A 71,296-nucleotide genomic window follows, 5' to 3' on the forward strand; every position below is an offset into this window, starting at 1 on the left:
ATGTAACTCAACGATATACACAAATACCAAAAGTGATCAGAGACAACTGTAATGTTTTAGTTGTATTCAAAGGAGTTGATACACATACTCTGCGAAATATTCATCAGACTTGGTGTAGCGGAGACATGGATATAATTAAATTTAAGAACTTCTTTTCGCGAGCACAGTCAACACCACACGGATTTATAACAATACATTTACATGATCCTCGATCACGATATCGTATAGGTCTTGATAAAATCTTTGGATGAGACTGATTTGATTACAGTAGCAGAGGGGGTACGACCTCAACGAAGCGTCACGGTGGGTAAATGCGCGCGCATACTTTTAAAAAAACACTAACGATAACAATAAAGTTACGAAAAACTAACCCAATTAGAGAAACTCTCGGTTAGTTAGAGGCTTTGTTTTGGCGTTATCGACCTTATATTTTCGTTTTCGCAAGAAACCTTATTTTTCAAAAATGGACTTACCAGCATATGGTCTATAACTTATTTACATAATTACCACTCTAGATGCCAATAATGTAGATCCCAGATGGGAATATTCTGATTATATGTTCCAGCCAGTCATCGATGCTCATTGTATTTCAAACTGTCTTACACTGCCGGAAGTTAGAGTGTATTGATCTATACGAGACATAAAAAAACCGCCTTTCCAAAACGTTTCGTAATCTATTCCCAGATAGTTGGCATAAATGAAGACATTATTGACCCCCCCCCCCTTTTATACCCGTTTAGTTAAAAGTCGATGCAACTTTGACAGCTTTAAAAATGCACGAGACAGAAACCAAGAAAATCTCATTCCAAAACGCTTCGTAATCAATTCACAGCTCGCTGAGAAAACTGAAGACATTATTGATCCCCCCATTTTATACCCGTTTAGGTAAAAGACGACGCCACTTTGAAAACTTTCAAAATGATAATAAAATCATGCATGGAATCCTTCACTCCTTGATCAAAAATAAAATTGAATGGACACAACCCAGCCCACTTTAATATCCTGTGAAAATGAGGTTGACAACAAATCACTGGAAAACATAATTTCCACGTATATGTACCTATTAATGAAAAAATATGACAGTTTCTTGTACATCTTAAGTAAAGAACATTATTCAGATTGATTTTAAATTATCATTATCATATTGAGACCTCCCAGAGAAATATCAGTAGCAAGTTGGTATACGGTGTGTTTATGTTGTTTTTATGAGCAAAACGTTTCGCAGATGGATAGAAAATGCGAAAACACGTCCCGGTCTGTTGGCTTGTTCTAATACGAATGCTTGCTTTCCTGCTTAGATTGGTTACAATAAAGTGATGTTTAAGATTCTTGAAAATCTAAGAGATAGTGAAACTCGAAAATGGACAGTCGATAACCAAATTGTAATAAAACATAAGTATAGTTACAATGGCTATTTATTGAAATAGGCAGTTTAAAACCAATATCATTGCAATTCTCGTTTGCACGCTATAAATATGCATATTTGGTTCGAAATTATGACTCTTTTACTAACCTTGTACCGACTGCCCAACCAACCCAATGGTGGTTTATGTTTATCCGCTCATTAAAAAGCGACATGCTTTCTGTGGATGATTATAAAGCTAGAATTTATTCTAATACGTGTTACGGGTTCAATTAAAAACCTAGTTAAAATAATTGATCACAGCCGAATACAGATTCCATCGACCGAGATCCGGAGTAAAAGGATGCACGAATTCTATTGAATTTGGTTTTGTTTTCTAAAATAGGGTATGCGTTAACCCAGAGTGATTAGATAACCGTGAGACTGACCATAATCAGAAAAATATTCCTAAGAAATAGTGCTATGTTTGCATGCTCTGCTTGCCAGTGACTTATGTGGTGATGTTACTTATTGTAATAATGATGAAATGGTAGACCTGAAATTGTATGAAATTATGCAGAAATGCAGCATTTGTATCACGTTTAATGAAAACAGAAGGATGTACAAATCCTCTGATTTCTTGATCGTGTAGACGCTTTTGGTTACTTTCTCAATTTCAGATTGTTTACGTTAATAATACAATAAAGCCGTTCAACGTATGATGAAATCTTGGATGATTTGTTGAACTAATAAGGGTATCAAAAAGCGACAGAGCTCTATCACTTATGGTAAAGGTGGCATTTTGCAACAGGACTGTAAAGTAGAGTGGCTATGGTGTTGTAACGTGTAGGTCATCAATATCTGGCAAATGGCATACGGTAAATGCCCACAGACACAGTTCTATGTTCGTTAATGGAGATGGACAACCAGAAGTGAGTCGTCTCTGTATAACTGTGAATTTTTAAAGATCATTTGTTTGATGAGCCACATGTAGTAAACGCAGAGAGAGAATTAAATGTGTGAACAGAGGTGTTTGGGCACGGAAATATTCTGTCTACTTACATCGTATCATGAAGCAGACAAAATAGCAAAGTGTTGTATTCGATTGATTCTATTTAATAATGGTATTACATTCTAGGAAGCACTATAAAATGCATAACTATCTGAATTATCATCACAATTAAACACGCAAATTAATGAATTTTAACTTAGAAATATGTCTAGAAACATTACAAATATACATTATGAATTTTTCTTATTCAGTTAGCTGAAAATATCCATTGGTAAATGCCCCGTCCACAAAATGTCCATCCTCACATTGAAAGGTGTGATCGGAATAGTGCATTCCAGGAGAACTTGTTAAGGGTTTTGGATCCAACTGTTCACTGCTGCAATTTTATTGGCACCTTTTAACGGCTGATATTTCAATTGTTATTTCTCTGCTGCATACCTTTCGTTTTCACACTGGTCTCCTTGAGCGGTGCAGACATTCAAATCAGGAACAAATATACCATCATCATCAGCATTATTATATACAAAACAATAACAGCGATAACGACATCAATAATAATAATAATAATAATAATGACTTTAAGTATGAAGAGACGAACAATGTGCCACGCCTTTCACATGAATCACCCCACATCTAGACAATGAATCGAAATTCCAAAACAGGTTGCTAACATCGATAATAACTCACAAATTAAGATAATTCCCAATCACATCTTAAAGTCTGAGGTCTCTTTCTCAAAGAGTTGGGGGGGGGGGGAGGGGGGAGGGTCTGAGCTACATTACTGACATACGCGCTTACACATGTATGTCTGGATGGGAAGAATAATGTAATCCCTGCCATTTTTTTTATGAAAAAGAGCAATAAGTGTAATAAACACTAGATGAGCATTTAAAAAATAATCAATATATTATGTTGTATAAACTGCTGCACATATATATTCTCGATGAATGATGTACAACGGGAAGACTGATCTACTTGAAAAACAAACTCCCGAGAAAAGAATTTTCCAAACACTTTGTCGTATTGCAGGACAATACACGCGCTGAAACTACTGATGCCACAATTTATTCGTTAACAAAAAATAGTACAGTCTTTTGCTTAGTCATACCATTAATTAAATCAATCTGTCCATAGTACTTAAATACACTTCCATCTAAGTCAGATTCGTCATGTGTGAACATTAACTGTCACCAGACTGTAGCATGTTGCCAGTCCTTAGTTTGGCACGGCACAAACTTGGTAGGGATGTGGCTGGCACGTGAGACCTTTATGAAACCTTTCTACCGAAGGCGTCGGACACCCTGGTGGAATCTTGAATGTAAACCGCTGCAGCAAAGTGCCCAGGAATAAGAATAGTTCTGTCGTTGCTAGGGGTTTTCCAGGACAGGACCTAAGGCCTGAAATTGAAATCGAAGTCACACACAATGCCACTATCAGATAAACAATGCACATGTTATAGAACTCATCTAGCATACTTTAAACGAAGGGTCTCAAACTCAAAACACCCCGAGGGCTGCATGAGGTCATTGTCGATGGCCCAAGGGCTGCACCACCTTTGCTATCTCACATGACACCTTGTGATGCCAATCATTTTGCGGTCCACCGGATACGGCTTAGCGGGCCGCGAGTTTGAGACCCCTGCTTTTCCTTACAAGATTATGAGCATGGGATAACTGATTAAAAATGTAATTGTATAGTTTATCAATACTGAAGTAAGTGGAACCATAAGCACAATAGACGTGAAGGAATCGTTCACTTGGGCTGATCTACGGCACTAACAAATATACATGCCAACCATCCTGTATTTGAAATATAGGTTTAATATCCCGGAAGCCTCACTGACCGTGAAGCCTTACCAACCTTTTATATCTATGTACTGTAGTATGGATCTACATACATATCGTACAGCCTCGAGTTTCCATGCAATTTATACTATTATGTCACGTCACGTACTGTAATAGGGATATACATACATATCGCACAGCCTCGAGTTTCCATGCAATCTATACTACTATATGTCACGTCACGTACTGTAACAGGGATCTACATACATATCGTACAGCCTCGAGTTTCCATGCAATCTATACTATTATGTCACGTCACGTACTGTAACAGGGATCTACATACATATCGTACAGCCTCGAGTTTCCATGCCATCTATACTACTATGTGTCGTCAATTTGTTTTCCAACTAACACAAATAACCTATAACAATAATTTCAAAACTAAATGTTCGCGATGCAGACTGAACGTACGAATCTCTGTCATTTTATAATGTATCCCAGTGCAAGCTTCAAGACAAAGGATTCGTCAATGAAAGAGGTATAAGACATAAGATTCACGATGACGTACCGGAAAATCTAAATACCCGTTTCAAATGCCTGTCTAGGAGTCTTTGTAAAATGGTGGGGATATAACAAGTGAAATCTCCTCTGATTGTAATTTGGTGGAACCAAGGATTACGACACCGTCGTTCATTTTGCTCAAATGCCAGTCTTTCAGAACTTAGAACTTCAGGTAAAGTTATTATGAGAAACTGTATAGTTTGAGAAAAGAACAAAATCTTCTTCTTCTTCCACCATGCACCCTTTATTCAAGTATGATGGCTTGAAGCGAAAGATTACTGCAGTACTAGCTATGAAAAATTCTTACGTAATATTTAATAAATCCTGAACAATAGCATATTTGCTAACCAAGTTTCCGATAACCCCCTATCTACACCTTGGTGGATCCTAGCGACATCGATTGGATTTCATGTGTTGCCTCCCTTAGTATGCAATTCCAACTAGCTAATAGCGTGGTGCATGGTACATCGGCCGAATACGGTGCTGGCAAGTGACCGAAAATGGATACTTTGTAAGTTTAATATCGAAAGTATGACTATGTACCAGAAGGAAGCCATCACAGGTCGATTTGGGTAAAAGGTATTGGTGCAAACACGGACCGGCACTGGAAAAGTGCTTGTTTATCAGTCCATTCAAATTGTGTGCTCCCCTTTTCTCGATCACGCAGGAAGAGTGTTCAAATTTGAGCAACTTTAGTTTGATTGGATTGCTTGCTGCCGTATCCAATGAAATTCACAGACCCGAAGCACATAAACATCTACTCGATATGCCAAGGTGTAGATAGAGTTAATGGAACCTTGGCTAGCGAAGATGGAAAAATAGGTCACAACTATATATTTTTTGTCTGTGACGCAAATTCATCCAAATATATACCGTTCAAGATTTCATGAAAAGGTGTCTAAATAAGTGCATAGGCTTGATTTTAAGCGACCTTCAATAAACCTGAAAAGTTTATTATAGAGACCTCCTATTTGTGTCCGTCACGTCATTGCCCCAATATGCTTTATTAGTATAAGCATTGTGGTGTGGTAAAAACTGAAAGCGTAATTAAAGACTCACCTGTTTCTACCCTTTGAGTGAACATGGGAACAGAGATATGAATATCGCCATTATATGCCGATGTCACCAAATAAATCAGGACTTACCCCGCCACAAAACCTGCCCCAAAATTAACATCAATAATTCGAAATCTCCACTCGAAACCAAATCATCCAAAATTGCAGTGCACCAAGACACACGACACTCCAACACCCAGACATACAAAAAAAAAAAAAAAAGAAAAGTCTAACCCCCCAAAAAAACTCAAAACTAAATAAGCCAGGAAATGAAAAGCATCCCCAAAATTCAAACAGCCAGAAAAATCATCAGAATAAGAAAACACACAGTAATAAAACACCAGATTCATCGAAAGTAAAATACATAATTTCAATCATAACGATCCAAAAAAGACAGAACAACCAAAAAATCCCACTAAGCCAATCACTGGCAAGGGAAAACTACCCTTAAAAGGCCCAGCAAAACAACAACACCCCACCCCACACACAGTCCAGGCAAATGAAATCAACAAAAACAAAGAATCGCTGATTCAAAGGGAAAGAAACTATAACAACAGATCAAGAACTACACAAGGGAGCAGCCCAGTGATAAAAACAATATTAACCAAACTAGCTCTAAACCCCAACCAATCTAAACTCAGGTCTCTAAACCTAAATATAAATATCACCCCAAAGAACTAACTATTCTGATCCCTAATAAAGAAACAAACATGTGAGGGATCCGAGAAAAAATCATTTCCAATGAGCTTCTCAGAAACTACTGAGGAAACTTCAAATTAGTACACACCAAGCAAAATTACATTAAAGTGTTCTGCCTCAAAACAAGTGACCAAATATGCCGAAATCAATCCAATCGAGTCAAACAGAATTAATATCACGCGAAACAACTCTACCCGTAAATCAACGAGCTTTCAGGAAACAAACCTGCGCTAATAAAAACAAATATCGAAATAAAAATTGAGATGACACCGAAGGAGTAATTAAGGACCTGGGAAGTAAGGGGCTTTTGAAATAGAAAAAGGAAATCGGCTTGAAAACAAAAATGGGGAAAAATCAACAGCGGTATTGCTGCAGTTCCCCCGCCAACAATAGTTCAATTCTCAAACAGCGTTCGATACAAACTACATGAATAAAATAATAACGTTAGGTCATGCGAGAAATACAAACGATGGGGACATTTCTGGAACAGATGTAGATTCCAACCCAAATATGATAGATATGTGGGCTTTCATTCAGAAAAATGAAAATAGGAAGGCCAAATGCAGCGCAACACAAAGTCAAAGATCAGGAAATTAGTACCAAAATTATCCAATGTAGTCCCACCTTCCCATCTGGTCAAGACAGAGACCAACAATAAATAATACCAGAACTTAATACAAATAGGAAACCATCGGATACACTTAACTCCCTCAAATAAAACAAAGCAACATACTCCAGAAACAAATAAAGAACAAAAAGACATAAACCATAAACCAAACGATACAAAATGCACTAACAATAACAATTGCACAGAAAACACTCAGACCTCAACAATTAGCTGACCAAACCTCGAGCCGAACAAAGTAATATCAGTTATTCAACTACTCGAGTTTATCCAGGACATAATCGAGAGGGTCATTAAACACCCCGTAGACAACCAATTACCCGTCGATATCGTATACTCCCTGATATAATCTTTAGTATAAATATTGATTCGTGCCCAGGGAATCCAAACACTAAGGGATACTTCAAACAAAATTAATAATTAAACCCTAGAACCTAAAATGAAGTCCAAAAAGCATCATTCGAATTTTACATTGGAATTGCTGGGAAATATATCGAAATAGCCCTGAATTAACTCACAAAACACAGCAGAAGCAAAACAAAACCGGACATCATATGCCTCTAGGTGACGCACTTTAAAAAAAAAAAATCAGCACACATATAAAAATCCTGGCAATTCATCATGCTATTCAACGCACATACCTCAGGGGAAAAAAAGCCGGCTGGCAAATTTTATCAGCAACCACATCTTGAGTGCGTTTCTTGGGGGCGTAAGCCCCTCTAAAGACTAGGAATCAAAGAATTTCAAACAATTCAAATTAAAACGTACAATAGAGAAATAACATTAATCAATATATAAGACCCAGGCGGGGATACAATCACGCAAACCAAAAATTAAATAAATATTTGCTGATAAGTTAGGAGTAATTTAATGCATGAGGCGATTTAAATGTCCATAACGAACAATAGGGAGGGACGAACCTAGACAGGAGAGGGAGAAATGTTGAAGTGTGGGTCACTTCATCCAACATCATTGTACTATACAATGGATCATGTACCAGAATAAATCCCGAAAAGGTATAATTAACAGCAATTACGGAATGGGAAGTTGATTAAACAAATATTCAAGGAAGTGACCACTTTCCGATATTTATCAATCTACACCTGACAATAAACACAGCTAAATCATCAAACATTCCAAAGATGATGATTTGATAAGGTAGACTGGGAGATGCTTTGCTATATTTGTGATAGTTTGAATACCGATCAGCTGTACGATGACAATATAAAAGAATTCAGCCAAAACAGTTAAAGATCTGTTCTCGACAGCTGAGTGGTGCATCCTCAAAAACAGGAAGGATCAAGCGATCAGTGTATTGATGGAATAACGACTATAAACTAGCCATTAATCGGAAAATAGAGGCCTTACATAGAATTAGACACACTGAAGAATCGAGCACTTTCTTGATTATAAAGAAAAAGAAAAACTAGCAATAAAAACGTCGTTCTCATCGCTAAATCAAAATCATGGAGAATCTTCTGTTCATCATTAAACCGAAGACCAGCTCCAAACAAGAATGGACCCAATCTAAGAAAATAATGTGGAACAAAACACGTACACAAAACCAAAACTCTCCAGACTGACAACAAATAAAGAAAAAGCTGACAAAATGGCAAGTCATTATTCCAGTATGAGCAGTAACACAAACATTCCATCATATTTGAAATACACCGGGGCCGGGTGGAACCAGAATTCCCCTATGCGATCGCAGACAGGGGAACCATTCAAGATCATTAAACACAGACTTCACGATACATGAATAGACAAAGGTGCTTAGCCACAAAAAAAGATACATCCACAGGAGAAAATTCATTGGGGTATGAGATCTATGAAAACTCCCCAGGAAAATTGGAACTGGCGATTTTGAATCTGCTGAATGCGATCTGGAGTTCGGGAGAAATGCCAACAAATTGGAAACATGCAATGGTAATCACGATCAATGAAACCCGGCAATAATCCGGCAGGTACATATTCAAATAGACCCATCTCATTTACGAACAGTATATGCAAATTAATGGAAGCAATGATTAATAAATGGTCGAGACACTATCTGAAAAGCAAATAATTTACTATCCCAAAATCAAAGCGGTTTGCACAATAAAAGGTCAGCTATAGATCAACTTGTACGATTGGAGTCAAGCTTCAAATTAGCTTTCAATGGTAACAAGAAATGCTATATAAATCTAACAGCAGATTTCCTTGGTATAAAAAAGCTTATTATCTTATATGGACAAAAGGATTGATTGGAAAACTAAATACCTACAGGATAACAGATCATATTCACATTCCTGACCGGTCGGGAAATTCAAGCTAGAATAGGCGACCAACTTTCAGACGTACACGAGCTCGCAAACGAAACTCCTCAGGGCAGTGTACTTATTCCCACTCTTGTTTAATATCATAATAAATGACCTGGAACGGTCTACAGACCAATCCCTTCTGGACCTGGACGACGGTGGAATCTAGAAAGCAGGTAAACCATCCAGTGAAACTGGTGGTCGAGGTGAAGCCGGACTAAATAGGATTGGGAAATGGGTTGATGGATGGAGCTTCAGATTAGGTCCGGGATACTAACGGGGTACTTGTCACCACTAAAAGTAAAATTCGTATAAATCCTAAATTATAACTCAACAATATCTCAATTAAATTTGAAAAATAAACGCCGAATTCCTGCAGATACTATTTAATGAGCACCTTTCATGCGACAATCACATATCTTAGCTAGTGAGAAGAATCATTGTAAGGTTGAATAAACTGACCCCAAACTAGTAAAATTATAACATGGTTAAAATCCGAAGCCCAACCACACAAAGCGGTCAATATAATTCAATGAAACATAAGGCTCAGTTAAACAAGTGCACTTATATCATCTCATGACCAAAGCTTGCAAAAACAAATAGATGATATAAGGTGGTTACAAACACTAACCATAAGGCCCAGCCACACAATGTGTCAGTGATTGAACAAACTCGTAAACTAACGTAAAAGGTTACCCATCGACGAGAATTTAATTAGGACGCCGTGCGTACATGATACAATTTTACATGACCGAATGGCCGAACATGATTTCAATTTAAGATACAAAGACATATAATGCAGAGTGTATTAAACATAGATACAACGAACATGATATACCCAGAAACAACAAACATAACATCTCCTCCCAATACCTCTAAAACAGGACCCTTTCTATATCGGACAGTCAGTTCTCCATGTCAAAGAGACGATCTAGAGTCAGCGAAGTTGGATGACAATCAAACATGGACAAATCAGATACAGATAAATAAATGACACAAAACATAACCTCCCCCCAAATAAGAAATACTTTTATAAACAAGACCCCCTCCATAAAGGGCGGTCAGTTGGCTTTGTGAAAGAGGCGACAAAGAGCCAACAAACTTGACTGTCATTCAAAACCGGAAAGTAAATTTAAGGAATGGGAAATATGGGAGTGTATACACAACTTCAGGGCAGATTAGCTAAAATAAAATAAAACATTATTTCCCCAAGGCATGTATAGTACATCCAGTTTTCAATATTACCTTGCCCTTTATTCTTTTTCCTATACCTCTTCATATTAAATGTTATCCATCACTCTGTTTAATATAACTCTCTAACTCCTCATCTACATGACGCAAATAACATGAATAAGTTGACTTAAACCTCCTGCCACATAATATTCTCCAAAAGCTCTCTTTCTCTCTCAAATCGGTGATGGCGCTCGGTGAAAAGTCTAAGGAGTATTCGACAAGCTCAATCCGAGCCTAAAACTTCAACACTATAAGGTGGTCATAAGTCGAGACCATCAGGCCCTGCGCGCACAATATGGCATTGATTAGATCACTTTAAGATTATAAGGTTGTTCTAAGTCCAGACCATTAGAGCCAGACACCACAATGCATTACCTGATTTGAAATTGCCAATATCGAAATAACGGAATTTGCATAAGCACCAATGAATTGAAGAAACGCCTTCCAAACAATATTAGACAGTATAAGGTGGTTAATAAACCCAGACTATCAGGCCTAGCTGTACAAGGTGGCAATGGCAAGATTCAACTGAAGAAAAAAAAACAAGAATAAAATAAAGGTGCATATGCTTGCAAAATCAGGATACCCTAATAGGTATTTTGGACTGAACCAAATCTATTAAATCCTTCTATACTTCCTAACCTTGATTAATCATTACCAGCCATAAGAAGAGTTTCTTTTTATATTCAACATTGCTGAAACTATTAGATAAGGAAGAAGACAACATTTAACTTTGGCAACTCAAAGCGAAATTTCAACCCTGGACCACTTGAAGCCCTCGAGCGGTGATGTCGAAGCGCACATCTCATGCCTCCCCGGCTTCGCCTTGAGTCTTTCGAACATGAGTTATTAAGAAGTGTGCCGTACACAAACAAAAGCCTCAAACGGGTACATGCACCCATTTGACTGGTAACTGACCCGACGTACATGGCCGAATGGCCACTCACGCTGTAAATTTAAGATCTGTCGAAGAGTGCAGGGAGTAAGTCAGTCGGTTGGCAAGTAGAACTAGAAGGCTTCATATGGAATTATATGTGTAAAAGAACAACCCTCTCGTTTGTCTAATTTCACAAGCGGAGCTCAGTTACATCAAAATAGGCGCTATGGGTCTCAGTCCAAACAATGTGAATGCGTAATACCCGCACTTCAAGAGCACATATATTAAAAAAAAAACGGTTTGAAGATTAAAAGTAAATTTCTTGATAATAAATATATGTCACCAAGACAAGTAATGTTTGTCCCCTTAGTTAAGCCCCTTGTCGATAGGCTAGTCCTTCAGCAATCAAGATAGAGTTAAGAAGACTAGTTTACCTAATGAGAATGGAACAAAAAATTCTTTTTTCTTCTTGCCCTCCTCCTTTAGGAATCTCTCGGGGTAGAATTCGTCTGGCTTTTTCCAAATGTTAGGATCACTAAGGACTGAGTTGACGTGGAAAATAACGGTGGAATCCTTGGGAATAGTATACCCTTCAAACTGTGTATCCTTTAGTACTGTATGTGGGACACCAAGAGGGACTGCAATGAACAAAAAAAAATTTGCTTTAAAGATGCGTTTGCCATCAGGTGCAGTATAGAACTGCTAGGAAATTCACATTGAATAGACAAGGGATGTTGGAAATATCTATCGGATAGGTTAAAAAGACTGGTCCCTAGTCCTTTCGGCTTCTAAGCTGTCTTAACTGTTTCGGTCAGGTAAATTATAAGTAGCTAAGAAAAGGCAGATGGAGGATTAGAAAAAAATGGGTGCTTGAGAAAACTAAGTCTATTAGAAACTATTTGGAAATAAATATTGATGTAAGAACGACAGTATGGCTGTTTATATTAATGTCCGGTGAATAACTTGTCCATATCGCGGGTGCGTACGTTCCGTCTTTATCGTAATCTTATGTAAATAAATTGATTCAAACATTATCGACGTACGAATGCATGGACATTGCACTGTTATATGTTTTGTCGTCTGCTTTCAGATGTGGCACGTACTATATGTGCACCGTCATTTTTTTCCCACGGATGCAATATATATACTTTGAATCGTGTCATCATATTCAATACTGGAACTTCCACCTTTTTTAAATCAAAGTTTGCCTCTGTTTTGACGTCACTCGTGCGGTTTTTAACTCTTTCATTCTTGTGATTCAAGAATCTTTTTCACTGGGAGAATATCAAAGACATCAAGATATTTTGATTTGGCTTGTGCGTTTTTTTTAAAAAATCCTATCACACTCCATTTTCTGTATAATCGATTGTATTTCTTCGTTTTTATTAATATTTTTCTTACCTCTTGTGCGCACGTTTTTCATTGCTGTACTCAGACCATTTTGTTGACAAGGTAAGCTTATTGTTAGAACATCAATATCGGCCATACAGGAAACAGTAGGACTATTCACTTCAACCTTCTTGTCATAATCTAAGGCTGATCTGGTCCGTATTGTTTAACTTTTCTGAGTTGTACAAATATTTATTTTATATCTAACTGATTCTTGTTGAGAAACATGGAACAGAGCATAACGGAACTGAACTGTACCCCTTGGACGTTGTTTGTTTTGTTCATGAGTAATCTGCTCGGATAAGATGAAAGATTTTTGACCATGTTAGCAAGTACCAGTTGTGTCCTCCTTTCCATCGGTTTGCGCCAAGAGCTTGATGGGAAGACATTTAGCTTTTATCGATTCCGACGTTTATGTCAGAATGCAGGGCATCTTACATAACGTATTCGCTTTTTCAAAGTTAACTGATTTAACCAGTGAGACGTGAAGGGGGATGTCAAAGTGATGTAATCACCCTGATTTTGACAATACGATTGACTTGTAAGATAACTGTAGTTCTAGCCATATGGGATTAGCATTGGAGTTAGGATAGCAAGTGTGGCTATCCTGAGCAGATGTAATTTCTTATTTTCCTGATGAACATTGAACATGTACTAATACTAAGAATTGTTTTCTTCTTCTTCAGTTTCTTAGAATGACTGGTATTATATCCATGTTTTGAAATTATAGCTGAATTAGTTTATAAGTTCTTAATGCAACAAACTATTAAAATATTTGATTAGCAAAATAATGAGTTGATATCAATGTTGAAAATCAGTCGAAACATTTTCGTAACAAATGGAAAGATCTTCAATTCTTGTGATGACCCTATTATGTAAAGATGCAAAAAAATAAGTATATGTATTATGTGATTCCCATTCAAAAATACACGTATACATTCAAGCTGTAGATAAGTGACTCGCGGCCGTGCCTAATGGACCGGTGAAGTTTGCAGCTTTCCCGTTTACCAAATCAGTTTAAAACCCAAATGTGCCTCAAGATTTAATAGCTCTGTCCGCGAGACCAACAATAGTCTTGCTCGAAAGGGTAAGCATTATTAATAAGCCATTTACAAAACGCACAACGATGACATTAGGAAGAAATATACAGTTTGATTCAGTATAAAACAAATAATTATGTGATATTCTCTAGGTCGTTAGTTCTTAAGTTTCTTAAAAAAAGTTCCATGATTGGCTAAGTAACAGCAGTTACCACAGAGTTTGTGCATTCATAAATACGGGTTTGTATTTCTGAATTGAATTAAATTTCAGATCATAGCTCAGAAAAATCTAACCTTGGAGTCACTTTTGCTTTAGACCGAAAGCAATTTGAAAAAAAACTTCATTTATTTATTTATTTTTATTTGTATTTTAATTATATCTACTTTTGTTTTCAGATATTGTTTCCTGCATTTCACAAACCAAACCTCATCAATTTTATATAGTGCGTTTGATCTATTGTCTGTTTTGATTGAAAGTCATATCATTTTGTCAAACGTCCTCTGCCACTGCAAAAGTACTCACAACCTAATCATTAGCAGATAACATCTTATAGTCAAAATATTTTGTTTCTAAGCTCATCTGTTATGAATTATTATTAATTGTTCATTCATTTTTCAATTATTTTCTATTAAGTTTTTAATTTAATAGCAAATAACTGAAACATGTTTAAATAATGACGATTTTAATTAGTACATGATTTATGGTGGCATAATAATAGTCGCCATTAGGCCTGAATCACCGACAAGCCACCAGTGCACCTGTGAGGAAATATAGTCAGAATTATTTCATCTTTGCTTTTAATTTTCTTGCTGGCTATGGGTTATGTAAGGTTTGTGACCAACAACTGATGGCCGGTTAGGTGTTTATTCAGAAATTAGACGGTTGAGTCGGCTAGTCGCTTCAAAAGAAATTAGGCTCGTTGTATCGCTAATAAGGCCAGATTTAGGTGCTCACAGTTACGTGTGAACAGTTTTGTGTCAAGCGTGCTGACCATTAAATAAGGAGTAACAGCCAAACGGAATTAGAGGAGTTTAAAAGTCTACCAGTGGTAGAATTAAATATCTCAGACAGACAAGGGGACAATTAAATATCTAGCCCTACCTGTGTAATATTAACCAGTGGTTTCCTGACGCTGAAAGGAGCAGAGGATACAAGAAAGTATCAAAAGGTATTCTGGGGCTAAAAGACCAATCCGAGCGAGATACTCGTAAAAAGATGAAGAGGAACTGAAATGGGAATAAATAGAAAGCTTTCACAGGTAGGAAATATATCAGCCGAATATTTGTGTTGATTTGTTTAGATAGGAATTTGATTGATTGTGTATTATAACGTATATCTATTTTAGTAGTACATGGAACATAACATATCATATAATCATTAGAGAATATTACATCATAGTGTATTTTTTAATCTATTAGAAAATTGAAATGGGATGTGTATTTGCATTTATCAGTATGTAGATTAAGAATTATGTGAAGTAGACAAAGTCGATTTGTATGCATATGTATGGACGCATTTCTGTGTACATTCTATTATTCGTAGGACACAGACAATGTGAACGATTACCGTAACAACAGTAGACTGCTATGTCAGAATATGACATTTAGACGGTGCGTGTGTTACGCAGCTTTGCAAGTAATATTATCTGCATGTAGAACAAGGCGTGTACAGAATGCGAGACGTCAGTGTGTGAGAAGGGCCTGATAAAGTGTTCGCCATTTGTCTGATGAGAAGTCCATGAGAGAGTGGTAGATTACGAGATGAGTATAGGAAGAACCGGACATACGCTCCCAGGGTACACGTAAGAGACGACACTAAACTCTCAAGAGAGGGAAGGAGGAAGTAAGAGAATTAGTACAGAAGAGTGGAGTACAAAGTGTAGCACAGGAAGGGTGCAGGAGAAATAGAAATAGTACAAGGAATAACACCGGAAGGGTGCAGGAGAAAAAGAAATAGTACAAACAATAGCACTGGAAGGGTGCAGGAGAAAAAGAAATAGGACAAGGAATAGCACAGGAAGGGTGCAGGAGAAAAAAAATAGTATATAAAAATTAAAACCATACACCTGTGGCAAACGGTAATACCGACAATGTTACGAAAGCGTGCCTCAAACGACAATGGATGGATGGATGATCGATATATCAATAATGGAAGATTGTGCAAATTAATCATCTTGAGTCCCTTGAAGTGGTGCAGTGTTCTCAAGTCCATACGATATGTAGGACTTTTGCGTTACATGTTTTAGGGAGTGTCTGCTAAGTAAAAACATAATATATTAATCAAAAAAATATTTGGAAGTACGGACAGTAGTTGAGTTGCATTCAGGCTGCATTTGTATTATCTCGGATTTCTTTTTGTTTAACACATAAAAGCCTGAGGTGGATTTTGGCCTCTGCAAAAAATTACAAAGCATTCCGAATGTTCCATGCTGTGCTGCTCTCTGTGTGTTTACCTATAGAGGCAAGACGTAGAGTTTCTTTTATGGTGGCATCCAAATACTGAAGTTGCTCTTTGTCACTCAGGCTCACTGTTCGCCCAGAACCAATTTTCTGAAAGGTAAAGAGAAGCTGGTAGATTCTGAAATATTTGATGCTGATTTTAAGTTTTTAAACATCAGGTCAGGTTATGAAAAAAATGTGATAGAAGTAGTGTGCTTTGTTAATTTAAGAGCCAACACAAAATACGAAAGAAAACAAACTTGCTGCATCTGTTACGGAAATGTCAACCAATGCAAGTATTTCTACAGTACTTCATGTGGTCTCCTTTCGCTTTTAAATAGCATAACAGTTTTTAGAAATGCGATCTAGCTTTTAATGTTTTCTTTATTAGTATTAATGTTCTTGATTAGTTGATAAATATTTTGCTTGGAATTCCTCCCTTGTAGTTGACCACCGGTAGTTCTTTCCGGGACCTTCCATAACTTGTAATCCTATGTACAAGAGGCATTTAAAACGTTCTGATTATTAGTGCGCTGTACAAAAAAATGAGATATTAGTGAACAGTACGTCAGTGTACCCTCTCAAAACACTCACCAAGCACCTTAACACACTTTCCCAGACTGATTATCTAATTATCAAATGCCATTTTGTATTTATTTTGGTATGTTAATTCTACACTGGAAAACTGTACTTCCAACGGCAAGGTGACATTCAAATCGTTTGCCCCTCAGCAAGTTCGTAGATAACGGGATCCCGTGAAAATTCTAGTGAATATAACCCAAGACTGTATGAAGGATGTTGCCAAGTTTGAATTGTGCTCCTTCTTGAGGTCTGTCATGACGGTGGATTTTATGCGCCGGTACGTTGTCATTGAATAGATTGATACTATGTATGCCGGTGTGTGGAAGGGTGGTTTGGTAGAGTTCCAAAGCATTTTAGCGACACTTTGGAGGCATAAAAATGTATTGTGACTATAGCAGAGGCAGTCACGGATACCTCGGCTAATGGTTGTTGTACAGAATAATGATGAATATAAACCTATGCTGACAGTCCGAACTCACCGTTCAATGCGTGGTCTTCGCTCATTTCCTCCTAACTAAACTTCATTATCTTCTCTTGAGTCGGGTTCAAAATGTAAATCGATGTTTAATCACATATGACAGTCTCCTTTAAAACGTTAATGGTAGCTCTTTCCATATTGAGCGAAGAGCTGTTGAGCTCATATTAACCGTCAATAAATGCGGAAGCCATCTAGAACAAATCCTTGTGATCTTCAAAGAATACTCCAATATATTAAAAACAAAGATGACGAAATAATGCCAATGATAGAAACTTCTTCCACTGTGTATCAAGCATCTTATCAATTGCCTTCTTCACAGTAGCCACTTCCCGATCACCAATTGCAGAAAATTATCTTTCATGGATTGGTGACCATTTTTAACAGGATGAAACTACCTCAGAATTGTAGAATATGACAGAAAGTAATATCGGCACACTTTATCTAAGTCGACCTTGAAAACTGTTGAAGAGTACTCTAAGAGCACTGGTATTTTACAGTATGCTTTTTTCATAGTAACATACTAGTTATCCGTCCCCGACATGTTTACGTCACTGTCATTTACCTATGCTACGTCACATGCATTGATCTGTACGTGTCCGGTGCATTGTACGTGAAGTTACAGATCATTTTTATAGACTGCTATTTTGTCAATCAATCGGCATTAAATTTAATGACATGTTCACAAAAACAAAAAAGTTATATCTTTTGAATACCCCACATACAGCTGACTCAATTAAAACCCAATACTGCTTTAAAAAAAACCCATTGAAAATGAGGCTGTTCCTTTAAATATTCAGATTTTTAAAAGTAACTTTCTGTATACCATTGCAAACAGTATCGTATCCATCTCCACTGAAAAATTCGTGACATCTGAGTCCATATGATTACAGTGCTGCCCTCACGCCCTTCTGTTTTGGGGCGAATTAATCAGTTTGTACTTGAAACAGTATCATGTTTCATACTCTTGGGCTAGGTTTGAATACATCCCTAAGCGACAGTTAACAAAATTGTCTTGTTTCTATCGTGTTCAATCCTTCACAGAAAGAGACTCATGCAGCATTCCTGCATATTTTAGTGAAGTTAGTCACGATCACCGAGATGCATTTTGGGGTATTAATTCATGGAGTGGGAATTAACACAAGCTAAGCCGTTCATTTGTAATCTGAACGGTACAATTATGTTTGCAATGAGGATTGGAAGGTTGGTTTAAACTTAAGAATTTTTTAAAGAATTTAATCATGTTCATGCACATGTTATCCTTATTATCCTTGTATTTAGTCTGATAAGATAGGGGTATACATCAACGAGTCCAATAGAGCTTGGTATATAAATTTAAGAACGTGTACTTTGTTCTTATATATGACTATAATACCGGATACAATTACTTATATTAATAGATTTTCTTACTTACCTCTATTATTTCTTTCTTGCATTTGTCCTGAACATCGGGGTTATTCACTAAATACAAAATGGTCCAGGCTAATGCGGTAGCTGTGGATTCAGTTCCGGCTATAGACAGGTCGATAATATCACGGAACATGTTCTCCTCTAAAGAATAGAGTTGGAATGAAATCATGACATTGGACATATTATTTCCATACGACATAAGGTGCTCATGATATTGTGAATAATTTATTTCTTAAAAATAGAAGTTTGATTTATCTCCCATGAAATAAGAGTAAGTAAAATCAATCAGTTGGTAGTGCCGACATCTGCTCTGTAAAAGTACCGTCACAAAGCAAAGCCAATCTTTAGGGTTGAACCAGGTACTAACACTTCACGGGAAGACACATATAATACGATACTAAAGAACCATGATCATAGTTAATAAGTGACAACATTTACCCAGATCGCTACAGCTCTAAGACCAGTACGAACATTTGCAAAAGAAAACCTATTAGAATGTATCGACATAATGAAGCTTGTCTTACCTATTGGTTTAATTGAGTGAATCATAACTCCATGGCTGACCAAAAATAAAAACAATAGTTTCTGAATTACTTTAGCTTAAAATTAGTAGTTACTTCGGTTTAATCCATATTGTGGGAGTTCGTCTTAGTCAAACTGCATTACGTAATGTTATGTAATCACTGCCATTTAGTCTGAGCTGATGGACTCGGGTCACAATTAGTACTTCCGGCTCAGTACAGTGCACAGTGATAATGAGAAATTAATATTGATCCGGAAATGAAATATGTGACTCACTGCACGGTGCTTTGTTTACAGTCCAGCCTCTCAAAAAAGTACCGGTTAATCTATGACAAGAACTTCACCGTGAAGTTATCGTTGAAAGTATTGTATAACAAGATATGATTTATTATGATTTGGACACCATAGAAAATTCAGGACTGAAAAACAATTTTAGAGAATATATAGGAAAAAATAACTGTGAGCCGAATCCTTATAGCTCGCCTAATGGCCATAGTTTGTGGAACACGGAAATGGTGACTGCTATGTTGAAACTATTGATTAAATATAAGAAAATTTCGTTTTGAGTAGTATTTCCATTAATTACACATACGGTGCTTGTACATATATGTTCCTGCATTGGATGTTGCTGTTGTTTTGGGTTTAACGCCATTTTCTGCACATGATAGGCTATACATGACAGACAGTACAAATGGTGGAGCAGGAACCCGGAAAATCCCGGTAAGAACCCCACCACGGACCCACGGGAACCTGCTGGACAGCTTACTCATATACATTTTCCAAGCCCGATCTTCGAACCCACGCGGACATACGTGATGTTCCTGCATTGAAATAATATGTCTGACTTTGCCATTTAAGGATAGATTATCCATTGGAATTTTAATGGCAGTCATCGCATTTCGCTGTGATATAATTAACATATCGCCAGATAATAGTGAATTAACACAAACCGACATATATGGCTGCCAACTCTTAAAGATGTGAGGCATCTACGTAAAATCGTTACACCGCTTGTAATGATCCAAACTCCAACATTTGTAACAATGTTTCGTAAAAAAAAATGTAAGCTTAAATAAATATTAATGTATATTTGGGTAATTGTCAAAACAAAATATCTAAATTTATATCAAGTGAATTCGTATAATAAGGCACAGTTATCTCCCCATGAGCGATACGTTAAGTACAGACGATCCATATACAGTTGTACATTTAGAAGAAACTTGTTATGTTTTTTTTTTACTTGATCAAAAGTATTTTCGTTTAAAAAAATAAACAAAACTGATTCGTTGTATGACTGACATACCCCCCGCACAATAACACATTACCAGTAACAACTTCTTCATCCCCGTGCTGTTCTGCTTTCAAATAAAGGTCAACAAAATCCCGGATATTGTTGGGGTCGAATGTTTCTCTGTGCTCCTTTATTCGTCTTCTTGCATACATTGACATTTCGCCAGCAGCGTTAAGTACCTGTCTAGTCTAAAACATAGCAATGATAGTATGATGTGAGAAACTGATGACATGTACTAGAAGCATTTGAAATGAAAACAGAAAACTGGAAAACGTTGATAGCGAAATAACACTCAATCTAATTAAAACTGAGATCTACTTATATTAAGATTAATATTGGTACTTTAGAAAATAATAAAGAAAGGACGCAAGAGTAACGGCAGGCATGTAATAAAACTGTAACTGAGGTTGATATGCACGAAATACGTGGAAAGGACGGAATGCGGTTTGTTTGTTACACAAAATTGCATGCTAGATCTTTTAAGGTTATTTTTTAACACGTTATTTCGTAGACTGTTACAATCCTATAGTCGTAAACTAAGTACAAATATGAGAGCAATAAAACAGCAAGTTTTGTCAAATTCAAAATATAATTTATTTTCATAAATTTCAAAGTGAAGAATTGAAAATAACTTATATGGTGAATGAAATCCTGAAAAGTGGTATATGTTCTGTCAAGTCCAAATGTAACGAGTAATCCAAATAAATTCCAGTGGTATTCCTAATGAAGTTCACTACTGTAGTGATGTACCAACAGTACTGATGAATCACAAAGATATAATCTCAAAATCTTTTTAAATGAATCCACAGTACCTCAGCTATTAAATCCGAAAAGTCTAAGCACTTTATAATTCCATTGAATGATTGAATTAAATAAATAAAGTCTATCAATTAAGCACGACAAAAGGTCTTCCAAAACTGGTGGTATTAACAGGAATACTTAATTTTCCGTAATTCATCTCTTAAATTTATCTCTAAAACGTAATATACAAACAAAACTAGACGCATATTCATTCTAGAATAATCCCAACTCGTAAACACGATTATAAACTTTAACAGTAACCAGTCTGGAAGTAGGTCATACTGACCATTCAAGAACTTATGTTCTTAAGTCAAATCATATGTGCATAAGAGACAACTCAGCCTAGAAACTATGAATGAATTTACACACTGTCTACAAGAAATACCTCACTTTTAAAGCGTAAAACTACGATCATAAAGAAAATTAGTATTTACAATGTTATTAACTAAATGACCCTTGGAAACTATAATCATGAAAATAATAGACATAATAAAGATGTACACAGCAATGTAAGTGATGGCGCTGTTTGGTAACGGTTTATATTCGGTAGCTCTTTCGAAAACGTTTTATCATGGCATAATGAAGAGAAGGATAAAGGCAGAAGTAAAACGAAAAATGTATGTACAGAATGGTTAGTAACTAGTACTTAATTGCTTTGTAAGTGTATACATATTCGATAAGGAACACAGTGATGACACAAGAGCTGAATGGAAGACCTTTACATATGCACATAGGCATAAATAATAATAACATCACGCGAAGATGAAATATTGGTATGCTTATAAAGAATGAGGAATAGAAGTGGCGAATTGGCTCTTACATAACATTTAAATGTTTTTATCATTATTCAATACTAAATGAGTTAGGTCTTTAAATGTTTCAAAGTCATGGTTCATCAATTAAAAATAATTCTCACTGTTCTTTCACTAATGAAATGTTTATTTTAGAAGTAGCAATATCAGAGAAATTTTTGAGATTGGTTGATGCCAACTGCGCAACATCTACTGTTTTTATCTGAATGCTTGTAAAAAGATATATACTGGGCAAACCCGGGAGTCGCTATCTAAAAACATGAACTAACATATATTTGATATAAATAACGTTATGAATCTAGCTTTTTAATCTCGACGACTTCCATAAAATTTTATAACATTTTTCATTTAGCGCAATTGCAATTGTTAATTCGGAAATGGAACGTCTGTTAGAAGCGGATTATTAGATTCACCGTCTGGATATTATCTATCCAATAGGTTTAAACTGTGAGATTATATTTGAACTTGATTGATAATTTTATTGCATTTGGTCAGGATTGATAATATTATTGCATTTGGTCAGTTTAAGTGTTATTGGTGTAGGTCAGAAACATTGATTTGGATGGGCTGAACATGCTTTAATTTTTTTGTCAAGGTTGTTTTGGAACATTGTTACTTCTCAATGATCTGTTTCCTTTTTTCTTAAAACTGAGTTGTAATACTTACATAAGCAAAGATAAAAAGTGCATCCAGTGTAACCTATGATTAAATTAAAAAACAACCTCATTCCCTAGTGCTCTCTCTCTCTCTCTCTCTCTCTCTCTCTCTCTCTCTCTCTCTCTCTATATATATATATATATATATATATATATATATATATATATATATATATATATATATATATAATTTTAGTAATGCGTGTCATGTTTTAGAATTTGACAGAACCACCATCAATGGCAATAATTCACTTTATTTGGATCCTCATAGATCCATGTTCTTTTGGACCGTCATTATTTCCACGCTCACTGAAAAACGGCAAATATATGTTAAACTACACGGGCATATTTGGACGAGATCAATGGAAAGGTGTGAACTAGTGCAAACCGGATTGAATGTTGTGCGCTGTGATGTCGCAATGAAAGCAGCGCGTGTTGAAAACAAATTCGTACTACCCTGTTATATGTTATGATAGACCCGACGTCCTCTTTACTTGACCCAGTTTAGTACCTGGCTAACATTGTAAAAGTCCACAGCAATCAATAATTTTAGTCTGAAAGATTTCGGTTGACAGTTAAACAACTTTAGTATTAATGTTAACAGTTAAAATTAAATTCAATGTGAATAAAAACTGATACATGACCACATTGACATACACTTTAATTCATAAGGAGGGAACATAAATTTTATAATTTTATATCTTGATTGCAGAAAACTGACACTAATATCAGACCAGAAATACTGCACAATTTAAATGGTACAATTCTCTCTATAAGGCTTTTTCAACTATTTATCTATGAAAATACTAAAACATACATTGATTGTTCCTAATTTTAAAATCTGATATAACATTTTACAATCTTAAAAAGTTTGTATAGTAATTGTACAAAGGGGCATAAATCAACATTAAGAAATGAAATGTCAATTAAAGAAAAAAATCTGAATAGTTCTAATTATAAGATGATTTATAATTTTCATTGACAAATTCATAATACTTAATAAATTATGCATACTTCAAGGGAAATAACTCTGTATTTCGTTAAGTAGACTCTAACAATAAATAAGAAGAGATTGTATCTACCCTAACAACTTCCATTGGCTGGTATGATTTTATTTTACTTTCAAATTAAATAAAGCTTCAGATCACTAGATACGAACTGTGTATGCTCAGCAGGTCGCATTCAGCGATAACAGCTGAATGGAATCCGGTTCTTTTACATCCTGGGAGATGAATTTTTTTGAAATATATGTAAACTAATCTATTGAATTTAGGGAGTATCTGCCAGCTACAACATTTACTTATTGCAGTACATATTCAGTGAACGTATAAGAAAAACAGTCCAACAAAGGAAGTGCTCTTCAATTTGAAGAAAAAAAAACAGCAACAAAACACCCATATGTAAAAAAAACATCTACCGACGAGGACGCTCTAGCGTCCTCTAATAAAAGGTAACGGTTAAAAACTATAGTTTCCGAAGAAAAAAAATCTATTTTCATAATGTGAATGATGTAATTTGATTGGTGAATCGAAAAGATAGATAAACAGGACTTTATATCGGTGTGTGCCACATTACGTTGCAGATACCGAGTTTTATCAAACTGGGTAATGCTCAACCGGAATTCAATGCTAGAAGTTAGTACAATTTTTAATGGCCAATGCATGCTGCACCAGTATAACTCGATACATTGGATAAACATATATGTTCCAATGCAAAAAAGAAATAGGGTCATCGGATTGCAATCTATAAGAATCTGCCGTTTTCTCATGCATATAAGTAGGTTGTGTACAAGGAACGTTAATTTTTATACAACGTTTCCTATGTTGGATTCAAAAATAGCGTGCTGTACTTCCATTTCTCGTTAACTTTCACAAATTAAAGGGCAGATTTCTTCAAAATTTATATTTCATTATTGTTTACAATAAAATCCATGGGCGAAATCAGAAATAGCAATTATGTTTATCCAAGAAAACTTACTCGATCACATTAACGTTACGAAGCTCCGCATCCTCTCGAATTCAGCAAATTTTGAAAGACGATTTTTTTTTTGTCTGCCCCATATATATTCCTTGGAGACGAGAGACAAAATCTTCCATGCTCTTCCCTTTACCTCCCTTCACCACCGCTGTTTACCGACTTTAGCTTAAGAGATACCTGTTGGAGAATGCTTACTTTTCCGGGGAGATGTGGGAAGGTGTAATAGTAATGTGAACGGTGAAATATTCTCGGAAAAACACAATTAACTAAAAACAATATTTCCTTCTTCTTTGAATACATTCCCCGATCGCATTAATGTTAGGAGAATAAGTAATAAAAGGAGACAATGATGAGCACCCTACCCCTAGCATGAACACCCAAGAGGAAATAAGGATTTTCTTCCCCGTAAAGGGTAAACTTCACATAACCGTGACGACAATACCCGGGACAGAGAAAATGAATCTAAATGATGCTTTTCTTATTGAGTAAAATCACCAGAAGAATACAGCAAAAGATCTCTTCAGTTCATTTAGTAAGGTCAAAGGTCAAATCCGTCATTCGACCACCTGACTTACCAGATTCAGTTCACGCAGAGAGAAGTTTGAGAACTCTCAAGGTTTACTGTGTGGCAACCAAATTTGTATGTTGGGTCTCGGATTGCCATGTTCCATTAGAACACAAGGCTTGCATAAATAGCTCTGATTTTTATCATCGGCGTTGACTCTTGAGATCTCAGAATACACCAGTGTATTACCCACTTGAGCCATGTTACCAGGACTTGGGTGGTTATATCTTGTTTCCTGGGATTTAACAGAAAAAAGAGACGTTGCCGGATCCCCCGGCACTTTTCCGTGCACTTTAGGTAGTATTTAAGCGCATAAACCAGGTCTTACATCACTTCCTTCCTATATTCACCAATGGAGGAGACGGTACGGATGACCACTCTTCGACTGCCTATTGACGGCAGCTGCATCGTCAGTAGCACAAAGCCAGCTTATCTGAACTGAAAATAGTTGGGTCAACAGGAAGGGCCCGCAACTCGCAGAACCTGCATACTGAAGATAGATTTATCAAGAAATGTGTTCTTACATGATAGCAACTTCAATGATGGGAAGATTAAGGGCTCAAGCTAGCTTGAAATGAGCCATGCCAGCAACAACGACAAATTCCACTTGGTAAACAGGATGAGCGATTTGGGGGTATTAAATACAAAATTGTTTAATATGTCTGACAAATCCTAACCGTGACCTATGTTAATTTTACCGCTTTGCTTGAATTTGTGCAGCAATTACCATTGATCGTAATGGTGGCAAACCTATTCTCCTCAATGACACAGAGAAATAAGTTAGAAAATTGTGAAATTATGGTACTCGTGGGGAAGACGCTGTTGCTGTCGAGCCTATCCTTTCAGAGTGGGGTAGCGTATCACTCGGTTAGCACACTGGCCTCTAGTGCCAAGGCTCCTGGGTGCTATTCCTAGTTGCAGCATAATTTGTCGTACTACACTTATAAAAAGCAACACCAGAAAGGGCATATGAAGTATTCGAGCAAATATTTCTGTGGAATGAGAACCTAATGATGCTCATGAACTTCCATTTTACTATAACTAAGTTAAGTAAGTTCGACAAATATTAGTCAGCTCCAAAAAGTTTTAGTAGGTTATGTTGTGTTGGTCCTTATAATTAGAGTCCATCTGGGGCAATCGACATTCAAAGTCAATTATAGGCTTGATTTTCAAAGCGACTGACTTTCTGGGATCAGTCGATAACTTTGATGATGAGGTGTTAGAAAATATTGGATTGGCTCCCATAATGCCCACTGTAGCTCAGCTGGTAGAGCGATACACTAGTAATCCAGTTGTTCAATATCCGCCAATGCGCGGCTGGGGCGGCCACCTTACCCTGTGTTTTCTTGATAAGGACATTTAGTTCAGATTTCTTCAGCATGATATAACCAATAAAGTGATAAAGGTGCATATACAACCAACCATACAAATAAAAACCCCATCGAGGACATGTACACTATATTATAAGGGGGGGGGGCAACTCGTACAAGTGCACTCCTGTCTCCAAGCGTATGTGAATCAAATAGATGACGCCTTCAGACAAATGACCCCATGATATTATAGTAGATTTGCCTCTTTCCCATGTATACTAACTATACTTTTTAAAAAATGTCTAATCGCCCTCCATCCCCACCCACACTTCAAGTTGGTGCACGGATATATTTACAAAAAACTATTAGATCAACCGTACGGTATTGTAAAAGTTAACGCACTACAAGTAAAAGCAGAGTTAAATACCTTGGAGTTTGGTAGGTAAGCCAGAAAAGGCAAGAAGTTTTCTGGAAGGTGTCCAGCTATGGTGGTGAATATTGCTTCTATGTTCTTTATCAGCAGGAGAAAATCTGGATCACCATAGTCAAGCCTGGAAAACAAAAATATGCTTTAATTGAGTGACTATCATACATAAAATGTAGTGTTGTGATGTTCAATTATGTACTTTTTACTTAACTAATTCATCATTGCATAAGTCTCTGTTTACAGGGTGTGTTAAGCTGATTCGTATTAAATGATTTGTCTAAAACTACAAGGACTCAAAATGCGACACAAGAAATTAAAAAATGTGCACATAACTATTAACTACATGCTATAATCCTTTTTCTACTAATTTAATTCAACATAAGTCAGGTACGGTTATTTACCGCATTGTTATAAAAAATGGAAACTTGTTAATAATCAACATGGTATGAAAGTTACCCTATGTACTCACGTATAAGTCGAATCCAGCTCCAAACCGCAGAGACCCAGATCTGCCGTCGTATAATGCCGTTGGCAGATCTGAGTCTCTGTAGTTTGATAAGAGTGACAAGAATAACAAAATAATAATAGAGCCTGATCTGTCAATGTATGTGGTAATGGCAGAATAGGGTCTAAAATGAATGCAGTAGAACTAGACAAATAATAGAATATATATGGTACTTAGAAAAGCAATCTGTATCTAGCATTCATTGAACACACACACACACACACACACACTTTGGTCCAATATTAGGCGGGAAAGGTGTTTTGGGTTTGATTAATATGTATGCATCTAGTTTTGACTGGAAATTAAAATCTTAAGTTCAAATAAAATTAGATGGAAATAAAGTTAAGAAATCGTCAGCTTCAGAAAAAAAATGGAAATACAGAATCATAACGAGAGAGAAGAGAGAAATACAAAAGCTGCGAGAGAGAGAGAGAGAGAGAGAGAGAGAGAGAGAGAGAGAGAGAGAGAGAGAGAGAGAGAAATTTCAGAGAGAGAGAGAAAGTGGGAGGGAAAGGCATGTACAGAGAGAGAAGAGAGGTAGATGCAGAGAGAGAGAGAGAGAGAGAGAGAGAGAGAGAGAGAGAGAGAGAGAGAGAAGAGAGAGAGAAGAAAGAGACATGCAAATGCTGAGAGAAATAAGGGAAATGCAACTAAAATTAAAAGAATTAGAACTGGCAGGTGGAACACACTTTTTCCCCCTATTTTACACACAAGTTCAGATCTGGTGTTAGCAGAAATATTAGGTTTGTAATACATTTTCACGGTAAAAGGTAGATAAATATTTTTATTCATTTTCAGATAATTGCTTAAAATTTTAAATGACTCAGAGAGTATTGGCCTTTATTATTGCAAGACTGCTTATAGGCAACGCTCGTGAAGTCCGCACTTCACTGTCGATACAAAAAAGTGTTAGTTGTGAATTGTTGAGGAATGGATTTGAAGAATTACAAGCTGTTACCTGATGCATATCGACAAAGGTTTAGAAAATTTAGAGAAGAAACTAAAGAAACCTACTTCAATCTTGCAAAGGAAAAAGTACGACTATTTGAGAGGTGGTGATCAGGCAAGAAGTTTGATCACAAATTTGATAATCTCAGACAATTCATTATTTGAACTGTGCAAGAATAGCTTAAATAGTTATGTCCAGACCGATCTTTATGAGGAAAAGGTGGAAACATTGGAAGATGTCGCTTATACAGCTGATGATTATTCTTTGACTCACAAATAGTTTGTTTGTCCATAAGTCTTCATCTTAGCAGTATTTTGTTATAAAATCGTCTCAGTCCCGTACGAGTACTTCCAAATCTCAAAATGGTACAATGTCAGAAATGAAACTTCTGATAAGACTGATCAGAAATCCTTATCCCATCCTACGTACACGTATTGTAAGGAGAAAGGGCATGCTATTTCTGATCACTACAGGTGAAAAAACTAAAAAGCAAAATAACGACATAGCTATTATAAATGCTCATTTTCTAATAGAGAGGTCAAGGTTACAGTCATGTATTGGAAGCAATACATCTGTTGGGTCAAACAAACCCCAGTCTGATTTTTTATTGGAGAATTATGAGCTTGGCATGTCGAAGGTTCTATATCACTAATTGTTGATTCTGCCAAGGCTATCCATTTTAATATATTAACGGACGCAGACGCATCTCAAAGTCTTTAATTATCAGGTAATTTGTCTTTATCTGAGAAATCCTCTTCTATTGAAAGTGTTCTTATTCAGGGAGTATAGAGTGGCTTTGTTAATATTACTCTCCAATGTTTATATTTGGCATCAGACGTAGGATTAGGACCCATTACTGTCGAAGCAGTGATTCTTTACCCATCGAGGGTATTGATTTATTACTAGGCAATGACCTAGCGTGAGATAATGTTGTTGCTATTCCACTTGTAACTGACAAGCCTTGTTGGCATCAGAAAGTTGATCCTATTGAGATCGAAACCCCTTATTTATACCCTGTTTTTACAGCTAATAGAACTATGGCAACACAATCTCTTGAGAATGATAATGATCACGAATGTATTCCTTTAGCTGACACGTGTATTGGCCAGTCTTTAGATGGAGCCACATTTGCTCCTAGTATTGATGAATCAAAAAGTATTGATCATAGTTTTACTACCCATTCTTGCTATTCTAATCATAGTGATAAAGACAATCACTTATTGTCGAACAGGAACAAGATCCTGAGATCTTCTGCTTGTTTTAGAGGGTAGTTAGCGAAACTGAAGCCACACATTTACAAGTTTATTATTTTGTAAAAATGAGGTCCTTATGAGACACCGAGGTACCCGCTGGTGACGAGTGGTGAGCGAACTAACAAATTGTTGATCCTAAGTCATATCGACATGAATTCTGAGTCTAGACCATGGAACTCCCTTTTAGCTGGTCCTTTAAGAATCAGACAGAATTATCACAAGATCTTTAATCATTTTTATTTGCCGAAAATCAAAAGCGATCTTTCTGAGTACTGTAAATCTCGTTACACTTTTCAACTGGTAGGAAAACCCAATCATAAGACACCTAATGCTCATCTGAAACTTATTCCTGCATTTTTAGGAAGCAATAAGCAGAATAACGGCAGAGTGTGTCGGTCTCTTATCTAAGACAAAGTCAGACACCAGATGCTTATTGACCAAGATTTCCAGAGGCGAATCCTTTGAGGAATATTAAAACTAAAACCATAGTAAAAGCTTTGATAAATGTTTTACACGTTTTGGCCTTCCCAAATTTGGCCAATAGGACCAAGCTCAAATTTTATGTTCGGAATTTTCCAACAAGTCTTTACCAATTGGATATTCAACAGTTTGACTCTCCTGCCTATCACTTTGAAAGTCAAGGGGACTTAGAAAGATTTCACGAAGCTTTGATGATTTTGTCATATTGCTTTGATACTGGAAAAGATTGGGTTTAAAAAGCAAGATATGAGTTTGAAGGACTCCCACGTGCACTGGCCTAGGAAGAATTATTCCCGCTCTATATTTTGTTTCTAATTAAAATATCGCTCAAGTGCTTATTTTTGCGATATTTCATTACCAGTTTGTGCCTAATAATGTTTGAACATCCGTTTTGGATTTGTGTGTATCCGTCTCTTATTAATTTGGCTGTATTCGTTGCCTGTCAGTTTTAGGTGATAACAAATTGTAAAATATCTTCCCTTTTGTCATGTAGATTGATTCTAAAGGGACTCATCGTTTTAGTTTTCTAATCCAGTAGGCCTCCCTTTTCCTGAGATTTTCTTTATTTGCAACAGCTTCAATCGCGAAAATAGAGCAATCGTTCATTGAATGACCAACTCTGTTAAAATGGTTCGGTACTGCTTTATTTTCCTTGTGGTTGATATCAAATATGTGTCTAGTGAAGCTATCTTGTATGTTAAACTCGTCTTTCAGACAGACTGTTTACCGCACTTTTTGCATCCAGTTAGGTAAATGATGTTTTGTGAATCGCAAATCAGGTTTTGTTTGATATGGAACGTTTGGTTCTTGGTGTTGCTTGAAAATGTTTATGCAGTTGTAAAAACGGGCATGTGTTGCAGCACCTTCCCTGACTTGATGTTGCGACTCCCAGAGTATGGTTGTCGGTTCCTAAATTTTGCACTGTTGCGTTTTTAACCAGTTTAAGAAATCGTTTGGAGTATGCCCGTGCCCGTAGAGATCAGAACAGTGTATGTGTTGCTTTTTTAAAATCTTCCCGTTTTGAATACAGTCTATGGAACTAAATAATTTGAGATTTCAGAATGCCGCTAAAAGTGTGTTTAGGAAGGAAGGAACATTTATGTAAGAGTTCTTGAGTATCGGATGGCTTGATATAAAACTTTTGTATCCAAAATATCCGTTACTTCGAAATCATGACTCTCAAAGGCCGTGGTATCTAAGAAGTCAGTGGAACTCTCCTTAATTGTCGCCTTCAGTTTTATTGACGGAAGGAAATATTCAAGATTTCAAAAAGTCCTGAAACTGATTTAGTGAGTAGGTCAAAATTAAAAATATATCATCCAAAAATCGAAAATATACCAATGGAAGTTATTGACACTTCTTAAAAACTTCTCTATCCTATTCAGCCATAAAACTGTCTGCATATCTAGTCGCAAACGTCATGCCGATCGTCGTACCTGATATTTGTAGGTACCAATTCCCGTTAAATTCAAAGTCATTTTTTTCCAAACCAAGTTATAAGAATTCTAAAGCTTCTAGATCGGGTCTTTTCGGGTCGGGGTTATTCATGGAACAGTTCCATATATCCTTCAACCCGTCTTTATTATCAACATTTGTGTACATACTGTCCACGCAAGAGTGACTAGAAAGGTAGTTTTCGGAATTTTGGCATCTAAAACAAGTCGGTCTTATCTTTTAGATACGACAAATACGTAGTCTCCAATTGTGCCAAAAGGGAGTCCATGTACTCCGCAATGTTATACTATTCGCTCCCTACATCCGAAACGATGGGTCTCCACTGTGGGAATTTTATAAAAGACTTACCAAGATTTAGGGTGTTCGTGAATTTTTGGGCAAGGTGTAAATATGTCTAGCAGTTTAAATCTTCTGCCCATGACTCTGAAAGTAAAGGGGCTTTAGCAAGATTCCATCCAGCTTGGACGATTCGGTCATATTGCTTTGATACCTGAAAAGATTGGGATGAGGGTGTATATTTACTTTTGTTTGCTGTTAGGGAATCAGTTCAACGATCATTAGATTCTAGTCCTTTTGAACCAATGTTTAGACATGCTGTCATTGGACCATTGGAGTTATTAAAAGAGAAACTTCTTTCAACTGAAGATTCCAAGATTAATCTTATTGACTATCTCGACTGATTTCAAATATAAGTTATCAAAGGCTTGAGAAGTAGCAAGAAATAATATTCACTCTACCCAGTCCAAAATGAAATTAAGGTATGAAAGAAAGACAAAGGAAAGAAGTTTTCATTCTGGTGATGGAGTTCTGGCTCTCTTGCCCGTATCTTAAAATCCTCTTCTGGCAAAGTATTATGGTCCTTATCCAATTGAAAAGAAGGTGACTTCAATTATATTATTAACACTCCTGACAGGAGGAACAAAAACAACTTTGTCATAGAATTATGTGAAAAGAGTTCATTGATAGAGATATTCCTGTTAATCATTCAGTCAATGTAGTTGTATTTGTACAAAAAAGTGTGGATTTAAAAGAAGGAATGCAATTGGACTGTAGTGGTGTTCGTTTAACCAACCTTCATAATTCAGAAATATTAAAGAAACTGGACTAGCAACATTCACCTCTTCAGCCACAAAAAAGAGTTATTATCTGAATATGAGCACTTATTTCCTGATGCTTCTACACGCACAAATATAATCTACCATGATGCTGAAATGGTAGATTCTACACCCGTGAAACAGCATCTTTGCAAGATGAATCATAGCAAGTAGGAATGTTTGAGAAATGAAATTCACTACTTGCTGGAGAATGATTTTCTTGAACCTCGTAAAAGCAATTATATTTCCAGATGTTACTTTCCGTATGTGTACTGACTACAGAAAAGTGAACAGTGCCTCCAAAACATATTCATATTTAACGCCAAGAATCGATGACTTCATTGATAAAATTGGAAACGCAAAATATATCACAAAGTTTGACCTTTGAAGGGATTGTGGCATATTCCACTCGCAAAAAGAGCATACGAAATTTCGGCATTTGCAACTCTTGATGAAATTGATCCAAATGAAGTGATGCCGTTTGGTATTTCAGTGTTTACTGCGAATGATAACACCTGGTCTAGTTAACTGTGACATATACATCGATGTCGTCATCATCTAAAACGATACCTGGAAAGATCACTTGGAAACCATTCGGAAATTTGTTTATGAACTCAGTGATGTAAATTTTACAATTAACTGAAGTAAAAGAGAGTTTTCTGTGCTTGTTACTTTTTTTAGGACATCCTAAGGGAGATTGTTAAGTTAAACGTTATCTCTTAAAAGAAACAAATAATATTTTTTGGGTATGGTTGGATATTATCAGAAATTTTGCTTAAAGTTTTCTACAATTGCTGAAATCATGACAAATTTGTTGAATAAAAAATCCAGGTTTCATTGTTCTGACAAATGACAGTAGGCTTTGTTAAATTAGAGGCAATACTTAAAGCTGCACCAGTTTTTCCGTTCCAGATTTCAGTAAATCATTTAAATGCATGTTGATGAAAGTGATGTAGGGTTTGATGTGGTATTGATTCAAGACAAACAATGGTGTAGATTACCCAGTGTGCTAATTATTTAAAATTCTAAACAAGCACCAGATAACTTTTTTCAACAGTCGAGAAGAAATGTTTGGCTTTGACATTTTCTTGCAAGACTATGAAGTGTATATAATAGTCCAGCTCCTTCACCGGTTATAGTATTCGGTGATCACAGCCTCCTAACATTCATTATCAAAAATAAAAGCAAAATATCGGGGATTGCTGAGGTGTAGTTTGATGTTTTAGGAATGTAATACTGATATTAGGCACATCAAGGGAAATGAATATGATTTCACATACACTTTCATGTGTATAGAAGTGCCTTATTGCTTGATGTATACTCTGTGACATTCATAAGAAATCTTCCTATGTAATTTTAATTTTTTATGGGATCAGATATATCTTGAACTAATTTGCAAAAACGCTTTATTATACAAACCTCTTATTCTTTATGAGGGGAGGTGTTATGTATATCTGTATTGTATGTTAAAATTTTATCCACGATTCTAAAATGTAAGGATCATTTGTAAGCAACATCTTTACTTGAATTTAAGTTCAAGACATCTTTTTTTTCCTTTGCATAAAACCATGGTTTACCAGATGTTCTTCGGTTATTTGCTAAATTTTACACAAAAGGACCTGACTTGATTACGAATTTGATCGTCATTACCATTAGAAATGACCTGAGTACGGGGCATTTTGTTGTGTCATAAGTCACGCGAGAGTTTTTAAAGAGGGAAGAAGTGAACAATTATTCAGCTCTATCTCAAAATGAGCATTTTGTTGTGCTCAGTTATACATTGATCGGGAATCATTTATTTAAATTATTCATTGGAATTACAAAGTACTCATTGACTGTTTGGACTAAATCACTATTCTGAGATTACTGTGAATTCATTGAGAAACATTCTGGATTATGTCATTCATGGTTACTAGAACATAAGAACATTCAAGACCTGGAGTTCATTTGGAACCCTAAATACTTTTTGGACTTGTGAAAGAACTTTTAGGATTATTTGGGATTTAATTCACAAAACTGTATGCCCCTTTTAAATTTTTACTTTGTATTCTAGGGAAATAATTTAGTTTCGATATATTATTAAACTTGTTGGCTTTATTTTTTCCGTTAGTCAATTAAGACCATAGAGTCGTAATAACACACACACACACACACACACACACACACACACACACACACATATATATATATATATATATATATATATATATATATATATATATATATATATATATATATATATATATATATATATATATATATATATATATATATATATATATATATGCTGGCAGTGAACAGCGTGTGGAAGAATGGTTTGTTGTAATGCTCAAATTGCCGAAAAGCCAAATATTGTAGACTTAAAATAGTTTATAGATCCATTACCTTGATCCATAAACGATCCCAACAATTATATTTGCCACCGCTCTCTTCAGCGTTTTGCGGATATCTCTCGGCTGACCACCAAAAGACTCAAGTTCGTCTGCTAGGATGCGTGCCTCGTCTTGGATACGCTCTTCAAGATTCTTCTTCCCTAATCCGAAGGCCTTTAGAGTATCCAAAGTAAACTTCCGCAATTTCTGATGGATTTCCCCATTTCCAAACAATACACCTAAATGAAACCAAAAAAAAAAAAATGCTTAGTTTGACCAAAGTTCCAATGTTTTAACGTAATACTATTACATTGGTTGTATTGATATCCACGACTTATAACTGAGCAAATTTCTAACCTGCCAAACAACAATAGATATCAACTATTTCCGATTTTTGTCTTAAAGTTTGATGCAATATCATATTCTTTTTCATACATCTCCAAAAAACTGGTTCTAAAACGTCTTCCTTGCTTGTACGAAGAACATGGGAAAGTATATCAGTACAATATGCACGATACATAGATCTACCCAATGAGCAGAAAAATAATAAATTCAGCTATACGGGATATTCGTAAAAGTGGAAAATTAGAAAAGCTATTGCTTGTCATATTACACCATGTTCCAAAAGCCAATGAGATCTCGTCCATGTCAGACGAGTTGATATGTAAGTAGGTTTGCGGTTCCGAAACGCGTGTTATGATGTGTGTTTCATCTTGAAATCTACCAATAAAAACCACCGTGGCTGGTCATGCTGCCACTTTTCTGTGCAAATATTCTTGATAAATGGGCCGTCGTAAGGGTCGGGCGATTCAGGCGACCGCCCTGGGCGGAGTTTGTAGATTTTTTCAGGGCGAAAGCCAAGGTGACGCTTCCCCTGGGCGCCGTTTCGTCCAGCGCAACCTTGCGACGGCCCTACATGGTAGAATCTTCGTACCACTTCAAGCATTTTCTCTATACATTTATTTTAATTACAGATGCGATCTCTAGTACTGACGGTTATACTGTAGAATACGTATATTAAGGGTTTGTAGATTTCTTTTGTTAACTTGTATTGTACTTTTCGAAAAAAAAAGGAACAGACTCAGGTGTTAAGTTCATATTCAGCGTGCCGAAGTAGCAAAACTGCTTAACCAACTAGCGCATCAAATGAGAGCGAAGGATCTAGACGGTGATTCAGTTAAAGTATTGACTAGTCTTCGTTTTCTCCGTGGAAACACACAAGTTCTTGGAGACTGGCTGCTCTAATGTGCTCGCCTTTACATATCACCGACAGCTCACCTCTGTGTGCGTGTGTTCAAGTCTCCGGCTGCGTCAGCATGTGTAGGTGATTAGGCTTGACTGTAGCTTTCCGTGGCTCAGTGGTTTTTCCTACATCGAATATTTTGGCCGCCAAGTATATCCTATCATGTGTTGAAAAATGGCGCAACTCATAACACCACCATCACCAACAAGTTATGTCTCTTTGTGGTAGGTCAGAGGTCATTCGGGGTAAAAACAGTTATTTAAATGCATAAGGACAGAAATAATCTATTTAAGCGTATACATGCCGAAATCATTTTCTAAACGTAGACAGTTTTACTATGATGAATGATCCCTGTCATATGCTGGCGTTTAAACAAACAGCTTGATTGATAACGGCTGAAAGAACTGAGCATACATGTTTACTTTCTTCCTTATGTCCATATTGCAGCAAATCTTCTAAGGATTTCGAATTGCAGAAAAAAGTCTACTTTCTTTCAAGCTGGGAGATTTGCCTTTTCTTTCACCTCGAGATAAAAATTTGATTTTAACTAATCTGATGGATACAGTAGTTTCATTTGTTCTCTATCAATCTGAGATTTCTTTCTTTAAATTGCCACCCCCACCCCCCACCCCACCCGTATAAAATGGCTGGTCCCTTAACAACTACCACACAATTTCAGGTGTAGAGTAATGTTAACAAGTTATCTGAGTACCATCCCAAACAATCAATAATAAGATAAAATCTAGTTTGAAGTCGTTAATGCTTTTGTGTTGAAAAGCATTTAGTCTGGCAATATTTTCGTATTTTGTTAAAGATTTTATTGCACTAATTAAAGGAATGCAGACTATTTCTGTCTCTATGTCTCAGTCTATCTGCCTACTGGCAATACCGGTACATTGATTGGGAATGAGTGTAGTCTAAGAGATCATTTATAGCCGTATATAACAGCACTCTTCTACCTTAAATCTACGCTTATTATATTCGCGGTCGGATGTTTCTTACCTTTGCCATGAAAAAGCTGGTTGATCAAATACAGATTAGTTGGTCTGAATTTGAAATCGTTTCCTTGCTCAATCAGCCCTTTGTGTATTGCATTGTGACCGAACACTAAAATGAAATCCCGTGAAGGTCCAAAAGATAGGCGAACAACATCCCCGTACTTCTCCCTGTACTTGAGAAAATCCTTGTACACTTGATTGCTACCAAGAAAATCGAAAAGATTTCCAACGACCGGAAGAGACTTGGGTCCCGGAGGAAGATTTTTAGGTGATCTGCGCAGAACTAACGTGTATACGATGATGAGGAACACCAGGACAATTAGTAACACTTCTAAAGTTGACATTCTTCAAAGCTCGTGCGCTAAACGTAGATTAGAAGCTGATTTTACAGCACGGCGTGTTTTATACATTCTGCTACGTTCTACTTTATGACCCCGGTGTGGTTTCAAGCCAGATTTCGTCACTCGCTTTTGTCCATTCTTCTTTGTAGTACTTTATAATCATATTCTGGCTTCAAGCCCGTTTCATCAGACATGTTTGATTTTGAACCATATTTCATCAGTCATGTCTGGTTTTGAACCAGATTTCATCAGATATGTCTAGCTTCAAGCCAGATTTCATCAGATACGTCGTGTTAATACGTACATTCTTCTGAGTGCCACTTTATAGCATTATTCTGGCTTCAAATCCACTTTCACCGTGCAGGCTTTTTAAACATACGAGAGAGAGAGAGAGAGAGAGAGAGAGAGAGAGTTAACGTATGCAATGAAAATCTCGAACATGTAACTTTTCCCATATAATGTTATTAATAAGGTCAATGTATGTTCTTTAAAGGGACAATGGAACAAGTACAAAGGGATAAGGGAAAAGTATGTTTCTTTATTTCTTATTCGTCCACTTATCTTCTAATCGGCACAGAACATCCACATAAAAATCGTTGTCACGTTTGACTGCTAAATACCCCTCAATTAAAAAAATCAAGTCTGTTTTCTTAGGTCACTTCTGTTTTAAGTTTTCTTTTGTTGGTTTTAATGCCAGTTGCGAAACATTGTTAGCTGTATCATGCAGGGCAGGAGGGGGTGGGTGGGTAAAAAAGTACACACAAACGTACATTCACTTGTCACTTGTAACTTGACCGTCGTTTTCTTCTGGTGTACGTTTATTGGGTAGTATGCCCACTTTGAGTAAATGGACACATACTTTTGCTTTGGTGCCCTTTTGAAAACCACCCCTTCTCCCACTTGACCGGATCCGACCCTGTCATGTCCAGGAAACGGGAGCTAGGTGCCTTTACCATAGAGACGCCTGGGCAGTCGAATTATGGTTAGGAAGGATCTAACGCTAATACGAGGGAAGGTCGCTTACCTATTACTTTGATAAGGAAGGTCATAGCCATCATATTGTATATACTACATACTGAAGTAACAGCTGAGCCACCTTTCCTCCTAAAGCCTTAGGGCCACCTTAACCTCAATCCAGCCCCGCTAGCAACACGTGAAGGTCTCACTGGATAGTTTCGTATTTTGACACCTTTGACACCTTCCTAATTCTTAAGGCAGAAGGCATGAACCTAATTATCACAAGCATAGCATTTATAAATTCACACAGAAGCTAAATCTGTAATGTGGTTGAGATTTACTTTGAGTTAGGCTTGGAAATGGGTTGGCATGTTGGTGACTGCCTGTCACAGTTAAACGAGCATTGGAGATCTAATACGTAACTTGGGCTGCAAATGAGCAGCCGACTTGGCTTACGTATTTGCATGTGTCTGCTACTGAGGTAAATATCTAAAACTCTAGATGGTTGAGGGTGATAAAAAGTATGCTAATTTGTTATAGTACTAGTGAACTTGATTCATGCATAAAACACATACTGATTTTTTTAGCTGCCTTGTCACAGGAAAATATTCAAAATAGCTCTTTCCTGTCAAAAATGAATGTAAAAATGAGGGGTTGGTGGCAGTGTTGGTTCAGTATAAAAGCCACTAGTTGCATTAGGGATTAACCTGATTGCCGCAGTCAAAATCTCACATGTATGCTTTCTACAAAAATCATTACTTTGTTTTTATTTGTTTCTTCAGTGTAAAATTATTCTCATTTTTCTGTAATAGGTAATTGTCGGTTGAAAATTCAACAGATAAACTGTCCAGTGAGACCGAATTTTGAGTTTTGAGTGACGCTTTGCCGAAGGACCCTTTCCACAATATCATTTCGGACGAGTTGCCGTTCCTGATATCGATCGCTAAAAATCAAAACGAGGCTATCACTCCTGTATCTTCTTTATATTGATTTTGAAGTGGAGATCGGCATGGGAATAACTGAATAATAATCATGACATCATGTACATGTACTGAGAGTGTTGATAAACAAATATGAGCATTCAGAATAATAATAATAATAATAATAATAATAATAATAATAATATTCCACAACATTTTTTTTTATTAACACACATTCAAACAAATGAAAAAACATCTCTTAGAAATAGGTTTTATACCAAAATTTTGTTATAGAATTATTTTATCTTCTTTTACACTAAACCGATTTAAGCAAATTTGTTTTCAAAAAAGTTTTATTTTTGTTTGTCAAATCATGTCAAATAAACTCTTAACTACAATCAGTGGAAAAATCAACCACTATCCTTGCATATTCAGAAAGCAGCAACTATAACAGTATTCTATAGTTTCCTAATTTATTTTAAACAACATTATTCTTTAGTTTTGGTATTTTAATTAAAATAACATTTCTCTTTAGTTTTCTTTTTTTAATTCAAAATAACATTATTTTATTAAATTTGGTATTTTAATTAAAATATTGTTATTCTCTAGTTCTGGTATTTTAATTTCAATAACATTATTCTTTAGTTTTGGTACGTTATTTTTCATAGGTGCAATCGATTTTACATAAAGAAATGAGGTATCTGTCCCTAGAAACGTTAATCGGAATGACATGTCTTTCAGCGAAATATGCAAATGAAATTATTTTTCAAAATTGGTTTTCTTTCGTACATCTGATGTAAATTAATTTCTGATATTTGTTTTTTTTAAAAAAGTCATAACAGATTATGCAATGTTGGATGTCAGCATCACACTGATACTTACTTTTTAATTGCGAAGCGTACTTTTATGGCTAGGTACACGACACTAGCACGCCACTTTGTCCGCTAACACTATAATTTTTTTTTCAGATTTAAGATTTATTTTAATTATCCTTTTGACGGTTAAACACTCTAAAAATTCTCGGCTATAATCGATATCCTTTTCACGTACTTACACCGCTCCGGTGGCCTAGTGGTTAGACCGTCCGCCTCGGAAGCGGGAGGTCGTGGGTTCGATCCCCTGCCGAGTCATACCAAAGACTTACAAAAATGGTGCTAACAGCTACCTCGCTTGGCGCTCAGCATTAAGAGGTTAGTGTTAGGACTGGTTGACCCGGTGTCAGGATAATGTGACTGGGTGGGACATCATGCTACATGTCTATGGCATGATGCCCCAGTGCTAGACATCACTATAAACTGCCACATTGGAGACATCGTAGCGATATGACTGAAAAATTGTTAAAGCTACGTTAAAAATCCAAATCACAACAACAACTCACGTTCTTACATTTTGATGGTTTGTAATTCTTACAGCAGTGAGCGCCTCGTTTTGGAATTTCGATATTTAGCGAGATAACTCGATAGTGTTATTTTCAGGAATTGTGAAACTGGGATGAGCTACCGATACTCCCCAGTCTTCTGTTTGAAGGAAAAACAAGTATAACAGTCATTTCCAGATTTGCCAAAAACATTTTGGATGCTCTTTATATACATTTCAGTACAGTACAATGCCGCCAAAGCAAGCCAATGTCAGTACAAGGGACAAGACGGTCATCACAAAGTCTACACTTCCACGATCTGGACTGGCGACTAAGTGCTAAACCATAATGCCATATCTTAGAATGTATCAGATATAGTAAATACAAATAACTGAACAAGAATATTCGTATTGAAGACACTTACATTTACGGAACACTGAGCGTTGCTCACAATACCTGCGCATAGTGCAGCGCGAGATCCTGGATTTTGACTAAATGGACATCCATTAGAGCAACAATCATGCCGGTATTGGTAAAAAAAAATATTTATATACAAGGATCGGTCAGACAAATGAAGGACCTTACATAGAATGTAGGTATCTTTAAGAGACACAAGAACTAGACACTTCAGATATACCGCCAGAACGAAGACCGCAAATTGCTCAAATTCTGACAGACCTGTTCGTTAGGCACAAAATAGATGAGATCGAGGCGTTGCACATGAAGGGGAAAAATGGAATTTATATATTACGATCTAGAAGAAGCAATCCAATCTTGAAAAGTGAAAAATGCAAGTACTGGCAGTAAACGTCATAGCGAGAGAATCAGCACCTATTATTAAACAAATAAAGAAGAAAAAATAAGTGGTACACTTAATGAAAATACCATATGAAATACCAATAGAGGCAACAGTCAAAAGGTTTGAAGAGGAACTAAAAATTAAAACCCAGAGTTCCAGATGGGTTTTGCATCCCGGCTACTCGGTTAGGAATGTCAGTGCAGATGGAAGAAAGCAATAAACAAAGAAGAAAGGAGATAACTGGCTTTGTCAGACGGTAATGCATATTGTACGTTTCACTATTCCATAGTACACGAATCAATTCACATACATGCATATATACAATCACAGAAATGACAGAAGGTACAGATGCCCACGGAAAGATATATCGATAGTAAGAAGAAGAAGAATACATATTGTATATAGTTGTCGGTTGTACTTGAAGACTCTATTTGTAAACATGTTCACATGGCTTTTGACCTTTGAAAGTTTTGGAAGAGAACATATCACCTACATCCTGGTCATCTTATTGTGCCTTAGATATTTATGTAAAGTTCTGATAAACAAAATTATTAATTCCTATCTTTATATCAATCTAGCTGAATTACATTTAGTTGTGTTCAGTTATATGAGTGGAATCATGTATTTAAATTGTTCACTGCAATTACAAAGTGCTCATTGAATATATGGACAAAAACTCTATTTTGGTATTTTGCGAATACGTCTAAAGACATTCTGGATACTATCATTGTCATACAACAAGACTGTTATCACATCAAATTATTCAATATTATTGATACATCAGAAAGTTTAGTGTCGAACTTCATTTGGAACACTCTATACTTTTGCACTTTTGATAGAACGTTTATGATTAATTGGGATTTAATTCACAATACTGTAAGTTTCTATGGAAATGTATTGTTTGTTGAATTAAACAAAAGTTGTTGGTTTGACTTTCTTTCTGCTGACTTAATTTAAGACCATAGGATCGTAGCGGAATTCGAGGACTCGACTGGATCTAAATTTTTAAATTTACTATGTTTTGGAATTTCCGTTGTCCCTGGTAAAGATTTTAAATTCAAGTGATTCAGAAGTCTTTTGTGAAACCGACAAGCATTCATAATGTCATCTATGGTAGTGAACTTTGTTTCATATCCTACTAAGGAAGGTTTACAGTCTTTGAAAAAGTAAGAGATTGCTTGAGCTTGCCAGACATTATGACATTTCGGAAATAAAAGCGTCTTCAAGAAATATTCTGGTTCAATATTTGGTGGAAAAGAATATTTTTAAGCGTTCTTTGAGTTTGATTAGTAAGTCAGTCTCTGGTTTTGAATGGAAATAAAAGGAATTACAATTTAAAAAACGTCAGATGGAATTGAAATTGAAATTATCAAATTTTAAGCTTTAGAAAGAAATGATGGAAATGCAAATGCAGAAGGAGGGAAAGGAGAGGCACATGTAACTGGAGAGAGAGAGAGAGAGAGAGAGAGAGAGAGAGAGAGAACGGAGAGGCAGAGAGAAAGAAACAAGAGTAGCAACTACAAATTTAGTGAGAGAAGATAAACAAAAATATGCAGGATGAAAAAGAGAAGAAAATACAATTTCACAGAGAGAGAGAGAGAGAGAGAGAGAGAGAGAGAGAGAGAGAGAGATACAAAGAGAAATAAGAAAACAAAGAAATACAAATTCGGAGAGAGGATAGAAAGGCAAATACTGAAAGGCTGAGTACACACTCCCCTTTTACAAAAAAAAAGGTAAGGTTTTGATGTGACTAGAAATATTAGGTAAGTACCCCCTTTTAAAACAAAAGAAATAGATAAATAATTTTCTTACTTTGCGAAAATTACTTTAAGCTTGAATTTTCCAAGACAAGATCAGACATTTTTATTGCAAAGTATACTTAGTGGTACACTCGTGAAGTCCACATTTCACTCTCATCGAAACGAAATGCTAATTATCACGTGGTTGAGGAAAGTATCTTAAAGGGTGATGAGTTGGTAAATGAGGCATATCGACAAACGTTGATATATTGGAGCAAATAAAACCTGATTATCAGGAACGTTCAATTAGGATGAGTTCATCTACGTATGCTATGCATATCAAATTTGTATTTGTTAGTATTTTCTCCATGATTATATGTTATGTACAAGTGATTTTTGGACTTGACCTTTGTAAAAAAAAATCAAGTTTCATTGTGTACCTGACTAGTAACTTTTATTCTGTAAACAAATAATACATAGTTAATATTTCTCTATATGTGGGGGTTAACCATTACGATCATTATCAATGGAAATAAACATGTTTATCTTAATTTGAGTCTGAGATATTGACATTCCTCCATGAAAAATCTAGTCTAACTGGTGTTTCCAATGTTCTTTATTATAAGTTTAGTAATTACCTTATCTTGTTTATAATTTAGAACGTTCCAGATTTAAAAATTCCATTACGTGGCATAGTATTTCCAGAAAATGGTAATTGCGACCTAGGTCATGAGGAAGGGTTTATTAGCTTGTTTACTTGAGAAATTGTTCATTGTTGCATTTAGCATCTGAGGCAGAATCAGTCTTATTGTTGTGTTCACTATTTCATTTGGGTGACATTATTTATTCAGTTATTATTCACTTGAAGTACCAAGTGCTCATCTGTAATATTCTTGGGCCAGAATATTAATTTGGAATGTAGTAATTTCATGCAAGAACATGTTTGAATTATATTATTACGATTCGTCAAATGACTCTTAGTACATCACCACAATACAGGCTATTGGTACATTACCACAATCATGACTACATTTACATCAACACATCCAATACTGAAACTTATTTTGAATACCACTGGAATTCGGTAGGAACTTTATTCATTTGGACTTGTGACGGAACTGTTAGGACTATTTGCGATTTAATTCGCATTGCTGTAAGTTCTTTTTAAATTTTTACTTTTCCAGTCTAGGCAAAATAAATTATTAGTTTAATTTGACATAAAAGTATTGGCTTTCGCTCTTTCTTTTACTTGGTTTAAGACCATAAAGTTGTAACACGAATAATGTCTTAATTTGCTTTTTGAGCGAATTCTCGAGTTTCTTGCTTAACAAGTTAGGAAAAGAGGGGACCAGACTTCTTTGCTTCGATGTAGTCTATATCTTATCAGAAAAAAAACCCCATTTGAATAAGGTTCAATGTGGAACATTACAAAGACTCTTAGTCTGATCGATAAAATAAAACGAACAAGTACTAGCATTCTAATACATGTAGTTTTATCAAGCCCAGGTTGACATAGTTGCCATGTAACAAAGTAATGCGACGGTTAAAAAATCAATAAATTTTTTCTTCAGAACCGCAATACCTAACATGTATTACTTGAAAGATAAATACCTTACCTTTAGTATCCACTTAGAATCTTTCACGTACGAGTAGCGTTGGTTGCGAATAGAAGAAGCATTTCAGGTCTAATCATAAATTAACATGCCTTCACCTCCACTGTAATGTGAAGAATGTATGATATTACCGCCGTTAAAACATTCTAAATTGTTGACGAAACTTTAGAAATACTCAAGAAAAAATCGTAGTCTTCATTTTCTACAGCATCGTTCCACCATAGAACTTAAAACCCTTGCAAAATGAGGTGTTAGTTCATATCACCTCTGCTTTATTACTACTTAGGGAATGAAATACAGAGACATGGAGTCATTCAGTGCACATACAAACACAGATTTCTGTGATTAAATGGGCAAGAAATTCACGTATTATAATTTATTGTATGTTCATTTTTTTCTCCGTTAACTTTACATTGTCAGAATTGTGCAACATTTGACGATATTTAACTCACGTGCAATTTCATATTGAACTCGCGTGTGCCCAATAGTGTATTAGGAATTACTTTGTAAACAAATCATGTATTCTCACGTAGTAGATCCTTTACGTTTTGGTTTATTAAATTTGTTTCTGAATGAACTAAAGCATCTGATTGGCTGATACAATTAGCGATTACGGTACAGTAATAGCACGGATAACCAGAACATGACACATAAGCGGTCGCTGTCAGTTCTTCACATAGGGCAGTGGATATATGATTTTAATCAGATAGGTACTATAACAAGTATCGTATTGTTTCCATAATTGTTGGAAAGATGAAATGCCGATATTTATTTAAAGATACATATTTTATCCATATAAAGTTACGTGTATTTTGTTCATGCACCTGCACTTAAAAATGATGACTGATATTGCTCTTTCAAATTTTTATACCATTTTTGAAGATATACCAGGTAAAGGATTTGCGTTGTAATAACTACGGTTTTGTTTTGCGGTTGTTGCTTTGAATGGTACCTTTAACACATTATTGGCTATATCATGACTGGAAAATGGGAGCTACATGTCCTTCCCAAGGACACACAGAGGCTGGTTTTGGCGGGTATCGCGGGTTCGATATAGCAATAATATGCTCTAAACGTGCATTTGACCCCCCCCCCCATATTTATTACCATTATCTATTATTTGTCACATTCAAAAGGTCAGCACAATAAACAAATAAAACTGCCCTTCTGAAATTCGAACCTACTTCTACCAGGTGTCTGTCAGACGCTTTATCAAAGTTTTGGTTCAAGGATATACTGGCATACATTGTCTAGATTGAAGCTGACATGTAGTCTGTTCAAATTTTGTTTTCATAGTTTTGGAGAAAATTAAGGAGAGTATTCACATTTTATATGAGGCAAACACATTGTTTACTTTATAGTACATTGGAAAACAATCGTTTTACTCCACGAATGCACCGTCCAATGCAGGTCTATTTTTGTAAAATTAATATTGTTTAAACTTGAAGAAAGATCGACTAAATTAAATGTTCTTAAATGCAATCTGACTTTCAACTTACTGTATGGAGAACAGCAAACTGTATTTTCGGATGTGTGTGTATGCGTTTGAATAAATGCATTGCAACAGAGTCAAACATATGTCGTTTAATTTCCAGCATGATGGGTTGTCTTATAAAGTAACTGAATAGAAAACCTTACATCCTTTTGTTACACTTTATTTGTTAGCAGCAATAATTTATTTATCTTCCTGTTAGTTATTGCATCCCATTATGCTACAAACTGGCAATGCTCAGTTAAGCATACGAATTATGGCGGAACGGTACCTTATTAGCTGGGGGCTGCCCAGCTTGAGGCGGGCGGGAGCTGTCCCAAGAGACCTGTTGGTCACTCCCACAGTCGGAAGCAACCCAATCGAGCGGTGACATAACCGGTAAATTGCTGCTTCCCGTGTTGTGTTGACGCTGTGAAGTGAGGGTGGAGTGTCGTCTCCAGGGCGCAATACTGGGCAGGTTGATATGGATAATCAGCTGTTGCCCATGCAGCTCATTCCCCCTCTCCACGCAGCTGATAGATCCAAGGGAAAGGAAAAGCCGATACGTCATGGCACCAGCGAAATTGCAGGAGTTGCCGATATGACAATGAAAGCAATGCCAAGTCTCATTAAGGACTCCGTCTCCGAATATTTTGTTAGGTTATACTCCCTTAGCCTTTCCCATGAGAGGGTACAGTTGCAAGGCAGCAAAGGTTTGAAGTCGGAATTTACCGTCTCCTAGATGGGCGACCACCCAAAGTTAACGAGCCCATCTGCCCGATGCATCTGGTTTTGAGGCGCCAGAAACTCGCTTTTCATCCCTTCTCCAGTCAGTTTAAACATGTTCCGCCGGGCTTATTTAAGCCACTCGTGAAGGCCTGGAGCTGGATTTGGTCGTCAGAGGCTCTGTCATACGCAAGCCATTGGGGGATTTCCAAGGGGAGTGGGTGCGTATCTCCCACATCCGCTCCCGGCGATAACAACCCTTGGAACCCATTCTTAAAAGTATGTGTATATATTTCATTTTTCTCCTTGTCAAACATGAATGTGGCCGTACTTCCCTAGATATATCTGCCATATGTTTCAATTGAGAGTACAAAGTTCTCACGCCTAACAAATACTATCAGCTTTTTGCCGTGACTAAAAATACGGGTTTATGTTTCACATCCCCTCAGCAATGGGCCAGGACAAGTACGCCTACTGCCACTGAAGAACCTAAATGTTCATTTATTCAGCCTCCAGGTAGTAAGCTCTCGTCTTCCGAAATAAACTTTGCTTCACCCGGGACCAAAAGAAATAGTTAACTTTCAGCAATGCACACCGCTACAAATACTTCACAAATCAAATACGACTGGTCATTTATCCCCTTAAAACTGTCTTCTTTTGCAGGAGTTGACCCTCCCTCAAAATAAGATATGACAAATAATGTATGGAAATTTGATTGCATGCAGAAAAGGTTTTCCAGAACATATTATTTTCAAGGAATAAAACCCATTAATGGGTTCTGCTGCAAATGTTTTAGCACCGTTAACTGAGCGAGCTTCGAGTTAAGATATCCTGGCGATTTTTGGAGTGAGTAACTGATGTAGTTATTTAACACTACAACAGATGGAAGTTGAGACTCTTGTTGCCTGAGGCTTCAGGCGAAATGGTATATTGCAAAAGGCATTTGATAGGTGTCATATTGCCTGAGGCTTCAGGCGAAATTGTATATTGCAAAAGGCATTTGATAGGTGTCATATTGCCTGAGGCTTCAGGCGAAACGGTATATTGCAAAAGGCATTTGATAGGTGTCATATTCAGCTCTCAACTAAAATGAAAAGCTAAGAAGTAAATTTTGGACTGGTTGGGGAAGTGAAAGATTGAAAAATGCCTCTCGTCACAAATATGATCCAATTTTTTTTGTTTTGATGCACTGTTGAGGAAACAGCTCAGTTCAGCAAAAGCTGAATAACTCAGACCACGTAGACAAAATGTCATCTTGCAAGGTTGTTTAGCAACAACCAGTTCATGTTACAGATAAGTTCTGAATTTTATATATAAAAACAAATAAATACATTATTTGATAGAATGAAATCCTTTGAGGAAATAGTAGATAAACTTTTGTTACAACATCCGATAAATACCACATGCATGGAGTGTGGCTTTTGATGGTTTGACAGATGACTCCTTACCTCCTTATCTGTACAGTCTGCAAACAAAGTTGCAAACCTACTAGGTTCAGGTGAGTCTACAATTATTCACGGTATTGTAAGAAACGTACAAGACATTGAGTCTGCAGTGACAGAATGTTCCGATGCTACGCTATGTAGTAGTCTCAGAATCTGCTCTCTAGCTCTAGTGGTATCTCTTTTAAATCAACGAGTAATGCAGTCAGGGTTCTAGTTCGCATTTGTATTTTATTGACTTGTGTTGTCACGATCAGTCATATGTTTATTAACTGTACTGTTGTTAAAGTCCTGGAATCCTAGGAACCTGATGTATCTTCTGGCACTTCTGAATCCCACCGAAAAATCGGAATATGCTTGTGAAGTGTTAGGATCTAAGATAAATACAGAAACGTTGACTTCAGGGCAGCTCATGGGGTTCATCAATAATTTGGTGATGCGTCACACATGTTCTCTCCAAATATCCGTGTGACATGGGCCATACCTGTTCTGTTAAACGCAATATTATCTTGACTGATAAAACTCCTGTCATAAAGCCCAACCGATGTACACCTCCTGGCATGATTGAATAAGTTCGTCAACATCTCAAAGAGATGCTAGACGAAGAAGCACTATGCGAGTCATAGAGCCCTTATTCATCGAATGTCGTTTTGGTTCTTAAGAAAGATGACAGTTTACGCTTTTGCACTGCTTTCACGGACCTTAACTCCAAAAGAATGCAAGACGCGTACATGTTACCCAGGTTCGATGATAGCGTTAACTGCTTGTTAGGTGTGAAGTAATTCTTCAAGTTGGCTCTATGTTTCAGCGATTGGCAAGAAGAGACAGCAGAAGAGAAGAAGTATAAGACTGCATTCTCGGTAGGTAACGTAGACGTTTATGAATACAATCGTTTGGGACTTGGATTCATGAATGGCCCAGCAACATTTCAACGTTTTATGGAGAGGTGTATGTTTGAGCTAAATTTAAAAGACTGTCTAATTAATGATAGACAATATTGTTATCTTTTTAGTACTCTTGAAGAACATTAATCCAAACTGGAAGGTGTTTTTCATCGCTTGGAGCATTATGACTAAAAACTGAAACCGTTTAAATGTCAATTAATTTATGATGCAGGTTTCATATTTAGGTCACGTTGTCTCGTTGGAAGGCATTCAGACCTGAAAAATCGAAGCTTTGACTAATTAGCATGTTCTCATGAACATCAAAGACTACGATGCTTCCCAGGATTCACGGGTTATTAAAACGATTATTAGAAGCTTGTAAAACCCCTTGATGATCTTTTGATGGGATATTCCATAAATAAGATGCAGAATCGTCAAAGAAGCCAAAAGCGAACTGGACCTGAGATGATGCACAACAAAGAGCGTTTGAAAGTAACATACAAAAACTGTGTGATCCTCCTGTGCAAGCATATGCATTCTTCATAGCATATTGTCAAATGATGGATTAGGTACCAGTCTTTATCAGGAACAAGAGGGAAAAAACCGGTAATCGGTTATATAAGTAGGTGTTTTGAGTGCCAGTGAACGAAACTACCCAGCTCATAAACTTGACATTTTTCAGTTAAGTGGACCATTTCAGGCAAATTTCATGATTATCTTTACGGCAATACATTTGAAGGGTCGTACTGATAACAACCAATTGATGTATGTTTTGTCATCTCCAAGGGTAGATGCAACTATCCATCGTTGGCTGGCATCTTTAACTAATTACAATATATACCGCAGGGGTAAAACCAACAAATATGCAGATGGTCTTTCCCGTTGTAAACACGAAACTGGGCACATATTTCAACAGCTAGTTAGAGCTATTTGTCAAGGCAGTGTAAGACTTGAAAATGTACCCATCACTGAAAGTTTGGTTCTTTCAAGCACCATCCATGTAGCTACTGAGTAGCAGACGTTTGGATCCCAGGACCTCAACCGTGTAAACTTGAAGGGAGAACTGGCGACAGACAAGCCTCTAAGAAGAATTCTTTATCTTATGACTCAAAATGCTCTACCAAGAGGTAACAAGTTAAAGATGGAAACTCTGAAGGTAAAAACGCTATTTCCGAAAATGGAAAAAAAATTGGGTTGGTTATTGTAGTTATTTATCGAACTTCCAATATCTAAGAAGAAACCACCCGTCAAGTCGTTTTGCAACTTGCTGCATACCGTGACCTTTCTTCAAAGGACTACATGATGATGTTAGTCACCACTGTCGCGACAGAACATTGTTTCTGGTTTTATCTAGATTATAATGACCTTGACTTGAGGCAGACGTAGAGCACAAGGTTAAAACCTGTCCTTGTTGCGTACGAAGAAAATCACCAATTCCGACTGCTGCGTAAGTCAAAATACATACCAATAGATCGAAGAATTGGTCTGTCATGATTTCGTTTTACTTTAGATGTCTAAGGGTGGCTATACAAATATCCTTGTGATGACAGACCAATTCACAAGATACGCCCATACAGTATCAAGAATCTGCATGTAAAAAACAGGTGGCCTTCTTGAGACTTATCTTCTCTTACACATTATAATGGCTTGTACTGTTCCAATGATATCAGTAGCTCTGAGTTTTCTTTGGGCGCGATAGTTTCCGCTGGTGTAAACATCACATCTAGCTATGTCTCTCAGTTTGATGGTAGGCTTGATGGCTTTCTCCAAGTAGGTCAGGTCGTTAACAGATGCTTCTGTTTTTGTGCACCCGCCTTGTCTTCCCTATGAGCTTCCAGTTGTAATCCTCTGTCAGGCATTGTCCCCTGGTGGCATCCAAAAATACTCCAGTACTAGACGGGCAAAAAAGTTGAGATCTTAATCCCTGAGGGGGACGAGGCACGTCGATAGTGTCGGGTTAGTGCGTTTCGTAGAGGCCGTGTATCACTGCTGCTACTGTAGCATGACCTGGTGAAATGTCCTGACCGTGTTACCGAAAATTTCTCCCGAACAGGATCGAATGTGTCCGTTACTTCCCACTCATCCACGTCCATACGTTGTGACATGAACTTAACGCAAATAAAGTATCCTTTATCCGCCATGATTGCGACTGTGTGCGCGTCGCTCATGTAGCTGCCTTGAATCTCACACGCAGCCCGCACAATGTTGCCTTCTGGGAGGATAGTATCGCTAAGCACCAATGGATCGTCATTTTTGAAGTGAAACGTACTGTATACCAGCACTGCCTCGTCGACCTATGAATCGTCTTTAGCCTTGCGAAGCTACGGTATCCATTTCCTTTGCTTCACGTTCATCCGCAACGATTGCTTTTAGAATGTTAAGCCTGTCCTGAATCATCTTAAATGCTAAGCTGCTCCATTGGTAAGCGGATGGGTCCCCAATTATATTTTCATATTAGTTACATGTTATGGGCGCATTCTGCATCAGACATATTTCTTTCAAAGCTCCATACAAATCCCATTTAATAGAATAGCATATATACCCATAGGGAAGTCGGAATGCAAAATTTTACTTTTTGTCACTCCTAACATGTACATACTTTGACGAGGAGACCGGCCCTTACCAGCTTAATTCTCATCCCTGGTGGGAAACAATTGCATGAATATACAGCGCATTAATGCAACATTGAAATACGTTTATTAAAAATGACTACCTACCTACCCCCCCCCCCCACACACGCGCGCGCGCACTCATACATAGGAAAGGAAATCATTATAAGTAGGTATAATGCTTTATTTAAGTTCGGTTTTAAAGCTGAATACCAATGACCCCCATACTACGTAACAGAAACACATAATGAGAGAGAGAGAGAGAGAGAGAGAGAGAGAGAGAGAGAGAGTCGATTTAAATATTCCCTGTAAATAAAATATTTCAAGACCGTGATAATATTAACATCATCATACACATGGAATAACTAATGACCTTCCACAGTTCACACGTCTAACATGTAACATAAACACTTGAAATGGATTCTCAGATAACAGTCTGTGTTTATCTACTTTGTAGCTGTAATTATCTTATGCAATATTTATGCATGACTTCTTGACTAGGAGCTCAGTCATTAAAAAAAATGGCATTATCAGTGCATTGCTCCCACGCCATCCTCTCACTCCCACTCCAAACCACTACAACACCACGGTGTAAAAAGCAGGATATCGATTTAAGCAAGAAAGATTACATGACACAATATAGTTGTTTAATACCATGAGAATACAAATGTTTCAGAGGTACCTTAACACCTGCTTTTGGAAACATATCTTTGTAACTATCTAAAGAGATGGAATAATAAAGTGATAACAATGGTTGCCAGATTAGGTTGAGTCTACAGTAAAAGTGGATAAAAGCATTAAAAAAAATATGGTTGTTCGAAGCTTCCTTAATCTGATCTTATACAAGACACAAATCTCACAATTAACATTAACTAGTAGCTTTGTGTGACATCTTGAATAAAAAAAGTGAAAAATATGACAGCCAAAGCCACACGGTAGCAAAGGATTTCAGCTCTGAATCTTTATTATGAACGTCTTTGGGTGCTGTTTGCACAGGAGCAGTTACGTTGTCCAAACATTTGAAATACTTCGGCCCCTTCACTGAATTCTACTATGACATTAAACGCCCATCGTATGCCATAAAAAGGAAAGAGCTTGACCTAGTTACATCGGTGAAATCCATGGTTGCTCAGAACTTGAATAAAAATCAATTATCACTATGGGGAAAGTCATGCTTACCGCAGTATTTCTGTCTGATCGAGACAAATTGGTACAGTCTCTGCAAGTAGGTTAAGGCAATGACTCTATTACATCCTGACAATGACTTTCATAATTTCAGACTCACGTATATATTGTATCTACATTCATTAAATGCGCACTCAGACGCACTTCTTGCATTTTTTTTTCTTTTTTTTTTTCACAGCAATTTAATATAAGTTATTGTGCTGATCGATGTTCTAAATGGATTTGTATATTGGGTCAGAAATAATCTGATATTTTTACGCTCAGATAGGTTAGGCGAATCCCTGCTTCTATATACAAGTTGTAAGATTGATACGGCGCTCAAATGCAATAAGGAATGCAACGCCCTGAAAGTTACTGCAGACGACATATTAAATAAGGTGAGGTACAGTCCAAATAAATGGTACTATTTCCTGAGCAGGTACCGAAAATAACTCACCCCAATGGATGTGTCTGGACCACATCTATTTATGTAGCTAATTAGGCCGGGACTTAATTATATACCAAAATGACACCCGAACCTTTTACTGACACGTCAACGGGGCTGTTAAGTATGGGATTGTTTTACTTCTTGCTTCTTAGTACGTAATTTTCTCAAGCATATTTCATATATGAAATCAATATCATGCCTGTTGAAATTTTTTAAAACTATCTTCTTAGATCTTTAAATCCAACATGTTTTTGTTACTTCCTTCTCGTCATCACCATCTTCATTATCGTCATCGTCATTATTGCAGATTTCGTGATATAATGAGAAGATCAGAGGATAGCCATAATTCATTATCATCTAAGAACACTTTATAGTTTCTATAGCAGATGTGGTCGGAATTAGAATAGAAAAAATCGCATGACGATAATAGAGAGGTTTATTTGGTTTAGTAATTGACATGACTTCTTGGTGTAACATTAGTATTTTTATCAAGATATTTTGCATTTGGTGTTGTTTAATCGTTTGAAAAATTAAAGGAAATACCCCAACTGTATCACCATGTTAGATGAACAAACGAAATAGAAAATAATGAAGAATATGAGAAACAGTTCCAGTTCTTATTCTCACTGAAGCTAGACGTAAAAATGAGTTTGATTAGTGGGTGGGTAGCTACGCTAAATTTGATGATGATGATTACTGTCACTTTTAAAATGATATAAATTCCATTTTCGAATAATGCTATCCCTCTCATTTGTCTATAATTTTTGTTTCAAAGAATTCAAGACGCTCCATATTGATAATCACATAATATGGCGCACAAATGTTTGTATGCATTGAATTCTTTTCTTATATATTAAATAAGGTCACGATTATAACCACTAATATATTAAATCAGGTCGTGGTATAACCTTTTAGCAGCTGAGTGTCAACTTACGTTTAATAAGTTTGTCATAATATGAATATTTCAAGCTTTTGTTCATACAATGAAGCCTGCATATAACGGACAGCTTCGGCAGAACATCACCTGTCCATTCTATACAGATGACCGCTGGTTTAAGACACGTCCTACTGTATTTTGACTTAATATTAGAGTAATAAGAGGTAGCTATGTGTTTTTTTATGATATTGAGACACATCTGTCTATATTATATTTAAGATATAATTATACTCCATAATTGATATAGTCAAATTAAAATGAAAAATATATAAACCTGCCCATGAAATAATAATCAAATTATCCGTAAAGTGAAATTATTCAGATAAATGTATATGATGCCCACTATTTTAGATATTAACAAAAAAGACCCCAAACAACTTTTAATGGTGACATTTTACTCTGTATGCCAGTCCCAAGTAATTACACTTTCTTTGCAAGTGACTTGAATCACCTTTTATGTAGGTTGTCAGTGTAAGACAATGTTCCCTCATCCTTATACAAATGGGGATAAAACATGAGTATATGGGCAATATAATGTTTGTGTGAAACTATGCTCGTTCCGAGCGGTGTCCACCGAAATATGGTGCTTTGCCTGATGCATTGTATCCTCTCCAGTTCGTTGATCATTATTGAACTTCAAAGGAATACCCCTAGGTTAGATGGTTTATCGAATTTCCAAGAATCTGTTGCTTGCCCATTCATTTAATGAAAGCAAAATAACGATCCTTGCAGTAAAACAGAACGGATACATTGATTATGTCTGTTTCGTTTTTTTTTTTCTAACAAGAAGTACGGAGAAACTGAGATACAAGAAGACAGACAGGTTACAATAAGATGGAACTGGCCATGTCTGTCTTCAATTTCATCCAGAGGAAAGGTAGGGAAAGAAAGTATTTGAATGAGAAGGCAATATGGCAATATGACGCATGTTAAAATTTTGCTGTTAAATATTCTTCATCTTATAATATACCTTCTAAACAATAGTCATGCCCCAATAGGACTTCTAAAGGCTACAGTCATACTACTATAGATTATTATTAACCCTTAACTATTACGTGTTCATGGAACGTGAAAAGTCATATCACAACACTCGAGATACTACCCTACAAGCACAACTTAACCGGACCTAGGGACAGACGGAAAGGCAAGGGAAACATAAGATGAAGTTAACACCATAATGTTTAGTAACAGCACACTAATAGTTCCGTTTTCGAGCTACTTTGTTCGTGTGGGGGAAAATAAATATCTCTTGCGGAAAATAGGATTGATATCATTCCTAAATCATTAAAGCGAAGAGATAAATAATAAAATTCTCCACTGAAAACTCGCAACAAAATTTTAAAGAGAACCATTTTAGCAGACCTATTTGGAGAAGGATTATATTCCTACAATTTTATGTCGAAGTCCTGAACGAATACTGTAAATCTTATAATATCAGAAGAATGAAATTAATAAAATAAAAGAATGCTGGGGTTAGACGACGAAAGCCCTGTACCTTATTTACATAATTACCACTTTAGATGCCACATAAATGTGGATCAGAATGGGAATATCTTGATTATCTTTTCCAACAAGAGGCACAAGTGAATTTCCAGACTTTCTGACATTGCTGGAAATGAAAATATATTAATCCGCACGGGACAGAAACAAAGAAACTGCCTTTCCAAAACGCTTCCTAGTCAATTCTGAGATCGTTAGCAGAATTTACGTTATTTGTGGTCCTCACACCCCATTTTTACTAGTTTGGTTAAGAGCCAATAACACTAGCAAAGCGTTTAAAATTATAATCACGAATTAATCCTGCACACCCTGGATAGAAATAAATCAAGTTGAATAGACAAAAACCACTTTAATATACAGTGAAAATTAGGGCGACGATAAAATCACTGGAGAACATAACATCCACTAACATGTATCTTTTAATCAAATTTATGAAAACTTCTTGTACATCGTGAAAAACAATTAGTCAGTTTGACATTCGCTTTAATTGCACCTTCTTTAACAATTAAATGAAGAGAAAAAAATGAGAATTTGTTATATTGTTACAGTACCCGACAAGATACGCTAGAACGAGCAATATTTGATGCTATATCCTATGTACGAGACAGCGGTAAAACTTGCTCACGTGTTTAGTTTTACAGATGATGAGGTGGTGATCAATCATGGCACATGTACGTTTGCGTGCTTTTTATTTTGTTTCAACATAAGACCAGTAAAAAAGTTTAATATTTACAGTTAAACTGTACATGCGAAGGTTAATTTCTTCAATAATTACTTTAATACATATGCCTAAAATAGGGAATAGTAACTTAAAAGGTAAAGGAGAGAGAGAGAGAGAGAGAGAGATTTACTTGTTGCCATAGGTTTCATCCCCTTACCTCGAATATGAATGGGATAAATAAGGCAAATCAATCATGTTGCGGTTAGGCCCATTTTTTTCTTTTACTTCTATATCCTGGCTTTAGTTATAGTTACTAAGTAATAGCACAATATGCCTCTGTTTAAAAAAATAATTAGTTTGAGTGAGATTTGTGGAAAAACGTGTACACTCACAGGCCTCAATTATCCGCCACAATGAAGTTGACCAAATCACGAAGACATGTCGAAGAAATAGAAACTTGTTTGCATGATCTCCCTGCTAGTGACTTAGTACTAAAAATATATATTTAAAATATATCAACGTTTAGAGCTACAAACGTTATGAAATAGTATAGAAAGTTACATTTGTTGAGGTAAAATGAAAACGGCAGGGTGTAAAATGTCCCTGGTTTCTGTGTCTTGCAGTTGTTTTGGTTACTTCCTCTACCCAGTATATTTAAATTAGCAATGCGCAAAAAAGGAGACAGGATTTCTTGAACTAAGATGGGTTAATGTGTAACAAAAAACGATAGAGGTCTATCAGTTTTGGCAAAAGTGGCATAGTGTTGAATACCTGTGAATGAAATGGAAGAAAAATAAGTGTGGTCTAAGGCCAAAAATAATGAATTACATATAAACTTGTCTGGAATCTTCGTTTCAACACGGATTTCTATAGTTTATGGGCGTTTCGTTGTCTTTCTGTTTTACCTTTGAACTTTCTAAATATTTCTGAAGCGTTTGTTTGCAATAGTCTTTTAGAAACAAAACATTATGACTGGTACTTTGTATACAAGTTTACTGAAATAATATTTAATGGACTAGCGCATACTTTCAAGTTTGCCAAATATTAAAAGAATCGGAATTGAAGAAAACCTTTGCAACGCTCTCTACACAATTTCTGATATTCCAGTTGGTGTCATAGATTTCAAAAGAGTTCTTAGAGATATGTTGTTCACCTCCATTCGTTTGAACCAATAAAACCACGTTTAAACATGTTGACGGTGAAGTTCTTATCATTAAGTATGTTAAATGGCTGAAACTTTGAATCGGATAACATCTTGGCATTTAGTGCTTCTCACATTAGTGACGATGGATTGAATCTTGCACTGCAGAAAAGTCTCGAATTGATCACCGTACAATTTTATTAAACATTTCATCAGTCTTTCAAGAACATTTTCCACTGGTTTAATGAAATACAACTCTTCATGGTATTCAGCAATAGAATAATGGCATCTGTTACTTGCATAATGTATGCTTCGATTTGAAGAACGAGACATACCCTGTATTTAAAGCTTTGCTGACTTGTGTTGTAAATGCGGTAGTATTAACTGATTAGTGTGTTCTGTTCTGTAACAAATGAGCTTTGACAAAGCTGGTGCACATTCCATTTTCACTTTTCTGTGAAAATTGAAAGATTGTGTCTTATGGGTAAGTGATTGTTGCCTCTAACACTTATTTCTTATCTTGAAAGTCAATTTAAAAACTAACAGATTGAATCTTTATATTAAATTTGTTCTCTTAAACGCCCCTGCAGAGCCCTTCGAGCATGTTACTCCACAAATGACAAGCACAAATAAACCGGTAATGTTGTCGTCAATTGGCTCGTATAGCTAATACCATTCTCAGTATTTACTATGCCAGATCAGTAATTAGGCAATGGTGTTGTAGCCATCCAGTGGGAAATTGTTCCTATACGGCATATGCTTTGATGCCTTGGTCAATAATGTCTCAGCACCCAAGAAAACATACCTCCGGCTAGTACTTTTGTGTAGCATGTTGGCTGGGAAATAAAGAGTATCTGAAGCTAAAAAACGAATTTATATAAGCAATGTCAAAATAGTAATAATAGGGAAAACTATCAGATACATTCAGATACATTCAGAAATGTGCGGTCAGAATATACTTGAGTATTTACTTGCTTGCCCACTCTACCTAATCCATGAATTACTAAGATACATCAAACGTCTTGGGGTTGCTGGAATTGACAGTCAAGGTCTTATACTTATAGAACAGGGTCTCAAACCTCAACCCCACGCATGAGGACATTTTTGATGGCCCAAGGGCTTCACCACCTTGTTATCTCTCATGACACAAATCATTTTGCGGGCCACATGATACGTCTTGGAGGGCCGCATGCGGCCCCCGGGTCGCGTGTACGAGACCACTGCTATAGAATGAGCAATTTCATTACAATTTCTCCATTTATTGGACAAATAGCGACTATGAATTGTAGGTGCTTTACATGTTTGGGACCAAGAAGTAACCTTCTTTTTTCAGCAGGTAGCAACACATGAAGTCACAACAAAAGCTACATTTTCAGTTCAAGAGGGCTTTTTGTGGCAACAGTTGCACCTATTTTCATTGGTATATAAACTGTGAATCAATTCTGTTTAAAATCCATTGTACAAAGGCACGTTGCCCTTTTAGGGCTTCATTAAGGCCCCCTGTCTTTTGATCATCAAACCAAAATACACCTCTCTCACTCCCTTCCAATCAGTTCTCAGTTATTCTCATTGCAGCAGCAAATTTGAAACTCCATGATAGGAAATTCTAAACAACATAAAATTTGTTATTACTTAATTTAAAATTTGTATTGGTTTTATATAGGTGGCACTTACAGGTTTCTTTTAAACAACAATCTTGTCTCTGCACACCAACAGCAAAATGAGCTCAATTTTTTTAAAAACTGAAGTTAAATTAGGTAGAATAATTGGTTCCTTTGCAAAGATTTCTATTTCAAACCTGAGTATTTTGGTTCCAGTTTGATACTTGACATTTATTCATTATACCCACATTTAAACAGTGTGACATTACATGGTCTATAGACAAAGGTACGTGTTCAGTACTAAGTACTTATTTTGACAAAGTTGTGAAAAGATCTGTATAAAAATGCCCGTCCGGTTAAGTTTGGATATTACATTGGTCTTTTATCTTTTTAACAGTTTTCCTGGAGACCGATTTTTTTGCGATTCGTTTTTAATAGACACAATTACGTAAACATTTGACTGCCTATGATATATTGGTTCACTTCTAGTATTTGTTTTGAAAAAAAATGTTTGCTACATTCCAGTATTTTATGTTTTAGTTTCGATCTGGGTTGAAAAAATTGGATCATTGCTAGAATCATTTCACTTTGGCAGTAATCATTGATCATTGTAAGTAGCTTATGCCCTATTGTTCACAAGCTTGTTTAGTTCAGGGTAAGTCAGTAAGTTCATTTACAGTATTAACCTTTTTAGGTCTGAATGCTGCCTTTAACTAACTACAATTATTGATTAGGTTTGTAATTTTATCTTTTCTCTCAACACACAAGAAGTTAACTGGGAACGAAATCCAATCCAAATTTTGTAATTTAATGTTTGCTTCTTATTTTGTAACATCATTAGACCGGGAAGTGCTTTTTATTCGGCGTCATTATGCATTGTTAGGCATCGATCGACCTCGCAATAGTCTTAGGGTAAATATGTTTTTTGTAGCAGACATGAATTTTTTGTTTTGATTTTGATAGACTTCAAGGGCATTTCTTATTTTCTGGTGAGTGATTGAACAAGTTGTGATGATGTTAAATTTTACAAAAAGTTTTTTTTTTTCCTTTGAGGTAGGTGTGTGGGGCATATCCTGTTTGCAAATGAATGAAATTGTTATGATGTAGTCGGCGGGAGAATACAGATATAATGAAAATATAGCACATTCTTACAGAACATCTGCATTGTTATTTCCATCAGAATCTGTGGAAGCTGCAATTTTAAACAGGCAATAGTCCCAAGTCGAAATGAGCCATTATCCTTATGCTTGACTTGCAGCAGATTGTTCAATATGTTGGATATGTTTAGGTCAATGGTTTGGTCTTCATTACATTTGGTGTATATCTGTCTCCAGAGGTTTTACATGGGTTAAAAGGACATGTCTCAAAATCTTATTTTTACAAGTACTGTTTGAAAACATGATACGTTTCAATCACAGGTCCGATACTCGGTTGCACGTTGTTCTTTATTTCTAGATAGTTGGGGAATAGCTATTTCACTTATATGTTAAACTAACTAAGAAGGCAGTTCATCTGCAGCTGCACGCGCCTAAGCTTTTAGAGTTGGAGAATTCATAGTGTCTAGGAAACAATTACAAAATTACATTTATACTTAGGAGGACCCAAAAGGAGATGCGGTTGATGGTTTTGATAATAGGAAACTCAATAACCGATCTAATTGTCTGGGTTTTTAAAGTATTTATCCCTCGGGTTCGAAATTTAGGAACCTTCTTAGCAGAGAGGTTGGCTATCCAGATTCTTTGTTCTGATAAAATATGGTAACACTATAGTACATAACAGTCTAGTTATCTTGAGATTGAATGACACATGATCTGAACAGGGGCAGCTTCTCACTCAGTTCTGAGAGCTGGACGTTGGTTGCATACAAAACCATTCATTCTCATGAATGTCTGTGGCATAATTTTAAAGCATTTTGATCCAAAACTGACATGACAACTTGATGTTTCAGATAATGTTTCCGTTTTGCGCATGGGCTCAGAAATTATAAAAACAGTCTTTAAATGAAGCCGGAAACCGGCCCGGTGGACTACATTTCACGCTAACACCATTTTGTTCCATATGGTGACAACGTTACAGAAGCTTAAAGCTGAGTGAAATAAAGAGGAGAATAATCGACATTTTCCAATTGATAAAGCTTATACTGCTACTTGTTCAATGTATGTATTTGTTGTGGGCGAGGGTGGGGTGGTGGTGGACCGAGATTGTTGATTTAAGTCTCATTTCATTAGGTAAATTGAGACAAGTAGCAAGAATACATTAGTCCCAAATTCTCAGCCACCAACCAATGGCATCATTGAAATAATATTAAAGATATGAAAAGAGCTATAGTTCTATGAAATAACTTTGCAGCCAAAGAATTAATCAATGTTGGCTGGGATGGTTAGGAGTGTGTACTGCGCGACACATAGTAATATATGGAATTAGAGTTCTATTAATATCCAAATAAATAATTGGACAAAAATGCTTTCGGAAACTAAACTTTTTCAAATACATGTAAACACGAAGTACTACAAAATGAAAGATAAATATGTTGAAAATTGTGTAAAATGTTTTTAAAAAGATAAAGTTCAGTTATAAAACCCCTCAAATATAGGTTCGACATATTTTATATAAACTGCATACCTCAAAACCACGCAAATTTTCTCAAATGGTACAATCAATTTTGTTCCCTTTAACTGAGTTCACATAACATAAATCATGTATCACATTGTGGAAATTGATACAGTCGACAAGACTGTTCCACTTTATTTACTTATTACTACGTTTATTTACTACAGGCAGAGTTACCCTCTAGTCAATGTTCTCTATTCAGTACGCAAGCATAAGAATTTTAACCACCTTCCATGAGGTATGTAACATACGGAAGGAAAATTATTGTATGGTCTAAATCAGGCATTGAAAGCATGGTCTCCTTCACAACAGGAATATGACAGCTGCAAAGATAGCGATTTGGGTCAGCAGATCAAAAGGTAGTCGAGATACATGAGCAGCAAGTTGCTGGATTAAGACATTTCATTATGCTGTTATTTTTCTAATATCTTGAATAGGGTGACTGACAATATATCGCCCTGAGGTACCCCGAAGATAGCTTATTAGGTCAGATAGACTGATTAGAGTTCCTAGACGAAAATATATTGAGCAATATGTCGGGTTTAGTGCACGAATAGTTATATTCTCTTATGCAGTGTTGATATCAATTTGGCTTTGAGGGGTTTTATTACTTATGATGATGGGCACTCCTACAGTTGTCAAATCAGCAATTCTTGAAACGATGTTTTAGGTTATAAAATTTCTTACATTCAATCACTAGCCTTCTTTTAAAACGGTTTATGAAGTCATATATATTGCGTAATGTTATGTAAGTAAAAGTATTGTTTAGTTAATATTTGCCTCTAACAACGGTAATTACTTTGTAATATGGTGCTAGATGTTTATGGAATTATGTTATCTGAAAGTGTAAGTTATAATATATCGTTTATTTACTACAGGATAACAATACGCGACATTTTAAGTCTCACCGAACTAGAACTCTCGCGTGGTTTGAGGCGCATGATAGTCTATTTAAACAAAGTAGTAACTTTTGATATTGTTGACAAGGACTAGTACTTATGCTTTATTTAAAAAGCTTGCATATAAAGTTGTAAAACTTTTCGAATAAGTAATCATAGGTTCTTTGTAGAAAAGGGACGTTGTGAAGGAAAACTTGGAAAAGACAAGAAATGTATACTATATAGTGATATCGAAAAATAGTAATAGCTTTCATTATTTGTAATGTTCTTGATCAACAACGCTAGCTTCACTTGAAAAAAGAAATACTGCTGTACTAGACTAAACATAATAAAATTTATAACACTCATAAGTGTGAAATATATTATTCAACGGAAAATAGTATGCAGCTTGTGAATATCTACTACATGCGTTTTAATCAACGTTAGATCCCTTATGTTTATCCTTTAACATATTATAACCACATATGTTTGACGTAAACATATCTTATTTTCGTCATATGTCACTGGAAAGAGAAATGCGACCAAACAAATCGTGTTATTCCCGTTACATTCCGTTGAGAAGCGAACATATGCAAGTCAGATATCAACGACAGTAAAAAGTTTACATGTCTAAATGATGATGACATTTCCGTGCTTATATGGTAATGCCATTTCCATGCATAAGTGACAATGCCATTTCCATACATAAGTAATAATACCATATCTATACGTAAGTGATATTGCCATCTCCATGCATAAGTGATAATGCCATTTCCATACATAACTGATAATGCCATTTCTGTCAACTAAAATCCAGCTCCTGGCCTTCGCGAGTGGCTTGGATTTGAAGTCCGGCAGACCACATTTTCCACTAACAGGAGAAGAGGTGAAGGCGGGCCACTGGCGCCTTAAAATCAGTTGCTTCGGGTAGAGGGGACTCGTAAACCATGGATGGTAGCTCATCTAGGAGAAGGAAAATTCCGATTCCAAACCTCTGCTGCCTTGTGGCTATAGCCACTCATGGGAAAGGCTAAGGAAGGAAACCCAGACAGAAAATCCGGAGACGGAGTCCCTAAGGCGGTCTGACATTGACTTCAACGTCATTCCGGCAATTCCTGCGACGCCGTTGGTGCCAAGCTGTATCGGCATTCGTCGTTCCCTTGGGCCCACCAGCTGCGTGGAGAGGGGGAATCTGCTGCATGGACAACAGCTGATTCTCCATACCACCCTGTCCAGGCTTCATAGCTCCAGTGGAGACGACACTCCAGCGTTGTCGTTCGACGTCGGCACAACACGAGAAGTAGCAGTTTACCGGTTCTAAGTCGAAGCTCGATTGGTGTATAGCTTGGCGCCTAGGGTTACTTCTGACGGTGGGAGAGATCACCAGGTCTCACTAGACAGCTACCGCCCGCCTCAAGCTGGGCAGCCCCCAGTCAGTAAGGTGCTGCCCGCCATGGCCTTCACTGGGTACGTGGAGCTTAGAGAACCATCTTGACAAGTGGGCCACAAAACTCCGCACCAGGAAAGACTAAAAGAAGAAATAAAAAGACTCCAACTCTTCGTACTGCAACCTGGAACATCAGGACCATGTGTCCTGGACTGACCGCTGACCTACAGCAGATCGACGATGCACGGAAGACTGTCGTCATTGACAGAGAACTCTCCCGACTGAACATCGACATTGCCTGCCTCCAGGAGACCCGACTGGCTGACAGCGGCACCATCAGGGAAGACAAGTACACGTTTTTTTTTTGGCAGGGGAAGCCCTCGGATGAACCTAGGCAGCATGGTGTAGGCTTTGCCGTAAAGAACACGCTAATCGCCTTCATTGAATCTTCGTCATCAGGTACTGAGAGAATCCTTGCCCTCCGGTTGTCAACATCCTTAGGCCCGGTCAACATCTTCAGCGTGTACGCCCCAACCCTCTGCTCCACCCACGAGGAGAAAGACAAGTTTTATGAGGCTCTGGATCAGGCAGTATCCAGTATCCTCAACAATGAAGGCCTTTACTTACTAGGAGACTTCAGTGCTAGAGTGGGAGCTGACCATGAGGCCTGGTCCACCTGTTTCTGCTTTTACGGAAGGGGCAAGATCAACGAGAATGGTCAGCGACTGCTGGAGATGTGCTGCTCCCACAGCCTATGTGTGACCAACACTTTCTTCAAATGCAAGGAGATTCACCAGGTGTCATGGAGACACCCACGTTCACGCCACTGGCACCAGCTAGACCTCGTCATCGCCAGGCGTGCAGAACTGGCCAGTGTCCTCCTCACCCGCAGCTACCACAGTGCCGACTGCGACACAGACCATTCCCTCGCGGCCAGCAAGGTGCGAATATTACCCAAGAAGCTGAATAACGCCAAGAAGAAGGGTCACCCACGCATCAGCACCTGCAATGCAAGCAACCCAGAGAAAACACAGCAGTTCATCAGCTAACTGAAGGAAGCCCTCATCAAAGTGACACCTGATGACACCATTGACTCCAAGTGGTCCCATATCCGTGACTCTGTGTACAATTCAGCCATCACAGCTTACGGGAAGAGGGAGCGAAAGAATGTCGACTGGTATGAGGCAAAGTGGGAGGAGATGGAGCCCGTGACTGAGGAAAAGAGGAAAGCCATCCTGGCATACAAGGCTGCACCTAGCCCCAGAACACTACAAGCCCTCAGGATTGCAAGGAACAACGCCCAGAAGACTGCCCGCCCTGTGGCAACACCTACTGGCTGAACCTTTGCAACAGTATACAGACAGCTGCTAACACCGGGGATGCAAAAGGAATGTACGAGAGTATCAAGAAAGCGTCAGGCCCCCCCCCCCCCCCAGCTACAAGACAGCCCACCTCAAGTCCAAGACGGGTGAAGTCATCACAGATCAGAGGAACAACTGCAGCGATGGGTTGAGCACTATCTCGAGCTATATGCAACCCAAAACAATGTCGCTGACACTGCCTTGGATGCCATTCCAGACCTGCCTGTCATGGAGGATCTAGACATACAGCCCACCCTGGAAGAGCTCGGAAAAGCCATCGATTGCCTTGTCTGTGGGAAGGCTCCTGGAAGCGACGGCATTCCCCCTGAAGTCCTCAAGAGCGGAAAACCAGCACTGATCCAGCCCCTACACATACTCCTCTGTCTCTGCTGGGAACAGGGATACATCCCACAGGACATGCGTGACGCCAACATCGTCATTTTGTACAAAAACAAAGGAGACCGTAGCGACTGCAACAACTATCGGGGCATCTCCCTTCTCAGCATCGTCGGAAAGGCTTTCGCCCGTGTTGCCTTGGCGCGCTTGCAGATCCTAGCCTCCCACGTCTATCCAGAGTCCCAGTGTGGATTTCGAGCCGGCAGGTCAACTATAGACATGATCTTCTCACTCCGTCAGCTGCAGGAGAAGTGTCCCGAGCAGCAGATGCCCCTCTACATTGCCTTCATAGACCTGACGAAGGCGTTTGACCTGGTTAGTCGGAGTGGACTCTTCAGACTCCTGCAGAAGATCGGCTGCCCCCCACGTCTGCTTGCTGTCCTCATGTCGTTCCACGAGAACATGCACAGCACAGTGTGCTTCAATGGCGCAACATCGGAAACCTTCCCAGTCATCAGCGGAGTCAAACAAGAATGTGTCCTTGCGCCGACGCTCTTTGCCATCTTCTTCTCCATGCTTCTCCAGTACGCATTCAAGGACTGCAGCGAGGGAGTGTACATCCATACCAGGGCTGACGGCAAGCTGTTCAACATCGCCCGTCTCCGTGCTAAGACTAAAGTCACAGAGGTACTCATCCGTGAATTGCTCTTTGCCGACGATGCAGCTTTGACATCACACACGGAAGATGGACTTCAGCAGCTGGTATGCTGCCTCTCCCACGCTTGTATGGAATTTGGACTGACCATCAGTTTGAAGAAAACGAACGTCATGGCGCAGGACGCAGACTCCCCTCCATCTGTCACGATCGATGGGTACAACTTGGAAGTTGTCGAGAACTTCACATACCTCGGGTCCAACATCTCCAGCTCACTCTCCATTGATTCTGAGGTGAACGGCAGGATTGCCAAAGCAGCAGCAGTGATGGCCAGACTTAACCAGAGGGTCTGGAACAACTCCAACCTCACCGAGAAGACCAAACTGCGTGTCTACCAAGCCTGCGTGCTCAGCTCACTTCTCTACAGCAGCGAAACATGGACCACCTATGCAAGACACGAGAGGAGACTCAACAGCTTCCACTTGAGATGTCTGCGGCGCATTCTGCACATCCAGTGGCAGGACAAAGTACCCAACACAGAGGTTCATGAACGCGCCAAACATGAACAGCATGTTCTCCATTCTCAGCGAGAGGCGCCTTCGCTGGCTTGGCCATGTCAAGAGAATGGAGCCAGGCCGCATTCCGAAGGACCTGTTATATGGGGAGCTAGCAGAAGGTGCACGACCAACTGGACGACCACATCTGCGCTACAAAGATGTTTGCAAGAAGGATATGAAGACGGCAAACATCAATGTCAACGACTGGGAGAGCTGTGCAAACAACCGTTCCAGCTGGCGTCTAGCTGTCAGGCAGGGAGTTTAAAACGCAGAGGAAGACAGGAAAATAAAACAAGCTGAAAAGAGAGCTAGAAAGAAGGATAAACAAAAGCTTACTTTGGAGCTACGCCATCGTCTCCCGTAGACTGACGGATGCCTATAAAAACCGTATCGTCCAAAGTTCCATGGCATATGGCATGGCTGCAATTGCCTATAAAAACAGTACCGTCCAACGTTCCATGGTATACAGCGTGGCTGCGATTGTCTATAAAAACCGTATCGTCCAAAGTTCCATTGTATATGGCGTGGCTACGATTGCCAATAAAAACAGCACCGTCCAACGTTCCATGGTACACGGCGTGGCTGCGATTGCCTATACAAACCGTATCGTCCAATACAATGGCCAATAAAAACAGCACCGTTAAAAGTTCCATGGCTTACGAGATGGCTGCAATATTCAATAAAAACAGCACCGTTCAATGTTCCATGGTATACGTCATGGCTACAAAAGCCAATAAAAACAGCACCGTCCAATGTTCCATGGTATACGTGATGGCTACAATAGCCAATAAAAACAGCACCGTCCAGTGTTCCATGGTATACGTCATGTCTACAATAGCCAATACAAACAGCACTGTTCAAAGTTCCATGGTATACGTAAAGGCTCTAGAACAAAGTCTTCTTACAAGAGAATAACAGTGACTGATGAATCAAAGTCGGATGTTTAAGGTTTATATCTATAACAAGACGGTACGGTTTCTAAATGACTGCCAATAAGCATTATGTACGATTATTATCATTAAATATGCTCTCAGATTCCATGAACGGTACTCACTTGGATATACCCCTATAAAGTATTCGACAGTAGGGCTCGGAATGCAACTAAATACAAGAAAAAAGTATAATGTACGGCGATAGCTTGTAATGTAAAGATAAACACGGTTCCGGTCGTTACTAAAAGCTACTTACACATATTCAGTCACATGATACACATAATCAGTCATATGATACACATATTCAGTCATATGATACACATATTCAGTCATATGATACATATATTCAATCACATGATTATGGACAACCAATCAATATCGCATCCCAAGTATGAATTTTTTATGCCGTGGTTTTCAGGTGCACATGAATTCATACCAAAAACTGATTTAATTTGATGCAAGTGTATATATACATTTAGTTATATATTTCTAAGTGTTTTTATTTTCATTAAACTGCAACACAAAGTGTCCGCGTGCCATGCACATCAAAGCCATCTGAATTACCTATATGAAACTAAAATCTCAACATATTTTTAATTAAACAATTACACACACCAAGAAAAGTTAAAAAAAGACCTGCTACTGTTATTATCATATCAACCTGCTCAACTGAGAAGGGTACGATTTTTAATTATTTTTGTACAAGTAGGCCTATATCATTACTTATCCATATTTTAATTTGTATTTTGTGTGGCAATATTTTATTACGAATCTTTCGCTATGGCCTTCATACTTTACCATTGAAAACCCATATTCATTGTTATGGTTCACTGAGCAATGGTCTCAAGAACGACATGGAAAGAATGTTGATTATTACCTTTATCACTGATAACCCAACGATTCCCATCAGATGAAGACGTCTCGTTGTAACTGAGAGTAACAGTTAAGTCTGTGCTGACTAAAAAGGCAAAATAAAAGTCATTAACATAAATTAGATTTGTCAGCTGATCATACATACATAAAAATAGCTAATCCTAATTTTGCTAATAAAATACCCTTAACTAACTAGTTATGAGCGAGGACAAGACACAATTCCACAGGACAATTAAATAGTCAAAACGTAATGCAACCCGTCGGGGCAGTTCCATACGGGTGGATTGCGTGGTTTGCATACCTAACATGCAGCCGAAAGGTTGCGGATTCAAATCACACCATGGGATCAGTCTTCGGTAACTACTATGCTGTGTACCAAACATCTATAACGAGCATATAAACGTTGATACAAATAAATAAATAAACATCAAATAAATGTCATTTGTGAATCCTGTCACTGAAATCCATTTTTTCCCAGTGAAAAGTGTGTTAAAGTGCACAGAATTGTAACTATGGAGATTTATTTGTTTTAAAATCTGGATCAAACACAAATTGGCAAAACTGAATTGAATGTTTAGACCCTATACACAGTGAGATTTACGTCATTGTTACAGTGGGAAGAAAACAAACGACAACATTAACCTCCAGACTTGACTAACAGCATTCAACACGCAAAAGACGAATTTTTAAAACCATTTGCTTACTCTTTGGTACAGGGTGAGGCAATCTGCTTTTCAGTACTGAGTGTGAGGTCAAGTCGCCGTCAGACCTGCTTGGGAGAACTTGATAAACGAGTAAAGATAACAACTATAACAAATATTCCAACTTCTGAAGGAAGATTTTCTTGAACTCTTTACGTTGCGTAACATGTTTTGTTTAATGACAGTTTAGTTTTCTGGTCTGATATACGTATCCTTCATTCGAAGTTGTACACAACGCTGTATTAGCTGTGATGTGGATTTGTATCCATCTGAACATAAGTGAGCCGTGAGAATTTAATTTCGTATAGAAGTAACCTACATGATTTCTACACCTGAGAGAGAGAGAGAGAGAGAGAGAGAGAGAGAGAGAGAGAGAGTTTTTGATTAACGTTTAACGCTTGTAATTGTATCACAGTGAAGGTTTCAGAACGTGGATACATCCGCAGGAGTGCAGGGATGGAGGGACTGGATTAACATAAGCATTATTAAAATGTATATTCATGTTTAAAAGCTTGTGAATGTGATTTTAAAATGGTATTGTCATTTACGTCATTTATACGTCATCTTATCTTTAGCAAGAGCATGGCCTAATAATTGGCTTTAAGTCTCAAATCTACTTCATAATCATTGATCTATCGTATAATAATTGAAAACGGATAGATGAATAAGTAAACATCGGGAAAATCTAGCATTGAATGCGCATGCCTGAATATGAGCGTTTGCTGTGAATAAGGTTATTAAAAAACCATTAAAATCAGGACTTTTTCAAGATACATCATGTTGAAGATTTTTAAGTATATATATATATATATATATATATATATATATATATATATATATATATATATATATATATATATGTGTGTGTGTGTGTATGTGTGTGTGTGTGTGTGTGTGTGTGTGTGTGTATGATAAATTGGCTACTCTTATAATTAGGTATGTTGGAAGACACTGTTCTAATTTTTTGTTAAGTTGCAGATAATTTGTTCCATCTTATTTGAAAAAGTTTTGTTCTATACTTTTTAAATATATAGACAAAGGGTTGAGCGATATGTGTAGTAGAACTTCTTGTGTTGTACATTTTTTTTTATCCGATTGTAAATGTAGGCTCCTGGCCTAAACAAGATATTTGGTTATGCTTCGACAAGTTTGAGGTTGCTGTATAC

The 71,296-nt window shown here is 37.1% G+C and overlaps 1 protein-coding gene across 1 annotated transcript; it reads right to left on the reverse strand.

The window, feature by feature from the left end:
* Positions 1–2,437: 2,437 nt before the first annotated feature.
* On the reverse strand, positions 2,438–38,098 carry LOC149805469 (cytochrome P450 2B4-like). The gene is made up of 8 exons (XM_089950060.1): positions 37,535–38,098; positions 35,303–35,528; positions 27,182–27,305; positions 20,668–20,821; positions 18,825–18,961; positions 16,368–16,464; positions 11,920–12,123; positions 2,438–3,751 (listed from the first exon to the last, which is right to left on the reverse strand). The coding sequence occupies exons 1-8, from the start codon at positions 37,872–37,874 to the stop codon at positions 3,570–3,572; spliced, it is 1,464 nt and encodes a 487-aa protein (XP_089806186.1). The 5' UTR covers positions 37,875–38,098; the 3' UTR covers positions 2,438–3,569.
* Between the last annotated feature and the right edge of the window lie 33,198 nt (positions 38,099–71,296).

Source organism: Sinohyriopsis cumingii, chromosome 2 (assembly GCF_028554795.1).
Source record: "Sinohyriopsis cumingii isolate HCF-2022 chromosome 2, ASM2855479v2, whole genome shotgun sequence".
In the NCBI taxonomy this organism is placed as follows: Eukaryota; Metazoa; Mollusca; class Bivalvia; order Unionida; family Unionidae; genus Sinohyriopsis; species Sinohyriopsis cumingii.

Coding starts and splice junctions, on each gene's coding strand:
- LOC149805469 (XM_089950060.1), bottom strand. CDS start 37,874: ATGTCAACTTTAGAAGTGTTACTAATTGTCCTGGTGTTCCTCATCATC. Junction 35,529..37,534: donor CCAGCTTTTTCATGGCAAAG/GTAAGAAACATC, acceptor GGTTTCATTTAG/GTGTATTGTTTGGAAATGGG. Junction 12,124..16,367: donor TCTACGTCTTGCCTCTATAG/GTAAACACACAG, acceptor TGTTCATTGCAG/TCCCTCTTGGTGTCCCACAT.